The 71,611-nt window shown below is 43.4% G+C and overlaps 6 protein-coding genes and 1 pseudogene across 6 annotated transcripts; 3 read left to right on the forward strand and 4 right to left on the reverse strand.

Annotated features, from left to right (window-relative positions):
* Positions 1 to 13,321: 13,321 nt before the first annotated feature.
* Positions 13,322 to 14,028, forward strand: LOC137362622 (histone H1.1-like). The gene is made up of 2 exons (XM_068026975.1): positions 13,322 to 13,555; positions 13,618 to 14,028. Exons 1-2 carry the CDS (start codon positions 13,322 to 13,324, stop codon positions 14,026 to 14,028), a joined length of 645 nt encoding a protein of 214 aa, XP_067883076.1.
* Positions 14,029 to 15,796: 1,768 nt separating this feature from the next.
* Positions 15,797 to 16,562, forward strand: LOC137362623 (histone H3-like). The gene is made up of 2 exons (XM_068026976.1): positions 15,797 to 16,198; positions 16,398 to 16,562. The coding sequence occupies exons 1-2, from the start codon at positions 15,797 to 15,799 to the stop codon at positions 16,560 to 16,562; spliced, it is 567 nt and encodes a 188-aa protein (XP_067883077.1).
* A 375-nt stretch (positions 16,563 to 16,937) lies between these two features.
* On the reverse strand, positions 16,938 to 17,327 carry LOC137362618 (histone H2A.J-like). The gene has a single exon (XM_068026971.1). It carries the CDS (start codon positions 17,325 to 17,327, stop codon positions 16,938 to 16,940), a length of 390 nt encoding a protein of 129 aa, XP_067883072.1.
* Positions 17,328 to 47,209: 29,882 nt separating this feature from the next.
* On the reverse strand, positions 47,210 to 47,521 carry LOC137362615 (histone H4-like). Its single transcript, XM_068026967.1, has one exon. The coding sequence runs from the start codon at positions 47,519 to 47,521 to the stop codon at positions 47,210 to 47,212; it is 312 nt and encodes a 103-aa protein (XP_067883068.1).
* Positions 47,522 to 48,455: 934 nt separating this feature from the next.
* On the reverse strand, positions 48,456 to 48,995 carry LOC137362612 (histone H1-like). The gene has a single exon (XM_068026965.1). It carries the CDS (start codon positions 48,993 to 48,995, stop codon positions 48,456 to 48,458), a length of 540 nt encoding a protein of 179 aa, XP_067883066.1.
* Positions 48,996 to 59,718: 10,723 nt separating this feature from the next.
* Positions 59,719 to 60,129, reverse strand: LOC137362614 (histone H3-like). Its single transcript, XM_068026966.1, has one exon. It carries the CDS (start codon positions 60,127 to 60,129, stop codon positions 59,719 to 59,721), a length of 411 nt encoding a protein of 136 aa, XP_067883067.1.
* Positions 60,130 to 70,582: 10,453 nt separating this feature from the next.
* LOC137362609 (histone H1-like) lies at positions 70,583 to 71,271 on the forward strand (annotated as a pseudogene).
* The last annotated feature ends 340 nt before the right edge of the window (positions 71,272 to 71,611 follow it).

The raw sequence follows: 71,611 nt of genomic DNA on the forward strand, positions 1-71,611 counted from the left end.
AAAAAAAATGTTTGCAAGAGATTATAAGAAAATATTAATGAGTAACAGTAGAGAGAAACAAAAATCATTGATAAATATACAAAAATGTAAAATGATAGTGCAAGAAATTGTGGAGCTTTTAGGGATAAAGAACGGAAATCTCCTTGTGTTGGAAAAGGTAATGAATGAGAGCGTTATATGTCTGTTCACAAAAGCAAGGATGAAGTTAATGTCCCAGTGGAGGAGAGGTACAGAGATATTGGACAGAATGAAAATAGACAGAAAGGAGGTTCTCAATAGATTGGGATCACTTCACGTTAATGACTCCAGATAGAAAACATCCAGATTGCTGAGGGAGATAACAGAAATCCTGACGATAATGTTTGGATATTGAAGTAGTTCCAGTTGCCTGAAACAGTGCAAATGTTACAGTCCTGTTCTAGAAATGGGAAGGATAAAGCTGGTGACGACAGTCCATCAGTGGTCGAAAACAATTGGAGACAAGTGTCAAGGATCAAATGAACTTCAACTTGAAGAATGATGAGTTAATAAGGGACAAGCAGTACCGATTTGCTAAGGACAAATCATGTGCGACTAACCTGATTGAATTCTTGGGGTTGACTTTGCTGAAGGTAGTCGGATCGATATTGGATATCTGCTTTTTAAAAGGCATTCGATCAAGTAGTACATAACAGAGTTACACAGAAAATAGAAGTTCATGTTAAAAATTGATACTGGTCTGCTGAGATGGTAGTTGGCTAAAGGATAGGAGACAGAGTGTCGTAGTGAACTGATGTCTTTTTAATGTGAAGAAGTATGCAGTCGGTGACACAGAAATCTTTATTAACAACATTGCTTTCAAAGGACCATAATTTGGAAGTTTGAGGAGGACAAAATACATAGCAATGTTTGTAAATAGTAAAGAGCTTTAAGTTTCAGGTAGATTTTACCTGAACAGAGGTGAGACAGAGAATACCCAACCTGTCTCACCTTGAGATTCCGGACCGAGATGGACCAACAAGGTATCGAGTCAAGTTCTGTGATCAAGTCAGAGAGTTTATTGGGCTTAACTAAGATGCACAAAGTTAATCCTTAGCAACAGCAATAAGTATACAGTAACACTCAGTACTGGTTCTTGCTTCTGAGCTTGCTGGGACATGGACTTCTCTCCTTCTTCTTCTCTTGCTGTGTTGACCATAGTCTATCTTCTCCTTCTAAGTGTGCCAACAATGCTCTGTTCATCCCTTGCTAAGTGATGACATCCCCTATCACCCTTTATTTTACCATATTAGGTTCTGATTTGTTCCGATTATCCTAATTGGTTTAATCTACACACTTTACAGATGCTTCCTGTGTCTTTCACTTTTAGCAAGTATCCTTGTGTTCCTGGTTCGAGTCTCTCTCATCAGGGTAAACATCCTCTCAGTATCCACCCGGCCAAGTGCTCTCAAGATCTTATGGATTTCAATAAGATCACTTCTCATTCTCCTTAACTCCATTGGATACAGGACAACCTGTCCAACCATTTCCCAGAAGATAACCCCTTCATTCCAGCGATCAGTCGAGTCAACCTTCTCTGAACTGCTTCTAATGCAATTTCTGTGCTTTCATCAGTAAGGAGACCAAAACTGTACACAGTATTACAGATACAGTCTCACCAATACCCTGGACAACTGTAGCAAATCTTCCTTACTTTAATAGTCCATTCCCCTTGCAATAACTGACATCATTCCATTTGTCTTCCTAAACTCATGTTGCATGTGCATACTAACTTTTTGTGATTCATGCACAAGGATACCCAACTCTGTCGCGTTGTTTTACTGTCTGTTTCTTTTCCATGTTGACTCAGCACGTCAGGAATGAAACGGCTGCAAGTGATAATGTATTCGTGAGGGCCGATTCAAACCGAGTTGGAAGACAGTGGGGGATGTAGGAAGAAATAAATGAAGCTGCAAGGAGTCAGATTTCATAATTCTTCCCGCCAAATTAGTTTTTTTAAAAAATCTTTGCCTTGTTTTGCTATCTGAAATTGGCGGGCTTTTTGAGTTCGATTACATTTCAGTTGCAGTTCAACCAATCAGGGCACAGCATTTCCCGCCGCCCTTTTATTTCGCAGAGCTGGTTTCAAACTTGACTGATGGACGGGGCTGCATCCAATCACAACACAAGGGCGGTCCCTCTAGTGTCTTAAACAGACAGTCCCTGAGCAGCCTCAACATTTACAGTGTCTTTGTTCCACATCTTCTACCAGAATGGCCAGAACCAAACAGACAGCGCGCAAATCGACCGGAGGGAAAGCTCCTTGCAAGCAGCTGGCTACCAAAGCGGCCCGCAAGAGCGCTCCAGCCACGGGCGGAGTGAAGAAGCCTCACCGTTACAGACCCGGCACTGTGGCTCTGCGGGAGATCCGCCGCTACCAGAAATCCACCGAGCTGCTCATCCACAAACTGCCCTTCCAGCGCCTGGTGCGGGAGATCGCGCAGTACTTCAAGACAGACCTGCACTTCCAGAGCTCGGCCGCCATCGCCCACCGGTTTTCCCTCTTCCAAACATTAACACCCCACCCGCCCCCTCCAAAAAAAATCTTTCATCATAAAAATCTATAAAAACTACATTACAAAACTGTTCAGGAAGAATGATCAAATCCGTCCACTTATCCCTTCTGGATGAATGATAGTGAGGACACTGGTGATTGGTCACTCTGTGCAGCTTCTCATTGTGTTGTTCATGTTACCAATCAGATAGTTGCTTCGTTCACCAATCCGGAGACATCACGTTAATAGGGCGGAAAATAACCACGCCGGATTGGCAGACACCAAACGGCTTCTTTTTCAAATTTGAAAAGTCCGCCAATCGATTTGAAAAACAAGGAGCGGCTTGACTGCATATCACATTAATCGATCATATAGCCTTACGACAGGGATGTAAAAATATCCCCCATATTGTATTATTTCACATTTTCTCACAAGTTCCAGATTCGCTTTTCCAATCCGACATCTATTCGGATTCATTCTCTGTCCTGTTTTAAAACAATCTGTAACCGGCAGGAAAAAAGTCTCATTCACAACATTCTGTAACCGGATACATTTCAGATCAATGTTAAAAAAACGCATCTCCGATTATAAATTGGTACGATTCGTGGGAGACAAAAGAGGAGTGTAGATTTTCAGTGTGAGGTGTTAAAGAGTGAGACTGAGGGTTCCGACACAACCGGGGTTTCTAAATAATGTACTTATTAATTATTGAAACTAAACTTATGGAAGTCTGGGCCTTTCTCTTTGTTAGTGTCCGAAATGTGAATTTGGAGTTTAATCTGTACCTGTCAGTTTCTGCTATGGAAGGTTGTTTGATTTTGCCTCTGCACTTGTTAGTCAGTAATATGTTTGTGTAGCTTCACACTGCACATGTTAATTGATGGCAGGTGAGTCTGGTTTTCACTCGACATGTCAGTCTCTGGTTTGGAAGCCTCGACTGTATTCTGTACCTATCAGACTTCGACATATGAGGGTATGTTTTAACCTGTTCCTGCCAATCTGTTTTATGTCAGTACTGTTTATTATCTGTATCTGTAAGTTTCTGATGAATGAATGTGGACTGTATCATATCCCTGTCAGTGATCATTAAGAGTTATTTTACACTGTAACTGCCAGTATCTGATATGTGAGTGTGGGTTGTGATCTGCATCTGCCTGTTTCTGGTATGTGACATGAGCATTGTTTTTACACTGTGTGTGTTAGCCTCACGTGTCAGAAGCTGGGTTTAATTGTACATCTCACTTTCTGCTGCATGATTGTGGAATTTCATCTGTAAATTTATTTTCTGATATGGGCGTGTGAATTTTATTCTGTGGGCCAATTTCTGGTATGTGATTGTGTGTTCTTTCTGTTCCTGTCAGTTTCTGACATGTGAATATGCATTTTCCTCTGTTCTGGTCAGTTACTGCAATGAAAGGCGCTCCTTTATTCTGTGCCTCTCAGTTTCTGGTCTGGAAGAAAGATTTTTATTCTTTACCTTTTGTATTCTGACAAGTGAATGTGAGATCACCCTGTATCTGTCAGTTTGTAACATGTTACTGTGTCTTTTACTCTTCACCTGTCAGTTTCTGATATGTGAATGTGGATTTTATTCTGTATCTGTCAGTTACTACAAAGCAAGTATGTATTTTATTCCGTACCTGTTTGTTTCCTGTAATTGATCGGAGCTTTTACTCTATATCTGTCAGTCTCTGGAATGTGAATGTTGCTATTACTCTGTGTCTGTCTGCGTCAGATTTGTCAGCAAGTGTTTTAATTTCCCTTTCTGTTCCTGACACAAGAATGTGGATTTTACGATGCATCTCTCAGTTACTGGTATGTGATTGTGGGTTTTATTCTGTGTCCACAAGCCTATGATTAGTGATTGTGGCTTGTGTCCTAGGCCTGTCACTATCTTGTTTCATATGCCCATTATTCTGTGCATGTTACTTTATGGGAAATGACTGCAGGATTTACACTTTTCCTGCCATATTACTACTATTGCTTCCAGAGCTGGTCAGAAGCCGGAAACTCTGTGGTTAGTAACTCACGTCCAAACTCCTTAAATACTTTCCACCACTGACAAGCCACAAGTCAGCAGTCTGATGGATTACTCCCCACTTGCCTGGATGTATGCACCTCTAACAATACTCAAGAAACCCTATACCATCCAGGACAAAGCAGTAGGCTTGATTGGCTTACCATTCACCAGATTAACCATTTACTCCCTCCACCACCAGTGCACAGTGTGTACCATCTACAAGACGTACTGCATCAACCAGAGGAAGCACCATGAAACCCACGGCATCTGCTACCAAGTAGAACATGGGCAGGAAACGTATGAGAACATGACCACCTGCAATTTCATCACCAGTTCATATGTCATCCTGGCTTGAAAAAATAACACCACTCCTGCATCATCACTCAGTCCAAATTCTGAAACTCCCTACCGAACACCACTTTGGGTGTACCTACACTACAAAGACTGGAGGGAGCAAGAAAGCCACAAGACACCATGTTCTAAACGGCAATGAGGGATGGACAACTATTACTGGCCTTCCTCGAGATACTCACATCCCATAAACATACACTACAAATAATCAGAAAGGTGTGTATATGAATAACATTCGTTCTGTGTCTGTTCATCACTGGTACAGTATGAGTGTGGAAGTCATCCTCCATCTGTCAGTCTGAAAGACAGGATCTGTTTGTTTATATTTAAAAAAACAATGAAGGAACTCTTACACATCTAGATCTGTCCAACTATCTGTCCCTCTTTGTATGGTATGAGAGTGAGGGATTTATTCTTTATCTCAGAATGTGGAATGTGACTGTGGGTTTTTCTCTGTATCTGTCAATTACTGATAAACACATATGGGCTTTCCACTGTCCCTGCCAACTTCTGATGTGAGTTTGGGTTTTATTATGTATCTATCAGCTTCTGGTATGTAAGTGTTGGTTTTGTAATGTACCTGTCAGTTTCTGCTGGAGTGAACAGTGGTTTTGGTTTGAATGTCTCACTATCTGTTATGTGAGAATGAGCATTGTTTTGTACTTGTAAATTTCTGGAATAGCAGAAAGCTCTTTACATTGAACATAATACAAAGCAAAATACTGTGAATGCTGGAAATTAAAAAAACAGAAAATGCTGTAAACACTCAGCAGGCTGGCAACATCTGTGGAGACAGAAACAGAGTTAACCTTTCAAGTCAATGGTCGTTCATCATTGATCTGAAATGTTAACTGTCTCCCTCTCTCCACAGGTGCTGCCAGACTTGCAGAGTATTTCCAGCATTTTATGCTTTCATTTACACTGTACCTTCTTTATTCTGGCGGGTGAATGTGGGATCACTCTTCACCCTTTCATTTCTGATATCGGAATGTGGGTTTCACCCAGCATGTTGTCATTTACTGCAAAGCAAATATCTGTTTTATTCTGTACCTTTTTGTTTGTGGTAATTGATTGTGGATTTTAAATTGCATCTGTCAGTCTCTGTAATGTGAAAGCTGCCACTACTCTGTACTTGTCTGTGCATGATTTGTGAGTATATGTTTTACTTTCCCTGTCTGTTTCTGGCATGTGAATGTGGATTTTACCATGTCCCTCTGAGTTACTTTATCTGTATGTGGGTTTTATTCTGTTTCTGCATGTCTCTGGTGAGTGTTACGTATTCCCTGTACCTATCAATATCACACTTGTTAGTATGGCCATTATTCTGTACTTGTTGCTTTATGGTACTGCTTTTCCTGTCAATCTCTGATATGCTACTATACATTTTATTCTGTACTTGTCAGATTCTGCGATGTGATATTGGCTTTTTTCTGTCTGTCTGTGTCTGGTATGTCATTATCAGTTTTACTGTGCACCTATTAGCTTCTGGTATTTGAGTAGGAGGTTCACATTGCATATTTCAATTTGTTCTGTGAATCTGCTTCGACCTTGAACGGACAGTTTCTATTCTGTGACTGTACTTTTAAAGGGTGATTGTTAATTTCTGCGGAATAGGTGTTCATTTTACTCTGTGCATGTCAATCTCTGCAATGGGAATTTGTGATTTATGCTGAATCTGCCATTTGTTTATCTTGATGGTGTGCTTAATTCTGTTCCTTTCAGTCTCTGTTAAAACTGTATTTTTTTCTGAATATTTGTCAGTCTCTGAAGTGTGAGTGTGGGATTTCCATTGTACCTGTAAGTTTCTAGTGTGAATGAGAGGTTTTTAATTCTGTACATGGCAATTCCTGATAAACGAGCATGGGTTTTACTCTGTAACCCTCAGACTCTGGTCTTTGAGTTTGTGTCTTTCTTTCTTCTTGTTACCTGTCTGTTTCTGAAAAGTTGGTTTGAATTTTACTGTGCACCAGTTTCATTCTGATCCCCATTTGTGGGGTTTACTCTGCACCTCGCACTTTCTTATTGATTGAGTTTTATATCTGTACCAGTCAGTCTCTGGTATGTGCATCTAGATTTTACTCTACCTCAGTCTAACTCAGAATCCTGAGTGTTGGTTTTTATCTGGTTTCGTTGTATTTTTCAGTATGGAACTGTACTTGTCACTTTCTGGTATGTGTGTATAGCTTTTATTTCATGGCTATCAGTTTCTGTTGTGTTTTTCTGTATTGGGTGCGGGGGGAGGGGGTGGGGGGTGCCACGGGGGTTTGCTTCATGCCTGTCAGTTTCTGGTATGTTATTGCAGTTTTATTCTTTTATCGTGGGTGAGTGTTTTTTTTTCACTTCTTTTGCTGTATTATTCAGTTTCTTGGATACGGGTGCAAGTTTCACTCTTTCTCTCTCAAGCCCCAGTCTGCATTTTATCTCTGTCAGTTTCTGATTTTGAGTGTGGGTTTATCTGTATCTGTCACTTTGTTTCATGTGAGAAACATCTTATTCTGTATCTTTCAGTTTCTGATGTTTGTTTGTGTGTCTTGAACTTGTGCCCCTCAGTTTATTGCATGTGAATGTGGGTTTGACTGTTAATCTAACACTTTCTTGCTTTGGGTGGTGTTCACTCTTTATCTTTGATTGTCTGGTTTGTAAATTTAAGTTTTAACCTGTGCATTTAAATTTCTAATGTGCAGGTATGATTTTTAACCTGTCTATGTCACGGTCTGGTATACAAGTACGTTTTTCAGTCTGGCTTTTGAGTCTGGATTGCACACCACATCTCTGCATTCTCTAGAATGTGAGTGCGATTTTTAATCTGTACATGGCAATTTCTGACATGTGCCTGTGAGGTTTACTTTGTACATTTCATTCTCTGGTCTGTGACTGCTGAATTTATTCTGCATCTGTCAGTTTATGTTATGTGAGTGTGTTGCAGTCTGTATCTGTCAGTATCTGGTTTATAAATCTTCCTAATGATGTGTGTGTTTTATTCTGTATCTGTCAGAGTGTGAAGTGCAAGTGTTGGGTTTTCTTTGTGTCTGTCAGTTATGGATGAGAGATATTCACTCTCTGACAGTAAATGTCTTGGAATTCACTGTGGATTTCACTCTGTGTCTGTCAGTCTCTGGTAGTTGAGTGTGGCTTTTATACTGCATTTGCTATTTTCTGATATGTAAATGTTGATTTTAATCTTTACCTGTTAGTTTCTAGTATGCGAGTCTGGGTGTCAAACTTATCTGTCAGTTTCTCATATGTGAGGGAGGCAGTTATCCTGCACCTGTTACTTTCCGAAATGTGTTAAGGTTTTTATCTTTCCCTGTCAGTTTCTGGAATGTGATTGTGGCCTTTGTTCTGTCCCTATCTGTTTCTGTGAATGGAATGTGGGTTCTGTTCCCGTCAGTTTCTGGTATGTGATTGTGGGTTTGTTCTGTATCTTTCAATATTTGGAATTTGATGATGTACTTTCTGCAGCACCTTTTAGCTTCTGTTAAGTGAATGAGAGGTTAAATCTGCACCTGTCCATTGATAGTATATGAATGTTTATTTTACTCTGTACCTGTCAGTTTATGGAACATGAAGGTGTTCCCGCCCCAACCTGCCAACTTCCAATATGTGATTGTTGTTTTATTCTATACCTGCCATTTTCTGTATATAATTCTGTTTTTTGATCTTTACCTGTCAGTTTCTGTTACTTGAGTGATTTTTACTTTGTACCAGTTGGTTACTGGTATGTGTCCCTTTTAAGCTGTACCTGTAAAGTTAAGATATAACAGTGTGGGTTTATTCTGTATCTTTCAAACTCTAGTGTGTGAGATGGAGCTTTTCTCTGAATCTTTCTATTTTTGGTCTGTGTGTTTTAATCTGCAGCGTAGAGTCCCTGACAGGTGTGTGTGCACATTTTCTTTTGATCTGCAGCTATCAACGTCTACTACACAATTATGTGTGTTATTCCTACCATTCAATTTCTCTTATTGGAGAATTGATTTTCCTTTGTCCCTCTCAGTCTCTGGTATGTGTCCACGTGTTTTACGTGGTAAGTGTCTGTCTCTGTTAGGTGACTCTGGTGTTATTCTCTATCTGACAGTCTCTTGCATGTGAGTGGTTTTATTTTCTTCTCTGTAGCTGTCAGTCTCCCTTCTGTGACCGGAGGTTTTAATCTTTACTTTAACTCTTTTATAATTTGTAAATGTGAATTTCACTCTGTGTCTGTCTGTTTACAGTATAGGAATGTGTTTATTTTCTTTTAATCATCAATTTCATAAAATCATCGAACGCTTAAGGCACGGAAAGAGGCCACTTCTTCTAATCCCACCTTCCAGGAAGGGTCGTGAACCCTGCAGCTTATAGCACTTGAGGTGCCTTGCCAGAGTACTTCTGAATCAATTGAGGGTCCCTGCCTCAACTATCCTTTCAGGCAGTGAGTTCCAGACCCCTAACACCCTCTGAGTGATTTTCTTTCCCTCATCTCCCCTCTAATTTTTCTCCCAATCACTTTAAATCTCTGGCCTTCGTCACTGACCTCTTTGTTAAGATGAATAGACCCTTCACCTCCACTCTGTCCAGGTCCATCAAAATTCGATACATTTCAATCAGCTCTCCCCTCAGCCTTCACTGTTCCAAAGAGAATAATCCCAGCCTATCCAATCTTTCCTCACAGCTGCATTTTTCCAGCCCTGGCATCATCCAAATAAATATCCTCTTTACCCTCTCTCGTGCAGTTACATCATTTCTGTAATGAGGTGACCAGAGCTGCACACAGTTTCAGGTATGTGAGGGTGAGATTCACTCTCTATCTTACTGTCTCCAGGATGTGTCCCTCTTGTGAGATTGATATCGTGCCTTTCAATCTGACCGTGGGTGTGCTTTTGAACTGAGATTGATGTACCTAACATTCAGCAGTACAGAATTGGAATGGATAGGACACAATGTCTGTCTCTTCTGCTTTGTTTGATTGCTGGATTGAAAATGTGTCTCTGAACTTGGGATCAGTGAGAGTTTGACTACTTCTGCTCCATGTGACTCTGGAATTAACAGATGGCCTCTGGGAGTGATAACAAACCTACTCTGTGTTGCAAGGAGCTGACTGCACATTTCCTTGTGCCTGGGAATCATCACATTCATTCTGTTCCCTTGAAGGATTTGCCGACAGAAAGGAAGAACAATATATCTTGTAACTGAAGATCAGTGGAGGTGGAAGCTAGAAAAGAGATTAATGTAACATTTCAATTAATAATCATTATGAATAACCACAAATACTCACCAGAAATACAAAGAATGTCAGTGTCTGATTTCACTGCAGATCTCAGCATCTGCTGACCAGGTGTTTTGGCCGATTTACAACAATGTAGTGACATCCAGAAACAAGCCAACATCTGCACTGCTCCAAGATTGCGAATAACTGAGGGATGTTTGTGCAGATCAGGTTTCTATTTCCATCTGACATTATCACATAAGAACCTAAGAAGTAGGAGCAGGAATAGGCCATTCAGCCTCTCGAGTCTGATCCGCCATTCAATAAGATCATGGCTGATCTGATCCTGGCTTCAGCTCCATTATCCTGCCTGCTCCCAGAACACATTACTCCCATGGAGATCAAAAGTTTAACTCATCCTTGAATATATTTAACAACCCAGCCTCCAGTGCTCTCTGAGGTAGAGAATCCCAAAGATGACTGACGCTTTGAGAGAAGAAATTCCTCCTTACCTCCGTCTAAAATGGGAGACTCCTTATTCTGAAACTGTGCAGCCTGGATCTTGATTCCACTATTCACTGCACACTCACAGTAAACAGCGTGAAACAGGAGTTAAACCACCAACATGTATTACAGAACTGAGGCGAGAAACAGCAAAGATTTTCAACAGCAGCTTATTCACGTTCTGTCTCACTTACCCAGTGCACACACACAGGCCGAGAAAGGCCTCTCCATTCCGCCGCTCACTCCATGTTGCGGGATCAGTTCATCCTCCACATTGCCTCTCACAAACAGCCCGCGACTCCCCCTGTTCTTGCTCCGGAGTCAATGGCGATCTCTGATACAGACTGCGGACAGGGTCCCAAAGCAATGTGCTGCTGGAAGCAGATTGCTGTTTACTGCCTTACCCCGAGGCTGTAATATCTCCATTCTCTCTGTTAAAAACAAACTCTTTCCGCTCACTGAACAAATGGCGTTCAACAGATTTGCTGGCGGAGGGGAGCGCGCATGCGTACATTCGCTCATTCACAATCACTGGTGGGGGCGGTGCTGTACCGCGCATGCGCCTCATTCGGCAATGGTTTGAAAAACAAAAATCAATCGGAACTTTCTCCAGTTCAGTTTTATCTGATTTTGAGCAATGGAACCGGGACTGTGGGCAAGATTAGAGAAGGTTTCCAGCTGGGAGATTACCCTTTTACCAAGCTCAACTTGAGATCCTTCTCTGCAATATGTTTGCTGTTCATTCGCTCGAATTCTCAAAGTGATCCTCCGAGGGAGTCGATGTGTTTGCAGGAATGGCGCAGGAGTAAATATCTGACATTTACAGTCACAGATCAATTTAATCAGATTGAAACTGTCTGTCACTGAGAGTCAGAGCGAAGGGTTTGAGCTGAAAGATTACAGAGAGTTGAACAGGGCAGAGAAAGTTACACTTGGGACATTGTATGCCTCACTCTCTGACACTTTCCCGGACTGTGTGATTAATAATGTGTCTTCCTCTGGCACTATATCAGTGAGAGATGAGAATGTAACGTCTGTTTCCCCAGGCGGATCCTTCGAGATAAAAACGAATCTTACATTTCAGTCTACAGCTCAATAATTACAGGCCACTCAGTCTAACCTCAGTAGTGGGCAAATTATTGAACTCTATTCTGAGAGACAAGATAAACTGTCACTTAGAAAGGCACATACAAACTGAGTTGAATTTTAAAAAGGATTATAGATGAGGGTAGTGCAGTTGATGGATTCTGCATGAATTTTAGCTTTTGACAAGGTCCCAAAATACAGAATCTTTAAAAAATAAAATCTCATGGGATCCAGGGAAATGCAGCAAGGTGGATGCAAAATTGGCTCAGTGGCAGGAAACAAAGAGTAATTGTTGACGGCTGCTTTTGAGACTGGAGGGCTGTTTCCAGTGGTTTTCCGCAGGGCTCAATAATGGGTCCCCTGTTTTGTTGATGATCTATATAAACAATGTGGACATAAATGTTGAGGGACACAATCAAGAAGTTTGCAGACGACACCAATATTGGCCGTGTGGTAGATAGCGAAGAGGATTGCTGTGGACTGGAGGAAGATGTTTATGGTCTGGTCAGAAGGGCAGAAAAGTGGCAAATAGAATTCACTCCACAGAAGTGTGACGTGATGCACTTGGGGAGGTCAAACAATGCAAAGGAATACACGATTAATGGGAAAATACTGAGAGGTGCAGAGGAGGTGAGGGACCTTGGAGTAAATGTCCACGGATCCCTGAAGGTAACAGGGTAGGATGATAATATGGTTAAGAAGACTTATGGAATCCTTTCCTTTATTGGCCGAGATATAGAATATAAGAGGAGGAAGGTTATGCTGGAACTTTGTCATCATTGGTTAGGCCAGAACTTGAGTTCTGTGTGCAGTTCTGGTCACCTCAGTACAGAAAGTATGTAACTGCAGTAGAGAGGGTACAGAGGAGATTTACGAGGATGTTGCCGGGACTGAGAAAAGCAGCTATGAGGAAAGATTGGAAAGACTGTGGTTGTTCTCCTTGGAACAGAGAAGGCTGACGGGAGATCTGATTGAAATGTATAAAATTTTGAAGGCCTGGATAGAGTGGAGCTGAAGTGTCTATTTACCTCAGCAGAGAGATCAAAACCTGTCCTGGGAACTCTACATTAAACGAACAGTTCGGCATGAGAATGTGTAGATGTGAATATTGTCTAAGAGCGAGTGTATTAAAGGTGCTGGCGGGTTAGTCTAAGGTCACTGTGTTTGTGGGACCGGACTCATCGACGGATTTCCGAGTCCCTCTTGTGTCAAGTAACAAGATTTTCCAGTCAAAGAAGCACATTGATCCCCTTCTCATTCCCAAAGTGGGAATTCAGTGTAGTTTCTTTGTTTATTTCAAGATTTCAGTCAAAATGTAGAGAACATGTAAGCTATCGGGAGAAAGAGCGCCATCAGTGCAGCAATAAAACGGGTTTCAGTCAAAAATGGAGTCTTTACTTCAAGTGCAAACTTTTGGATAGCAAGCATTCTGATGTCAGGGACAGGAAGGATCTAGTCTGGGATTCTACAGTACCCGAATTTCAGTGGAATCGGAGAGTTTAGGCCCAGAGAGAAAAACAGAGAGGCAGCAGGAGCCGGGAGCTGACAGCAGGTTGTCTCCGCCCCCGTCCGCTCACTGCCTTTAAGATGCTCAGTGTCGCCACCACCGGCTTCATTTCTGACCCAGTTCTGACTGACAGAGAGAAGTTGTGCAGAGTCTCGGACATGACCGATACAGCAGGCGCCGAAACGGCTCCTCCAGTCGCCGCCGCTGAAGTCAAGACTCCCAAGAAGAAGAAAGCGGCTCCCCGGAACAGGTCAGCCGGACCCACGTTGAGCGAGAAGATCCTCAAGATTGTGGCGGATTGCTCCGAAAGCAAGGAGACCTCACTGCCCGTCATAAAGAAGGGTCTGGGTCGGAGCGGTGTGGATGTGGGGAAGTTCAGGAAATCAAGCAAAGTATCAGGAGGAATGTGAACAAAGGTGCAGAGCAGCGGAACGGGCGCCTCCGGCTCCTTCAGAATCCCGAAGCAGGGAACCAAGGGAAATGTGGGAAAGAAAGTGAAGTCAGGAGCAGGCTAAAAACCTTTGGTGAAGAAAACAGCTGGCAAGAAAGTGACAGCAGAGAAATCAGCAGCCAAGAAATTACCAGTCAAGAAACTAGCAGCCAAGGAATCGGCAGCGAAGAAAGCAGCAGGCAAGAAAGTGAACAGCAAGAAGGTGGCAACGCCAAAGAAATCCCCAGAGCAGAAAGCAGCGCTTCCGAGAAAGTCTACTGTGAAGAAGGCCAAAAAACCCAAGAGTGCCAAGGGCGGAAAGGTGCTCAAGAAAGTTCAATCATCAAGGGGCAAGACCAAGCCGAAAGCAGCAAAGGCTCAGAAAGCAGTCCCTGGAAAGAAGTGAAACTGCACGGGAAAGTTGTAGACATCTGAACTCAAAGGCTCTTTTCAGAGCCACCCAGTTCTCTCAGGAAAGAGCTGTTCCCCCGATCAAATGATCCCTGTCCCGCCGCCGTGTGCACATTTCACAGAGAAATGATGGGAAGTAAATGCAGGATCCCTGGTGACTCGCTGACATACACGACACTCAGCCCTTCCCCCACTCTCTGTAACAAAACAGAGGGATGTCCCGGCCTCACTGTAACTGGGGATCTGTACGGTACATTCTCAGTTCATGCTCGTTTCACTAATTCAGAGTGAGAGGGTCTATCACAGGAATACTGGCGAGAATCCCGCGTCACAACTCAAACACCAATACATGAGTTTCTCTAATTCAGCTGGGGTAAGGTGTTAGCAAAATACTCAATCCGTCTGGGAGGGGAGGTGTGTGGAAACGGGTTGACTTGTGATCGGAAGCACAGTACTTAGGCGGGTAGATGACCAACTTTTCATTGCAACAGATCCTTATTTAACAGCTGCGGGTTTCTGTTATCTTTGACTATAAAGGCCGAGTCTGGAAGTTTTGTGCTGGGCTCTGTTGTTGAGAGTTTTTTTTTGAATTGGCGGTTCGAGCAAGTGGGAGGCGGTGCTGGAGGATGAAAGACATTTCTCTGCTCTGTCTGTCACTCAGTTTCCTCTCCGCCCCGCCTCTCACTCTCTGTCACATTCTCAGTCAGGTCCGGGCGGGCTGTATAAAAACGGCAGCAGAAACAGCTCGTTTCTCATTCAGCAGTGATTTGAGTGAAGTCTGGAAGAGGTAAAGGAGGCAAAGGACTGGGCAAAGGAGGAGCAAAGCCCGACACCGCAAAGTGCTTCGTGATAACATCCAGGACATCACCAAGCCAGCAATCCGCCGGCTGGCTCGCCGTGGTGGAGTGAAGCGCATCTCGGGTTTGATCTATGAGGAGACCCGCGGGGTGCTGAAGGTTTTCCTGGAGAGTGTGATCAGAGATGCGGTCACCTACACTGAACACGCCAAGCGCAAGACGGTCACTGCCATGGATCTGGTGTGCGCTCTGAAACGCCAGGGCCGCACTCTCTATGCATTCGGCGGCAAAACAAATCCACCCTTTCTACCAAACACAAAGGCTCTTCCAAGAGCCACCCAAAGACTCACAGAGAGAGCCGTGACATGGCAACTTGAATTAATACGATCAAGTTATCTGTATATTGTTTATCTTTATCAACAACTGCTTTTGCACATCTTTTCATTCTCTCAGTAAGTTTACATATCACTGAAATTTCACTGTCTTTTTTTCTTCATTATTTATCGAACACGTCATGAATTAAACGGCTGCATTTGATAATTTATACGTCAGGGTCTGAACTGCCGGCACGAAGCGGGATTTACTGCCGTTATTGTAAGAAATGACTGGCGCTTTATTCCCGCCATAGACCACTGTTCCAACTGTGTTGCAAGACACAGAGGGGGACTCTAGGACGAAAGAAATAAAGCTACAAGGAGTGAGATTTTATAATTGTCCCCGCCAAATTAGGTGTTTTTTAATCTTTGCCTTGTTTGCTCATCGGAAATTGGCGGGCTTTTTGAAATTGATTAAATTTCAGTTTCAGTTACAGTTCAACCAATCAGTGCACAGCATTTCCCGCCGCTCTTTTACTTCCCGGAGCTGGTTTCAAACTTGACTGATGGACGGGGCTGCATCCAATCACAACACAAGGGCGGTCCCTCTACTGTCTTAAATAGACAGTCCCTGAGCAGCCTCAACATTTACAGTGTCTTTGTTCCACATCTTCCACCACAATGGCCAGAACCAAGCAGAAAGCGCGCAAATCGACTGGAGGGAAAGCTACCTGCAAGCAGCTCACTACCAAAGCGGCCCGCAAGAGCGCTCCAGCCACGGTCGGAGTGAAGAAGCCTCACCGTTATAGACCCGGCACTGTGGCTCTGCGGGAGATCCGCCGCCACCAGAAATCCACCGAGCTGCTCATCCGCAAACTGCCCTTCCAGCGCCTGGTGCGGGAGATCGCGCAGGACTTCAAGACAGACCTGCGCTTCCAGAGCTCGGCCGTCATTGCCCTGCAGGATGCCAGCGAAGCTTACCTGGTGGGGCTCTTTGAGGTCACCAACCTGTGCGCCATCCACGCCAAGCGAGTCAACATCATGCCCAAAGACATCCAGCTGGCCCGCCGTATCCGCGGGGAGCGCGCCGAAACTCACCCTGCCCCGAACTGAGTTTGGCATCAAATAACACAACGGCTCTTTTAAGAGCCACCAAATCGGCAAAACAAAGAGCAGCGATCTCCTGTTGTCGATTCCAGCAGAGAAAACTGTGGTCTAGAGCAGATCACTTTATTGGAGAGCCTATCATTTTGCAAAAGCTTTTGTTGTGCTTAAACGGTAGATTTGTGAAAATGTCACAAGAGGCGAGCAGTTAAATGCCCGAATCCTAGAAGGGAGAAGGCTGAGGGGAGATCTGATTGAAATGTACAACATTTTGGCGGGTCTGGAGAGAGTGGAAGTGAAGAGTCTTAGCAGAGAGGTCAGTGACTATGGGCCATATGTTTAAAGTGATTGGTAGAAAAATTAGAGGGCAAACGAGGATTTTATTTTCACCTTGAGGGTGGTGGGAGTCTGGAACTCACTGCCTGAAAGGGTAGTTGAGGCAGAGACCCCCAATTCATTCAAAAGGAATCTGGATATGCATCTGAAGTGTTGTAATCTGCAGGGCGACGGACTGAATGCTGGACGGTGGGATTAGAATAGGTGGGTCGTTTTTCGGCCGACACCCACACGATGGGGCAAGTGCCCTCTTTCTATCCCAACACAAAGCAGCGCTAGCATTATAAAATTGCCGCCTCTCAGACAGCAAGCAGCCCTTGAACAGATAAATTGGGTGGCTCTGAAAAGAGCCTTTGGGTTCGCAGATTTAAGTCAGGCCGCTTCACTTGCTCTTTGTGCTCGGAGCGCTGGTTTTCTTGGGTAGCAGCACGGCCTGGATATTAGGCAGCACAACGCCCTGAGCGATGGTCACCCCTCCCAGCAGCCTGGTGAGCTCCTCGTCGTTGCGGACTGCCAGCTGGAGGTGTCTGGGGATGATGCGGGTCTTCTTGTTGTCCCGGGCCGCGTTGCCGGCCAGCTCGAGGATTTCAGCTGTCAGATACTCGAGCACAGCAGCCAGATAAACCGGGGCTCCGGCACCCACACGCTCAGCATAGTTCCCCTTTTTAAGGAACCTGTGAACACGGCCCACCGGGAGCTGCATTCCAGCCCGGGAGGAGCGAGACTTGGCCTTGGACCGAGCTTTACCACCGGTCTTCCCTCTTCCAGACATTTCCACAATCTGACAAACACTTTCAGGAAGAATGCTGAGAACCGCCCACAATGGTCCTATTTATACCTTCGGGAGGAATGGTGTCGGCGGCACTGGTGATTGGTCACTCAGCACTGGGTGTCATTGTACTCTTCATGTGACCAATCAGAGAGCTGCTGAATTCACCAATCCGGAGACGCCAAGGAGATGAGGGCGGAAAATAACGGAGCGAAATTGTCAGACTGCAAACGATTTTTCAAATTTGAAAAGCCCGCCAATATATTTGTAAAACAAAGAGCGGCTTCAATATAGATCATCACATTTTTTGGTAACTTGGTTTTACCGCAAATATTTTAAAATCTTTTTCATATTGTATTATTCTGCATGTGGTAACAATTTCAGATTCGCTTTCACATTCCACCATCTATTCGGGTTCACTCTCTATCCTTTTTGAAACTTTCTATAACCAGCGGACAGAAAGCCTCTTTCACAGCATTCTGTAACCATTTCAGCTCAATGTTCCTAATGATACCGCATCACTGATTATAGATTGATCCCTATTATTAGTGAGAGACAACAGCGGAGTGTATAATCTTAGTGTCAGGTGTCAAAGAGTGAGACTGAGGGTTCCCACACCACCGGGGTTTCTAGATAATGTGCTGATTACTTACTGAGGACAAACTTGATCTCGGGATATGAGTGACTGAGAAATGATGCATGTGCGTTAAATCAGATTTTATTATCGAAATACAGCAAAGGGGCCGAAAATGACCGAGTCCGTGAACAAAGCTCACAAATGGTCAGTAATTAATGATCGGGACATTATTAAGTAGAGACAGGAAGATCGCACGGGCAGTGAAACTGTATTAACCAGAATCTGTGGGATTAAAACAGAGATCACAAAGGCAGTTGGAAAATACTTGGTAAAAATATCAAAACAAATTGATATTATAGAGATAATGTTGTAGCTTTTTGAGAGACGTGGTGGGTGGCTCTTAAAGTTCGGAACTCGCAGGAGAATACTGAGATACAGACGACTAGGCTAGATGGGATTGAGGTTCACAAGGAGGAGGTGTTAGCAATTTTGGAAAGTGTGAAAATAGATAAGTCCCCTGGGCCAGATGGGATTTATCCTAGGATTCTCTGGGAAGCCAGGGAGGAGATTGCAGAGCCGTTGTTGTTGATCTTTAAGTCGTCATTGTCGACAGGAGTAGTGCCGGAGGACTGGAGGATAGCAAATGTTGTCCCCTTGTTCAAGAAGGGGAGTAGAGACAGCCCTGGTAATTATAGACCTGTGAGCCTTACTTCGGTTGTGGGTAAAATGTTGGAAAAGGTTATAAGAGACAGGATTTATAATCATCTTGAAAAGAATAAGTTCATTTGCGATAGTCAGCACGGTTTTGTGAAAGGTAGGTCGTGCCTCACAAACCTTATTGAGTTTTTCGAGAAGGTGACCAAACAGGTGGATGAGGGTAAAGCCGTGGATGTGGTGTATATGGATTTCAGTAAGGCGTTTGATAAGGTTCCCCACGGTAGGCTATTGCAGAAAATACGCAAGTATGGGGTTGAAGGTGATTTAGAGCTTTGGATCAGAAATTGGCTAGCTGAAAGAAGACAGAGGGTGGGGGTTGATGGCAAATGTTCATCCTGGAGTTTAGTTACTAGTGGTGTACCGCAAGGTTCTGTTTTGGGGCCACTGCTGTTTGTCATTTTTATAAACGACCTGGATGAGGGTGTAGAAGGGTGGGTTAGTAAATTTGCGGATGACACGAAGGTCGGTGGAGTTGTGGATAGTGTCGAAGGGTGTTGTAGGGTACAGAGGGACATAGATAGGCTGCAGAGCTGGGCTGAGAGATGGCAAATGGAGTTTAATGTGGAGAAGTGTGAGGTGATTCACTTTGGAAGGAGTAACAGCAATGCAGAGTACTGGGCTAATGGGAAGATTCTTGGTAGTGTAGATGAGCAGAGAGATCTTGGTATCCAGGTACATAAATCCCTGAAAGTTGCTACCCAGGTTAATAGGGCTGTTAAGAAGGCATATGGTGTGTTAGCCTTTATTAGTAGGGGGATCGAGTTTCAGAGCCACGGGGTCATGCTGCAGCTGTACAAAACTCTGGTGAGGCCGAACCTGGAGTATTGCGTGCAGTTCTGGTCACCGCATTATAGGAAGGATGTCGAAGCTTTGGAAAGGGTGCAGAGGAGATTTACTAGGATGTTGCCTGGTATGGAAGGAAGGTCTTACGAGGAAAGGCTGAGGGACTTGGGGTTGTTTTCGTTAGAGAGAAGGAGGAGGAGAGGTGACTTAATAGAGACATACAAGATAATCAGAGGGTTAGATAGGGTGGATAGTGGATAGGGTGAAAGATATAGGACAGATGTCAGAGGTAGTTTCTTTACGCAGAGAGTAGTAGGGGCGTGGAACGCCCTGCCTGCAACAGTAGTAGACTCGCCAACTTTAAGGGCATTTAAGTGGTCATTGGATAGACATATGGATGTAAATGGAATAGTGTAGGTCAGATGATCGGCGCAACATCGAGGGCCGAAGGGCCTGTACTGCGCTGTAATATTCTAATACACATCACCAGAGCTCTATGTTCATGAAGGATGGGGTGAAAACCGTGTTCGTGATTGGCTGGTTTACAATGAAGTCAATTCTTGAGATTCTGTATTTATCTGATTGGGTATCTAAAGTAACCAATCAAATTTAGTGCTCGGCGAAGCCACAACATTTCGCCGCAGTCAGCTCATCCATTGCTTTTGCCTGTCACCTATCCACCGATATCCCTGACTTCCTCACTCCCTCTGCTACTCTCTCTTCAACTGTTTCAGTTCTGTTGGCACCAGCCCGTCACCTTTTTCATTCTGCCCGGATCATTACTCCTCACTTCAGCTTACTCACAGAAGACAAGGTGGCCGAGTGATTAAAACGATGAACTGCTAATCTGTTGTGATCTGCATGCATGGGTTTGTATTCCATACAACTTGTTTCTGAATGTTTAAAATAAGAGCACCGTCTTCGTGTTCCATTCGAGTGCGCTGGTTCTTTCTAAACAAGAAATACAGATGTGTAAAATAAACACAGTCACGGTGTTGTACTGGAGTATTGTATCCAGTTCTGCTCATTTGAGGGTAAAGAGGAGATTTATCAGAATGTGTGAAGTCGGTAGAGATGGGTTTGTTCTGCATTGAATCATCAACATTGAAACAGTTGAAGAGGCAGTAGTAGAGGGAGTCAGAAATTCAGGGATATTGGTGGATAGGTGACAGGCAAGATCAGTGGACGAGCTGACTGAAGGGAGATTTACTACAAGCGTGAAACATCATGACAAGTGAGACAAGGAAGAACAGTTCCCATTAGCTCATTGTACAAGGACATAGTGACAGAAATTGAGGATTTTGGGCAGGAGATTTGGTGCGAACACGGAGTGAGTGGTTTGGCACTTACTTCCCACAAGGGTGCTGGAAGTAGAGACAACCAATTACTTCAAGAGATTATTTACTCAGCATTTGAAGGAATTAAACTTGCAGAGCTACAGGGATCGACCGGTGGAGTGAGTGTGACTGGATTGCACTGTGGAGAGCTGTCATGGACTCGATGGGCCAAATAGCCTCCTTCGGTGTCTGTAAATAACTCTATGTTTAGTATTAGTTTCAGACTGAAAGCTGATCAGTTTAAAGGCTATTTTAAATCTATATTTATTCAAAAAATGATAAATTTCTGGGAGACGTACATGGATGATGAGAATCATTTTATAAATTGCATTGACTTGTTCAGTTTTAAAACTGTTTTTTTTTTGTATTTTGTCTGTGTTTAGCTTGTACTCTGTTCCCATCAGTTCCTGGTCTGTGAGTGTGGGTTTACCTCATTTTATTTCATTCTCTGTTATCTGAGTGTGGGTTCAGTATTTACCCAGAGCACCGTTTGTGAACTGAACTTTACCTATCTCCCTTTTTATTATTATTTAACAAAGATCTGCACACTCTTGTTTCTGACTGAGAACTCATTTATTAGTTTAAAGGACATGTCTTCTTTAACATAAATTTCATTGAAAGAAAATTGAACTTCAGCATTGTGGGAGACGCACAGGGATGATGAGAGTCTTTTGTAAGTTTTAATTTGGAAATCACATTGATCATTTTTAAGTTATAAAATGAAGCTGCATGATACCAGAATTGAGGTCTGACCTGAAGCAGAGAACCCATGTCAACTGCTTGGAAGGCAAATATTCTCAGCACTATACCAACATCACTCTGTGAGTTTAACGTACGTAAATGAGTACATTATTCTGTAACATTTATTTTCTGTTATGTGACTATGTCTGGTTCCAGTTCATCATGTCAGCCTCTGGTACTCTGTATGAGGTAGGATTAATGTGGACTATGTCAGTTTCTGGTACTGCCTATGAGTGTGAATATATTTCTGTATCCATCAGTCTCTCAAATTGAATGTGAGTGTGGATTAATTCATTTATCATCCGTCTCCGCAACTGACAGTGAGAATGTGATTCATTCAGTATCTCTCTGTCTCTGGTATTGTTTGTGAATGTGTTGCTTATTCTGTGTTTTTCTGTGACTGGTAGAGTTTGTGAGTGTGGCATTCATTCTGTACCTGTTAGGAAATATTATTGAATGGCATTGTGGACTCAGTGTTTTTTAGGCACTCCAACTCGATGTGAATCAGATTTGTACTGTGTCTGTCTGTTTCACCTCATGTAATTGAGTGTGGGATTCATTATATAGCTGTCAGTATCTGGCTGTGACAGATATATAGATAGATAGATAGATAGATAGATAGATAGATAGATAGATAGACAGATAGATAGATAGATAGATAGATAGATAGATAGATAGATAGATAGATAGATAGATAGATAGACAGACAGACAGACAGACAGATAGATAGATAGATCGATCGATAGATAGATAGATAGATCGACAGACAGATAGACATTTGATCTACAAGGCAGTAAAGGGTTATTGGGACAGCCAGGAAAGTGAAGTTAAACACAGTCAGATCAGCCATGATCATATTAAATGGCAGAGTAGTGTGGAGAGGCCACATGGCCTACTCTTGGTCATATTTGTTATGTTCTTATGATCTTCTCTTACTTGACATGATTGTGGGCCACATTCTGTATCTTTAAATAACTGGTCCTGTGTGTCAATGTAGGTTCATTCTGAATTTGACAGTCTCTGGTACAGAATGTGTGTTTGCAATTCATTCCTTATGTATCTGCCTCTGGGGGAGTGTGCAAGTGTGAGATTAATTCTGTATCAGCCAGCATCCGTACTGTGTATGCATGTTGGACCCATTCAGTATATGTAAGTTATGGGTACTGTGTCTGTATATGTGATTCATTCTCCATCCATTCGGCTCTGGTACCCTGTTTCAGTGTCGGATTCAATTTGCATCTATGTGTCTCTGTGTTGTATGTGTCTGTGTGATCCTACTGTATCCTGTATTTAATATGTACCTCAAGCATTCTGTTGGCTACTGTTTCATATTTTTGTGTATCAATATTTGTCCCTTGTGTTTAATTTAAAATATGGATTAACTATTTCATCGCTGCCTGTTTTATTCAATTCTCGTACATGAGTTGTGAATTGGTATCCAATTCATAGTTCTTCCAAATTAACTGTGAGTGTTAATCTTTCAATCTGATACATGAACTGGTATGGACAGTCAAATTTCTTTGTATTGTAAAAAAATAGAATGAATACTGTATGTTTCTGTCTGACCCATAGTGAAATGTTTGGAATTGTTTGAACTGTGTAACTCAGTTAAAATTGTGGGGTACCTGTTGGGACTTATTCTCTAGCTTTCAATCAGGTAAATTTTGCCTGTTCTAGTTAAGATATCTTATTTGAAATATAGTCAAATTGACAGAGTGTATTTAAATCTGATAATGAGTGTGATTTTAGACTGGGGTTGATGTATCTACCAGTCAGCTGCAGTGAAAGAGAAACAACTTCAATCTTTCCTGCTCTGCTTGACTGTTGGATTGAAAATGTGTCTCTTGATCTTGGGATCAGTGTGGGTCTGACTACTTCTTTTGTTTGTTGCAGTGGAAAAGATGAGCTGGCTGTGTCACTGTGCTTTGTGAGTGACACTGTATCTGCCTACTGTGTGTTGGAACAAGCTGGCTGCTCTTTTCCTTGTGTCCAGGAGTCAGGACTTTCATTCTGGCTCCTTCAAATGTTTGCCTGCAGGAAGAAAAAGTAATTCTTAGACTTGAAGAAAGGTCAGTGAGAAGAATCACAGAATCATTACAGTGCAGAAGGAGGCCATTTGGCCCATCGTGTTTGCACCGGTTCTCTGAAAGAGCAACTCCCTCAGTTCCATTCCCCTGCCTTCTCTATATGACCCTGCAAATTCTTCCCTTTCATACAACTGTCTAATTCCCTTTTGAATACTTCGGTCAAACCTGCCTCCACCAAATTCTCAGGCAGTGCATTCCAGACCTTAACCACTCGCTGCATGAAAAAGGTTTTCCTCATGTACCTTTTGCTTTTCTTATCAAATACTTTAAATTTGTGCCCTCTCGTTCTCGATCCTCTCATGAGTAGGAATTGTTACTCTCTATCTACTGTACCCAGACCCCTCATGATTTTGAATCCCTCTGTCAGATCACCTCTCAGTCTTCTCTTCCCCAAGTCAAACAGTCCTAACTTCTCCAATCTATCTTCATAACTGAAATTTCTCATCCCTGGAACCATACTTGCAAAGTTTCTCTGTACTCTCTCTGATGCCCTCAGGACTTTCCTCGTGTGAGGTGCCCAGAATTGGACATAACACTCCAGCTGAGGCTGAATTAGTGTATTACAGAAGTTCAACATAACTTCCTTGCTCTTGTACTTTATTCCACTATGAATGAAGCCTCGGATGCTGTATGTTTTATTAAACACATTCTTAACCTGTCCTGACACTTTCAATGATTTATGCACAGACACACCTCAGTCCCTTTGCTCCTGCACCCCCTTTAGAATTGTATTTTATTTTATATAACTCCTCCATGTTCTTACTACCAAAATGAATCACCTCACATTTCTTTGCATTGAACTTCATCTGCCACCGGGCTGTCCATTCCACCAACTTATCTATGTCCTTTTATAGTTCGACACTATCCACCTCACGTTTCAAAATGCTTCCAAGTTTCGTATCATTTGCATACTTTGAACTTGTGCACCAAGGTCTCGGAGATTAACCTATATCAGCCAAAGCTGGGGTCCAAACACTGATCCCTGGAAAACTCCATCACAAGCTTCGTCCAGCCAAAAAACATCCATTATCCACTGCTCTTTGTTTCCTGTCACTCAGGCAATTTCGTATCTCGTTGCGACCGTCCATTTTATTGCACGAACTACATGTTTGATCACAAGTCTGTTGTGTGGCACTGTATCAAACGCCTTTTGAAAGTCCATGTACACCACATCAACAGCATTGCCCTCATCAACCCTCTTTGTTACCTCCTCAAAAGACTTCAGCAATTTGCTTAAACATGATTTTCCCTGAAGAAATCCATGCTGCCTTTCCTTAATTAACTCACATTTAAAGTCATAGAGTTCTACAGCACATAAATAGGACCTTCGGCCCATCATGTACATGCCGGCCATCAAGTACCTAAGTATTCTAATCCCATTTTCCAGCACTTGGCCAGCATCCCTGTGTGCTATGGCAGTTCAAATGTTCATCCAAATACTTCTTGAATGTTGTGAGGGTTTCTGCCTCTACCATCTCTTCAGACAGTGTGATCTACATTTCAACCATCTTCTGGGTGAAAATATTTTTCCTCAAAGCCCCTTTAAACCTCCTGTTCCTTACCTTAAATCTATGTCCCCTGATTATTGACATCTCTGCTCAGGGGGAAAAAAATCTATCCTATCTATGCTCCTCTTAATTTTGTTTCCCTCAATCAGGTCCCTCCTCAGCCTTTTCTGCTTTAATAGTAGCTGTGACTATTGATTTTGCACCTAATAAATTTTTCTCGATCTTTTCCCAACACTGAATTTAAACTAACAGGCCTTTAGTTGATTGGCTTATATTTACAACCTTTTTTGAACAAGCGTGTAACCTTTGCAATTCGGTAGTCCTTTAGTACCACCCCCGAGTCTAAGGAAGAGTGAAAAATTATGGCCAGATCCTCTGTGATTTCCACCCTCACTTCCCTCAGTTTCCTTAGATGCATCTCATCTGGCTCTGGTGCTTTATCCACTTTACGTACAGACAGACTATCTAATATTTCTTCTTTATCAATTTTAAAACCCTTTAATATCTGACTTATCTCCTCTTTCAACATTACCAAGGAAGAAGATGCAACCCAGCCAAAGACAGATGCAAAGTATTCCTTTAATACCTCAGCTATGCCCTCTGCCTCCATGTGAAAATCCACGTTCTGGTCCCTCATCGGCCGCACTCCTCCTTTTACCACCTTTTTACTATTTATATGCTTATAGAAAACGTTGGGATTTCCTTTAATGCTCGCTGGCAATCTCATTTCATGTTCTCCCATTGCTTCTCTTATTTGTTTTTTCACTTCCCCTCTGGACCATCTATATTCAGCCTGGTTCATACTAATATTTTCTACCTGGCATCTCTGAGAAGCACACTTTTTCTTCTTTATCTTAAACTCTACTTCTTTTGCCATCCAATGAGTTCTGGGTTTGTTTGTTTTAATTTTCCGCTTCAAGGGAACATTCATCGAATGTGCCTGAACTATCTCTTCTTTGAAGGTAACCCAATGTTCATCTACCTGTTTTACTGCCAGCTTTAGACTCCAATTTATTCGCCCCAGCTCCATCCTTACCCCGTTGAAGTTGACTTTCCCCCAGTTAATTATTCGTACCTTGGACTACTCTTTGTCCTTTTCCATAGTCAACCTAAACCGTATGATACAATGATCCCTATCCCTTAAATGCACTCCTTATGATACTTGATCCACTTGGTCCACCTCATTCCGAAGAACCAGGTCCAACAGTGCCTCCTTTATCGTTGGACTAGCAACATACTGTTGTAGAAAATTTTCCTGAACATACTCTCGGCAATCTTGCCCCACACTGCCCTTTACACTACTATTATCCCAGTCTATGTTTGGATAATTAAACTCTCCCATTATAACTACCCTACAATTTTTGCACCGTGCTGTAATTTCCTTGCAAATTTGTTTTTCCATGCCCTACCCACTAGCTGGTGGCCTATAGACAACACCGAGCAATGTATCTGCAGCTTTTTTGTTCCTTAGCTCGAGCTAAATTGATTCTGTCCTCGACCCCTCTGGGACATCCTTTTTCTCCAGCACTGAAATACTCTCCTTAATCAAAACTGACACCCCTCCCCCTTTATTTCCTTTCATGCTTTCCCTGAACAACTTGTATCCAGGAATATTTTACACCCAGTCCTGTCCTTCTTTGAGCCAGGTCTCTGTCAGAGCCTATTTTTCATCTTATTTCCACATGACAATCTCCGCCTGTACCTCACCAGTCTTATTAACCACACTCCGTGTGTTCACATACATGTACCCTGATTCAGACTGTATTACTTTCTCCCTTATTCTGACCCCACCTGATAGCCTATTATTCCCTACTGTTGTGTTATCAGTCTCGCCCAGTGTTCTGTGCATCTCGGTATCCCTCTCTAATACCTGCAGCTGGTTCCCACACCCCTGACAATTAAATGACATGATACAAAAGTGATCAATGCAATCTTTTCAATAATCATCATTATGAACAATCGGAAACGGAAAACCAGCAACTTAAACAGTGTCTGTCTCCTGTAGCACTCTGCTTCTGCTTCCCACCTGTTTGCAGCGGTTGTGCAACAGTTTGTCAGATTCAGAAACAACCTATGCCCCTCACCGCTCCATGAATCGGACTTCCCGATGAAGTAGTGACGTCTCCCTTCCCCCCTGCTCACTCCATGTTCCGAGACCAGCTTCTGCTCCACAGTGCACATTGCAAACAGTCCCCGACTCCAGCTGAACTTCCCCGCTGTTCAATGCTAATCTCTGAGCACATCGACATAAGCTCCCAAACCTGGTGTTGCTGCAGCAAGCAGATGCTGTTTGTTCACTGACCCCGGGAACCAGATGTTTCCTTTCGCCGCTGATCTAAACAATCTTCCGCTCAATCGGTGAATGGAGCTCACAGGCAGAGGGGTGCGCATGCCGTCTTCGCCTCATGATGACGTCATAGTGGGCTGCGTTACATCGCGCGTGCGCAGATCTCTGCAACAATTCAGCTTCAAAACTCAATGGGAACTTTGGTCACTGACCCGAAACGTTAACTCTGCTTCTCTTTCCACAAATGCTGCCAGACCTACTGAGTGGTTCCAGCATTTCTTGTTTTCATTTCAGATTTCCAGCATCCGCAGTATTTTGCTTTTATTTGAGGGAACTTAGCCCATTTCACACTCATCAATGTCTGAACAATGAAACTGAACATGGGATCTGAATGGAGGGAGGGTGGGGAGGGGTGGAGGGAATCGATAACCGAGAAAGCCGGGAGCTGATCCCATTTAGATGTTCAAATTGCCGTCTGTCCCTGCAGGGTGTTTGTTATTATTGAGACCCTCCTCTCAAAAAAATCGGACAGAAATATGGGAGGAAGGAGGGAGTCGGTGTGTTTGCTGGGACCTTGTAGAATTAATTTCAGTCAGCAAAGGTTTCTCAAACCGGAGTGAAACACGCAGTCAATGTGAGTAATACCGAATGGCGATCTTCATCGTTTCATTCCAAACAAGAGAGACACGGAGCTGCCGCGATTATACCGGACACACAAACACAGTGACAATAGAGCCCAACCCAGAGTTTCAGCTCCCGGTTGTTAAATGTCTTCATGTACACAGTCTTTGCTGTGAATCTCTGGGGTTAGTTGCCGATGCCTAGCCCTGTATCCCTGAAACACTCGGAAGCAGGAGATCCTCACACTCCATTTTGAAAGATTTATGGACAGGAATTTATCCAAACTTTGGCTGAGTCAATCATAACCTGCTGTTCAATCATCGTACTATTCAAACAATTAATGAGACATTCTGTTCACTACTCGGGTCCTGAACTCGGTTTGAGCAGATCAAAAAGTGAAAGGTTCAGCATTTTTCCAGATATAACAGACAGAGCTGGATAGAGGGACTCAGGGCTAATCCTGCACACACAGGGCAGTTTGAGTGACAGTCACACAGGGACGGGAAATGGTCTCGATTCCGTTGCCTACTCACCCAACAAGGACAGTTTGGGACTGACTAAACATCCAACTCACTATAATTCAGTACTGGAGAAAGACAGAGGCTTGTCCACTCCATCTTTCCTTACTGTATCTGGGACATCATGTAAGGGAAAGTGTTCCAATGCCTCTCACTCTCAGACAGCAACTGACATGTGTTCAGACAGTCAGTGTTAGTCATTCACTTACCATGAATAGGCGTCTCTCCAAGAACCTGTAAATCCAATATCCCGAAGCAGCTGTTCTACTCAGAACTTGGTCATGGTAAGAGAACCCCAGGAGGACAGTGGAAAAACTTCAGAGATGTCCTCAAATCATCCCTCATTTGGGAAGACATTGTAATCTTCAGGGATATTTGTCAGGAACATGCAAAGGCGAACTCGACGCAGCGAAGGCAGCACCCACACCTCCGATGCAGTGATTTACCTGACCCTTCCAGCACCACCTGTCCCTGATGTGACAGAGTCTGCAGATCATGCATTGGACTTATCAGCCATTTCATAACCCATCAAACTGGAGTGGAAAAAAGTCATCCCTGATAGTGAGGGACTGTCTGAGATGGAAGAGAATAAATAGGTCAATATAATGATCAGCAATAATAATGATCTGGATAGGGAGGAGATCGAGAGTAGGGAGATAGAATAGGGAGGGGAAGTGGCCTGTGACGTTTATATAATGTAACACATTGACAGAGATCCTGTCCTATTTGGGTAAAGACTTATTCAAGATAGAAAAATGTAAACTACTCTCTCGCTGACATAGTATACCAGAGACAACCTCTCTATTATTTCCAAACACAAAACTGGGCCAGATTATGAACAAATACGGTATTTCACACTGAACCACTTTTACCTGTTGGACTCTCTGCACATTCGCAGGACAAGGCCATTCAGATATATTTTCAGTCACTAAGAGATTCATTCTGATGACATGAAGCAGAGACTATCAGATGTTTAACTTTCATCCCTCAAACACTCGAACTCACTTTTACATTTCTACGAGATCCGTTTGGCCAGGTTAGGAGCCGCCCACTCACCCCTTCCTCCGCTTTATTCCGACCATCTTCCAGTCTCACTGTCACACACGTTAACATTAATTTGCTTTTGATCAATATAATTCAAAGGTTGTTTGCAGCGCCAATCATTGAAATAATGATGACAGTGATTTGTACAAAACATCCCATATCCAGCCTATCACCGTGATTGCAACCAGACAGAATAGCGAGAGTGCAGGTGGGAAGCGAAACAAGTTTATAAGAGATAGTATGAGAAAATATTAAAGGGTAAAACCAAAGGAAATCAATAATCATTTATAAACAAACAACATTTCAAATGACAGTGCAAAAAATTGTGCTTTGTTTATGGGCAAAGAAAGAAACGCCCATGTGATGGGAAAGGTAATGAAAAGGTGTAATAATATAAAAGCAAAATACTGCAGATGCTGGAAATCTGAAGTAAAAACAAGAAATGCTGGAACCACTCAGCAGGTCTGGCAGCATCTGTGGAAAGAGAAGCAGAGTTAACGTTCCGATGAAGGGTCACTGACCCGAAACGTTAACTCTGCTTCTCTTTCCACAGATGCTGCCAGACCTGCTGAGTGATTCCAGCATTTCTTGTTTTTGTTCATGAAATGGTGTGTTATATGTATGTTCACAAAAGAAAGGGGTGAAGTTAATATCCCGATATAGGAGGGGTGCAGAGTTATTGGATAGGATGAAAAAGTTCTGGATAGGTTGACATCTCTTTAAGTTAATAAGTCCAGAAAGGAAGTATCCCAAATTACTGAGGGACATACCAGAAGCTCAGAGCAAAATCCTTGAATATGGAAGATGTGCCAGGTGACTGAAGGATTACATTACTGTTCTGGAAAGGAGAAGGAAAAATTTGGTAACAAAGACCATTATTTTTGACATCAGTGGTGAATTAATAAAGGACAACCAGTACGGATTTGCTGAGGGCACATCATGTGCAACTAACATGAATGAATACTTGTGGTTGAAGTTACTGAAGGTAATTCAGTAATTATTGGATATATGCTCTTCCAAAGGCATTCGATCAAGTAGTGAATAACAGACTTACATGGAGAATAGAAATCCATGTAAAAAATTGACCCTGGCATCCTGAGATGGTAGTTGGTTAAAGGATAGGAGGTTATTCTGTGACCTTGTCTTATTTACACCTTCTCCTTTGTTATCTCTTGCCCCACCCCCACTTTACTTGCTAATAACCTTTTACAATTCTAATATTTGCTCGTTCTGAAGTAGGGTCACTGACCTGAAACGTTAACTGTGTTTCTCTCTGCACAGATGCTGCCAGACCTGCTGAGTATTTCCAGCATTTCTTGTTTTTATTTCAGATTTCCAGCATCCGCAGCATTTTGCTTTTATTTTAGAGTTTCGTAGTGAACTGATCCTTTTTGCTTACTGGGCAGAACTATGCAGTGAGGTGACGCAGAAAACTGTATGGAGAACAATGTTTTTAACGGGCCCACAATTTCGAAGTTTGAGGAGGACAAAATACATAGCAATGTATGCATATAGTAAAGAGCTGTAAGTTTCAGGTAGATGTTACCTGAACAGAGGTGAGACAGAGAATACACAACCCGTCTCACCTTTAGATTCCTGACCCAGATAGACCTAAAAGGTACAAACTCAAGTTATGTGACCAAGTCAGAGAGTTTATTAGGCTAAACTAAGATGGACAAAGTTAATACTTAACAATGGTAATAGAAATTCAGTAACGCACAACACCCGTTCTTGTTTCTGTGCTTGCTGCGGCACGGACTTCTCTCCTTCTTCATCCCTTGCTGTGTTTTCTTGACTGTATTCTATCTTCTCCCTTTAAATACCAACGATCTTCTGTTGACCCCTGTCTAAGTGTGATGACGATGTCCTGTAACACCCTTTCTTTTATCATTTTTGTGGTGCAAGGATGTTACCATATTAGTTTTGAATTGTTCTAAGTGTCCTAATTGGTCCAGGTTGACATCATTGTTTGACACTAGTTAGTTAATAGTTGAATCTACACACATTACAGATGCTTCCCGATTCTTTCTATTTTAGCAAAGATCCTAAAGGTTACATTCTTGCTGATCCCAGACATTTTTTTATTTAATTCTGCCTTTATCTCTTCTCTCTCCCTGCAAGGAGCGCTGGTGTCTCTCCCATTGTTCTCACACAAAGGTTTAAACAAAGTATAGCCTTGAAAACAAATTTCATAATAAAGCAAGCAACAGATCAAACAGACTTCAATATATTGATGTACAAAGCATATCATTAATCCTATTATTTTAGTTGTTCTTATTTGTCAGAAACGTAAAATATGTCACGGTCCATCGCCCCCACATTGTGGATCCCCCTCCAGCTACATGACTTGCCTTTTTTTTCCTTTGGCTCCGTGCATCTTCCACACTGACACCACTCTCTACATGACATTTTGACGTAGTTCAGTGAAGATGACCGTCATGCTTTACAATCCAACCTTGACATTGCAGTTCTTGCATAAATGTAAGCCATGAAAATACTCTAAACTTTACACAGCGGTGAGCAGTGTTCAGGTGATACAGAAAATCTGGTGCGTTGGGCAGAGACAATCAGTTGATCTATCAAAGTCTCTTGATGTTATGCTCCTATCTATACTTCTGACAACACAACTATTCTTTTGTTATTGAAAAGCTTGGATAGATGGCTCTGGATTGTGTTATCTAAGGAAGTGGTTGTTCTCCTTCCAGCAATGTGGATTGAGGGGAAATTTGATACAGGTGTAGGTAAGCTAGACAGGGAGAACCTGTTTCCATTAGTTGATGGTACAAGGACAAGGAGACACAGATTGATGGTTTTGGGAAAGAGATGCAGGGAAATGTGAGGAAGCACTTTTTGTCATACCTGCTGCAACTGTCTGTTCACAAGAGTGGTGGAAGCAGAGACAATCAATGATTTCAATAGGAAATTGGAGAAACACTTGAAGGAAACAAACTTGCTCCAGGGCGACGCTGATCAAGCAGGAGAATGAATCTGATTGGATGATGAGAATATTTTATCAACTTCAATTCTGTCAAGGCTTTGAAACTTTTTCGTTTGTAAAATACTGCAACAGAAAGTAAACCTGCAATTTAAGATTGCGATGGTCGGGAATCGAAGCCAGGCCAACTGCTTAAAAGGCAGCTCCGCTCACCACTATACCACCATCGCTTACGGCACTGCGCACCTCCGGCGTTTTGATTAATAGAATGCTGTACAATGATTTCAACTTGTCGCTGAGCAATGCGTTCATGTTCATAAAAACACAACATTGTGAATGCTGGAAATCTGAAATAAAAACAGACAGTGCTGCAAATATTCTGATCAAAGGTCACTCACCTGAAACGTTAACTGTGTTTCTCTCTACACAGATGCTGCCAGACCTGCTGAGTATTTCCAGCATTTCTTGTTTTTATTTCAGATTTCCAGCATCCGCAGCATTTTGATTTTATTTTAGAGTTTCGTCGTGAGCTGATCCTTTTTGCTTAATGGCAGAACTATGCAGTGAGGTGACGCAGAAAACTGTACGGAGAACAATGTTTTTAACGGGCCCACAATTTCGAAGTTTGAGGAGGACAAAATACATAGCAAAATATGCATATAGTAAAGAGCTGTCAGTTTCAGGTAGATGTTACCTGAACAGAGGTGAGACAGAGAATACACAACCCATCTCACCTTTAGATTCCTGACCAAGATAGACCTACAAGGTACAAACTCAAGTTATGTGACCAAGTCAGAGAGTTTATTAGGCTTAACTAAGATGTACAAAGTTAATACTTAACAATGGAAATAGATATGCAGCGACACACAACACCCGTTCTTGTTTCTGTGCTTGCTGCGGCACGGACTTCTCTTCTTCTTCATCCCTTGCTGTGTTTTCTTGACTGTATTCTGTCTTCTCCTTTTAAGTACCAACGATCTTCTGTTGACCCCTGTCTAAGTGTGATGACGATGTCCTGTAACACCCTTTCTTTTCTCCTTTTTGTGGTGCAAGAATGTTACCATATTAGTTTTGAATTGTTCTAAGTGTCCTAATTGGTCCAGGTTGACATCATTGTTTGACACTAGTTAGTTAATAGTTGAATCTACACACATTACAGATGCTTCCAGATTCTTTCTACTTTAGCAAAGATCCTAAAGGTTACATTCTTGCTGATCCCAGACATTTCTTTCTTTAATTCTGCCTTTATCTCTTCAATCTCCCTGCAAGGAGTGCTGGTGTCTCTCCCATTGTTCTCACACAAAGGTTTAAACAAAGTATAGCCTTGAAAACAAATTTCATAATAAAGCAAGCAACAGATCAAACAGACTTCAATCTATTGATGTGCAAAGCACATCATTAATCCTATTATTTTCGTTGTTCTTATTTGTCAGAAACGTAAAATATGTCACGGTCCATCGCCCCCACATTGTGGATCCCTCTCCAGCTACATGACTTGCCCTTTTTTTCCTATGGCTACGTGCATCTTCCACACCACTCACAACATGACCTTTTGACGTAGTTCAGTGAAGATGACCGTCATGCTTTACAATCCAACCTTGACATTGTAGTTCTTGCATAAATGTAAGCCATGAAAATACTCCAAACTTTACACAGCGGTGAGCAATGTTCAGGTGATACAGAAAATCTGGTGCGTTGGGCAGAGACAATCAGTTGATCTATCAAAGTCTCTTGATGTTATGCTCCTGTCTATACTACTTACAGCACAACTATTCTTTTGTTATTGAAAAGCTTGGATAGATGGCTCTGGATTGTGTTATCTAAGTAAGTTGTTGTTCTCCTTACAGCAATGTGGATTGAGGGGAAATTTGATGCAGGTGTAGGTAAGTTAGATAAGGAGAACCTGTTCCCATTAGTTGATGGTACAAGGACGAGGAGACACAGATTGATGGTTTTGGGAAAGAGATGCAGGGAAATGTAAGGAAGCACTTTTTGTTATACCTGCTGCAACTGTCTGTCCACAAGTGTGGTGGAAGCAGTGAAAATCAATGATTTCAATAGGAAATTGGAGAAACACTTGAATGAAACAAACTTGCTGCAGGGCGACGCCGATCAAGCAGGAGAATGAAGCTGATTGGATGATGAGAATATTTTATCAACTTCTATTCTGTAATGGCTTTGACATTTTTTTCCTTTGTAAAACATTGCAACATAAATTTGACCTGCGATTGGACATTGCGGTGACCAAGCACAACAGCTCCTTGCAGATCTCCACAATGTACAAAAATAAAGCACCAAGCACATCGGCTCTTTTAACATCCACTGACAGCCTCTCTGAAAGAATCGATTTACTGCAGTTATTTGAATACCAACAGCTGAAGGTAACTTCGAGATCTCCGACAGGAACGTTCATGGATCGGTTCGATCATTGCGTCATTTTTTAATTCCCTGCCTTAAAATAACTACCGGCCAACGATCTGTACTGTATCTGCCAGTTCCTGGTATGTGAATGTTGATTTTACTCTGCACCTGTCAGTTCCTGGTATGTGAATGTTGATTTTACTCTGTCCCTGTCAGCTCCTGGTATGTGAATGTTGATTTTACTCTGCACCTGTCAGTTCCTGGTATGTGAATGCTGACTTTACTCTGCACCTGTCAGTTCCTGGTATGTGAATGTTGGTTTTACTCTGTACCTGTCAATTCCTGGTATGTGAATGTTGATTTTACTCTGCACCTGTCAGTTCCTGGCATGTGAATGTTGATTTTACTCTGCACCTGTCAGTTCCTGGTATGTGAATGTTGATTTTACTCTGTACCTGTCAGTTCCTGGTATGTGAATGTTGATTTTACTCTGTACCTGTCAGTTCCTGGTATGTGAATGTTGATTTTACTCTGCACCTGTCAATTCCTGGTATGTGAATGTTGATTTTGCTCTGTACCTGTCAGTTCCTGGTATGTGAATGTTGATTTTACTCTGTACCTGTCAGTTTCTGGTGTATGAACGTTGATTTTACTCTATGTCTGTCAGTTCCTGGTTTGTGAAGGTTGATTTTACTCTGTATCTGTCAGTTTGTGCAATGAGAGGGGCCAATAGAAGATCGTTAGCGCTTAGAAGGAGAAGGTAGAACACAGTCAAGAAAACACAGCAAAGGAAGAAGAAGGAGAGAAGTCCGTGCCGCAGCAAGTACAGAAACAAGAATGGGTGTTGTGTTTTACTGAATATCTATTGCCTTGTTAAGTATTAACTTTGTGCATCTTAGTTAAACCTAATGAACTCTCTGACTTGGTCACATAACTTGAGTTTGTACCTTGTAGGTCTATCTTGGTCAGGAATCTAAAGGTGCGATGGCTTGGGTATTCTCTGTCTCACCTCTGTTCAGGTGACATCTACCTGAAACTTACAGCTCTTTACCATTTGCATGCATTGCTATGTATTTTGTCCTCCTCAAACTTCAACATTGTGCGCCCGATAAAAACATTGTTCTTCGTACAGTTTTCTGCGTCACTCCACTGCATAGTTCTGCCCCAGTAAGCAAAAAGGATCAGTTCACGACTAAACTCTAAAATAAAAGCAAAATACTGCGGATGCTGGAAATCTGAAATAAAAACAAGAAATGCTGGAAATACTCAGCAGGTCTGGCAGCATCTGTGGAGAGAGAAGCAGAGTTAACATTTCAGGTCGGTGACCTTACTTCAGAACGAGCAAATATTAGAATTGTAAAAGGTTATAAGCAAGTAAAGTGGGGGTGGGGCAAGAGATAGCAAAAGAGAAGGTGTAAATAGGACAAGGTCACAGAATAGCCTCCTGTCCTTTAACCAACTATCATCTCAGGATACCAGTGTCAATTTTAACATGCATTTCTATTCTCCATGTAAGTCTGTTATTCACTACTTGATTGAATGCCTTTGGAAGAGCATATATCCAAGAATTACTGTACTACCTTCAGTAACTTCAACCACAAGAATTCAATGATGTTAGTCGCACATGATTTTTCCTGAACAAATCCGTCCTGGTTGTCCTTTATTAATTCACCAATGTTGTCAAAAATAATGGTCTTTGTTACCAGATATTTCCTTCTCCTTTCCAGAACAGGAGTGTAATCCATCAGTCACCTGGCACACCTTCCATATTCAAAGATTTTGCTCAGAGCTTCTGGTATCTCACTCAGTAATATGGGATACTTCCTTTCTGGACTTATTAACTTAAAGAGATGTCAACCTATCCAGAACTTTTTCGTCCTATCCAATAACTCTGCACCCCTCTTCTCCCGTGATATTAACTTAACCCTTTTCTTTTGTGAACATACATATAACACACTATTTCATTACCTTTTCCTTCACATAAGCGTTTCTTTCTTTATCCATAAACAAAGCCCAATTTTTTGCACTGTCATTTGAATTTTTGTTTCTTGATAAATGGTTATTGATTTCCTTTTTGTTTCCCCATTAATATTTTCTCATACTGTCTCTTATAAACTTGTTTCCCTTCCCAACTGCACTCTCACTATTCCGCCCGGTTGGAATTATGGTGATCGGGTGGATATTGGATATTTTGTACAATTCACTGCCATTATTATTTCAATGATTGGCGCTGCAAACAACCTTTGAATTATCTTGATCAAAAGCAAATTAATGGTACTGTGTGTGACAGTGAGACTGGAAGATGGTCGGAATAAAGCGGAGGAAGGGGTGAGGGGGCGGCTCCTAAACTGGCCAAACGGATCTCGTAGAAGTGTCAAAGTGAATCCGAGTGTTTGAGGGATGAAAGTTATAGTCTCTGCTTAATGTCATCAGAATGAATCTCTTAGTGACTGAAAATATATCTGAATGGCCTTGTCCTGCGAATCTGCATAGAGTCCAACAGGTAAATGTGGTTCAGTGAGAAATATAGTATTTGTTTACAATCTGGCCCTGCTTTGAGTTTGGAAATAATAGAGAGGTTGTCTCTGGTACAAAATGTCAGCGAGAGAGTAGTTTACATTTTTCTATCTTGAATAGGTCTTTACCCAAATAGGACAGGATCTCTGTCAATGTGTTTCATTATATAAACGTCACAGGCCACTTCCCCTCCCTATTCTATCTCCCTGCTCTCGATCTCCTCCCTATCCTGTTCATTATTAATGCTGATCATTATATTGGCCTATTTATTCTCTTTCATCTCAGACAGTCCCTCGGGATCAAGGATGACTTTTTTCCACTCCAGTTTGATGTGTTCTGAAATGGCTGATAAGTACAATGCATGATCTGCAGACTCTGTCTCATCAGGGACAGGTGGTGCTGGAAGGGTCAGGTAAATGACTGCTTTGGCGGTGTGGGTGCTGCCTTCGCTGCGTCGAGTTCGCATTTGCATGCTCCTGACAAATATCCCTGAAGAGTACAATGTCTTCCCAAATGAGGGATGATTTGAGGACATCTTGATGTGTTTCCACTGTCCACCTGGGGTTCTCCTACCACGACCAAGTTCTGAGTAGAGCAGCTGCTTCGGGATATTGGATTTACAGGTTCTTGGAGAGTCGCCTATTCATGGTAAGTGAAAGACTAACACTGACTGTCTCAACACATGTCAGTTGTTGTCTGCGAGTGCGAGGCACTGGAACACTTTCCCTTACAGAATGTCCCAGATAAAGTAAGGAAAGATGGAGTGGACAAGCCTCTGTCATTCTCCATACTGAATTATAGTGAGTTGGATGTTTAGTCAGTCCAAAACTGTCCTTGTTGGGTGAGTAGGCAACGGAATCGAGATCAGTTCCCGTCCCTGTGTGACTGTCACTCAAACTGCCCTGTGTGTGCAGGATTAACCCTGAGTCCCTCTATCGAGCTCTGTCTGCTATATCTGGAAAAGTGCTGAACCTTTCACTTGTTGGTCTGCTCAGACTGAGTTCAAGGCCTCAGTAGTGAACAGAATGTCTCATTAATTATTGCTATTAGTTATTGCTATTACTGAGAGTTATTGCTATTACTGAGACTTGGTTGAGGGAAGGGCATGATTGGCAACTAAATATCCCAGGATATCGATGCTTCAGACGGGATAGAGAGGGAGGTAAAAGGGGTGGAGGAGTTGCATTACTGGTCAAAGAGAATATCACAGCTGTGCTGAAGGAGGGCACTATGGAGGACTCGAGCAGTGAGGCAATATGGACAGAACTCAGAAATAGGAAGGGTGCGGTAACAATGTTGGGGCTGTACTACAGGCCTCCCAACAGCGAGCGTGAGATAGAGGGACAAATATGTAAACAGATTATGGAAAGATGTAGGAGCAACAGGGTGGTGGTGATAGGAGATTTTAATTTTCCCAACATTGACTGGGATTCGCTTAGTGTTAGAGGTCCAGATGGAGCAGAATTTGTAAGGAGCATCCAGGAGGGTTTTCTAGAGCAGTATGTAAATAGTCCAACTCGGGAAGGGGCCATACTGGGCCTGGTGTTGGGGAATGAGCCCGGCCAGGTTGTTGAAGTTTCAGTAGGGGACTACTTTGGGAATAGTGATCACAATTCCGTAAGCTTTAAAATACTCATGGACAAAGACGAGAGTGATCCTAAAGGAAGAGTGCTAAATTGGGGGAAGGCCAACTATACCAAAATTCGGCAGGAGCTGGGAAATGTAGATTGGGAGCAGCTGTTTGAAGGTAAATCCACATGTGATATGTGGGAGGCTTTTAAAGAGAGGTTGATTAGCGTGCAGGAGAGAAATGTTCCTGTGAAAATGAGGGATAGAAATGGCAATATTAGGGAACCATGGATGACAGGTGAAATTGTGAGACTAGCTAAGAGGAAAAAGGAAGCATACATAAGGTCTAGGCGGCTGATGAAAGACGAAGCTTTGAAAGAATATCGGGAATGTAGGACCAATCTGAAACGAGGAATTAAGAGGGCTAAAAGGGGTCATGAAATATCTTTAGCAAACAGGGTTAAGGAAAATCCCAAAGCCTTTTATTCATATATAAGGAGAAAGAGGGTAACTAGAGAAAGGATTGGCCCACTAAAGGACAAAGGAGGAATGTTATGCTTGGACTCAGAGAAAATGGGGGAGATTCTAAACGAGTACTTTGCATCGGTATTCACCGAGGAGAGGGACATGATGGATGTTGAGGTTAGGAACAGATGTTTGATTACTCTGGGTCAAGTCGGCATAAGGAGGGAGGAAGTGTTGGGTATTCTAAAGGGCATTAAGGTAGACAAGTCCCCAGGTCCGGATGGGATCTATCCCAGGTTACTGAGGGAAGTGAGAGAGGAAATAGCTGGGGCCTTAACAGATATCTTTGCAGCATCCTTAAACACGGCTGAGGTCCCGGAGGACTGGAGAATTGCTAATGTTGTCCCCTTGTTTAAGAAGGGTAGCAGGGATAATCCAGGTAATTATAGACCGGTGAGCCTGACGTCAGTGGTAGGGAAGCTGCTGGAGAAGATACTGAGGGATAGGATCTATTCCCATTTGGAAGAAAATGGGCTCATCAGTGATAGGCAGCATGGTTTTGTGCAGGGAAGGTCATGTCTTACCAACTTAATAGAATTCTTTGAGGAAGTGACAAAGTTGATTGATGTGGGAAGGGCTGTCGATGTCATATACATGGACTTCAGTAAGGCGTTTGATAAGGTTCCCCATGGCAGGCTGATGGAGAAAGTGAAGGCGCTTGGGGTCCAAGGTGTACTAGCTAGATGGATAAAGAACTGGCTGGGCAACAGGAGACAGAGAGTAGCAGTAGAAGGGAGTTTCTCAAAATGGAGACGTGTGACCAGTGGTGTTCCACAGGGATCCGTGCTGGGACCACTGTTGTTTGTGATATACATTAATGATTTGGAGGAAAGTATAGGTAGACTGATTAGCAAGTTTGCAGACGACACTAAGATTGGTGGAGTAGCAGATAGTGAAGGGGACTGTCAGAGAATACAGCAGAATATAGATAAATTGGAGAGTTGGGCAGAGAAATGGCAGATGGAGTTCAATCAGGGCAAATGCGAGGTGATGCATTTTGGAAGATCCAATTCAAGAGTGAACTATACAGTAAATGGAAAAGTCCTGGGGAAAATTGATGTCCAGAGAGATTTGGGTGTTCAGGTCCACTGTTCCCTGAAGGTGGCAACGCAGGTAAATAGAGTGGTCAAGAAGGCATACGGCATGCTTTCCTTCATCGGACGGGGCATTGAGTACAAGAGTTGGCAGGTCATGTTACAGTTGTATAGGACTTTGGTTCGGCCACATTTGGAATACTGCGTCCAGTTCTGGTCGCCACATTATCAAAAGGATGTGGATGCTTTGGAGAGGGTGCAGAGGAGGTTCACCATGATGTTGCCTGGTATGGAGGGCGCTAGCTATGAAGAGAGGTTGAGTAGATTAGGATTATTTTCATTAGAAAGACGGAGGTTGAGGGGAGACCTGATTGAGGTGTACAAAATCATGAGAGGTATAGACAGGGTGGATAGCAAGAGGCTTTTTCCCAGAGTGGGGGTTTCAATTACTAGAGGACACGAGTTCAAAGTGAAAGGGGAAAAGTTTAGGGGGGATATGCGTGGAAAGTTCTTTACGCAGAGGGTGGTGGGCACCTGGAACGCATTGCCAGCGGAGGTGGTAGATGCGGGCACGATGGAGTCTTTTAAGATGTATCTAGACAGATACATGAATGGGCAGGAAGAAAAGAGATACAGAACGTTAGAAAATAGGCGACATTTTTAGAGAGAGGATCTGGATCGGCGCAGGCTTGGAGGGCCAAAGGGCCTGTTCCTGTGCTGTAATTATCTTTGTTCTTTGTTCTTTGTTCTTAATTCCTTAAATAATACTATGATTGAACAGCAGGTTATGATCGACTCAGCCAAAGTTTGTAAAAATTCCTGTCAATAAATCTTCCAAAAGGGAGTGTGAGGATCTCCTGGTTCCGAGTGTCTAAGGGATACAGGACGAGGAATCAGCAACTAACCCCAGAGATTCACAGTAAAGACTGTGTAAATGAGGACATTTAACAACCGGGAGCTGAAACTCTGGGACGGGCTCTATTGTCACTGTGTTTGTGTGTCCGGTATAATCGCGGCAGGTCCGTGTCTCTTGTTTAGAATGAAACGATGAAGATCGCCATTCCGTATTACACACATTGACCGCGGGTTTCACTCCGGTTAGACAAACCTTTGCTGACTGAAATTAATTATTCAAGGTCCTACCAAACACACCGGCTCCCTCCTTCCTCCCATGTTTCTGTCGGATTGTTTTGAGAGGAGAGTTTGTATAATAACAAACACCCTCCAGGGAGAGGCGGCAATTTGAACATCTAAATGGGATCAGCTCCCGGCTTTCTAGGTTATAGATTCCCTGCACCCCTCCCCACCCTCCCTCCACCCTAACCCCATGTTCAGTTTCATTGTTCAGACATTGATGAGGGTGAAATGGGCAAAGTTCCCTTAAATAAAAGCAAAATACTGCGGATGCTGGAAATCTGAAATAAAAACAAGAAATGCTGGAACCACTCAGCAGGTCTGGCAGCATCTGTGGAAAGAGAAGCAGAGTTAACGTTTCAGATCAGTGACCAAAGTTCCCATTGAGTTTTGAAGCTGAATTGTTGCAGAGATCTGCGCACGCGCGATATAACCCAGCCCACTATGACGTCATCATGAGGCGAAGACGGCATGCGCACCCCTCCCCCAGCTGTGCCTGTGAGCGCCATTCACCGAGTGAGTGGAAGATTGTTTAGTCATGTCAAGCAGGAGAAGATCTTAAGAACATAACAAAGATGACCAAGAGTAGATTATTTGACCTCTCCACCCTACTCTGCCATTTAATATGATCATGGCTGATGTCATTGTGCTCAACTTGACTTTCCTGGCTGTCCCAAGAACGATTTACTGCTTTGCGGATCAAAAATCTATCTATCACAGCCATGGACTAACAGTTATATAATGCACCCCACACTCAATTACATGACGTGAAACAGATGGACACAGGACAAATCTGATTCACATCGATTAGGAGTGCCTAAAAAACACTGAGTCCACAATGCCATTCAATAATATTTCCTTACAGGTACAGAATGAATGCCACACTCACAAACTCTACCAGTCACAGAAAAACACAGAATAAGCAACACATTCACAAACAATACCAGAGACACAGAGATACTGAATGAATCACATTCTCACTGTCAGTTGCGGAGATGGATGAAAAATGAACTAATCCACACTCACATTCTGTTTGAGAGACTGATGGATGCAGAAATATATTCACACTCACAGGCAGTACCAGAAACTGACATACAGCACATGAATCCTACCTCATACAGAGTACCAGAGGCTGACATGATGAACTGGAACCAGACATAGTCGCATAACAGAAAATAAATGTTACAGAATAATGTACTCATTTACATACGTTAAACTCACATAGTGATGTTGGTATAATGCTGAGAATATCTGCTTTCCAAGCAGTTGACCTGAGTTCTCTACTGCAGGTTAGACCTCAATTCTGGTATAATGCAGCTTCATTTTATAACTTAAAAATGATCAACGTGATTTCCAAATTAAAACTTACAAAAGAATCTCATCATCCATGTGCATCTCCCACAATGCTGAACTTCAATTTTCTTTCAACGAAATTTATGTTGAAGAAGACATGTCCTCTAAACTAATAAATGAGTTCACAGTCAGAAACAAGAGTGTGCAGATCTTTGTTAAATAATAATAAAAAGGGAGATAGGTAAAGTTCAATTCACACACGGTGCTCTGGGTAAAGATTGAACCTACATTCAGATAACAGAGAATGAATTAATGTAAGGTAAACTCACACTCACAGACCAGGAACTGACGGGGACAGAGTACAAACTACACACAGACAAAATATTTTAAAAAAACAGTTTTAAAACCGAACAAGTCAATGCAATTTATAAAATGATTCTCATCATCCATGTACGTCTCCCGTAAATTTATCATTTCTTGAATAAATATAGATTTAAAATAGCCTTTAAACTGATCAGTTTTCAGTCAGAAACTAATAGTAAACAAAGAGTTATTCACAGCACCGAAGGAGGCTATTTGGCCCATCGAGTCCATGACAGCTCTCCACAGTGCAATCCAATCACACTCACTCCACCGCTCGATCCCTGTAGCTCTGCAAGTTTAATTCCTTCAAATGCTGTGTCAATAATCTCTTGAATAATTGATTGTCTCTACTTCCAGCTCCCTTGTGGGAAGTGACTTCCAGATCATCACCACTCACTCCGTGTTCACCCGACATCTCCTGCCCAAAATACTCAATTTCAGTCACTATGTCCTTGTACAATGAGCTAATGGGAAGTGTTTTTCCTTGTCTCACTTGTCATGATGTTTCACACTTGATGTAAATGTCCCTTCAGTCAGCTCGTCCACTGATCTTGCCTGTCACCTTTCCACCAATATGCCTGACTTTCTGACTCCCTCTACTACTGTCTCTTCAACTGTTTCAATGTTGTTGATTCAATGGAGAACAAACCCATCTCTATCGACTTCACACATTCTGATAAATCTACTCTGTACCCTCAAATAACCAGAACTGGATGCAATACTCCACTACAACACTGTCACTGTGTTTATTTTACACATCCGTATTTCTTGCTTTGAAAGAAGCAGCGAACTCGAATGGAACACGAAGCCGGTGCTCTTATTTTAAACATTCAGAAACAAGGAGTATGGAATTCAAACCCACGCATGCAGAGCACAACAGATTTGCAGTTCATCGTTTTTATCACTCGGCCACCTTGTCTTCTGTAAGTAAGCTGAAGTGCGGAGGAATGATCCGTGCAGAATGAAAAAGGTGACGGGCTGGTGCCAGCAAAACTGAAACAGTTGAAGAGAGAGTAGCAGAGGGAGTGAGAAAGTCAGGGATATCGGTGGATAGGTGACAGGCAAGAGCAATGGACTGAGCTGACTGCTGTGAAATGTTGTGGCTTCGCAGAACACTAAATTTGATTGGTTATCTAAAGTAAGCAATCAGATAAATACAGAACCTCAAGAATTGACTTCATTGTAAACCAGCCAATCACGAACATGGTTTTCACCCATCCTTCATTAACATAGATCTCTGGGGATGTGTATAAACTGCGAGTTCCGAATTTAAGAGCCACCCACAACGTCTCTCAAAAAGCTACAACATTATCTCTATAATATCAATTTGTTTTGATATTTTTAGCAAGTGACTTGTATTTTCTAAATGCCTTTGTGATCTCTGTTTTAATCCCACAGATTCTGGTTAATACAGTTTCACTGCCCGTGCGATCTTCCTGTCTCTACTTAATAATGTCCCGATCATTAATTACTGACCATTTGTGAGCTTTGTTAATGGACGCGTTCATATTCGGCCCCTTTGCTATATTTCGATAATAAAATCTGATTGAACGCACAGGCATCATTTCTCAGTCACTCATATCCCGAGATCAAGATTGTCCTCAATAAGTAATCAGCACATTATCTAGAAACCCCGGTGGTGTGGGAACCCTCAGTCTCACTCTTTGACACCTGACACTAAGATTATAAACTCCGCTGTTGTCTCTCACCAATAGGGATCAGTCTATAATCAGCGATGCAGTATCATTAGGAACATTGAGCTGAAATGGTTACAGAATGCTGTGAAAGAGGCTTTCTGTCCGCTGGTTATACAATGTTTCAAAAAGGATAGAGAGTGAACTCGAATCGATGGCGGAATGTGAAAGCCAATCTGGAAATTGTTACCACATGTAGAATAATACAATATAAAAAAGATTTTAAAATATTTGCGGTAAAACCAAGTTACCTAAAAATGTGATGATCTATATTGAAGCCGCTCTGTGTTTTACAAATATATTGGCGGGATTTTCACATTTGAAAACTCGTTTGCAGTCTTACAATTTCGCGCCGTTATTTTCCGCCCTCATCTCCTTGGCGTTTCTGGATTGGTGAATTCAGCCGCTCTCTGATTGGTCACATGAAGAGTACAATGACACCCAATGCAGAGTGACAAATTACCAGTGCCCCCGCCACCATTCCTCTCGAAGGTATAAATGAGACTATTGTGGGCGGTTCTCAACATTCTTCCTGAAAGTATTTGTCAGATTGTGGAAATGTCTGGAAGAGGGAAGACCGGTGGTAAAGCTCGGTCCAAGGCCAAGTCTCGCTCGTCCCGGGCTGGACTGCAGTTCCCTGTGGGCCGTGTTCCCCAAGAAAACCACCGCTCGGAGCACCAAGAGCAAGTGAAGCGGCCTGACTTAAATCTGCGAACCCAAAGGCTCTTTTCAGAGCCACCCACTTTGTCTGTTAAAAGGCTGCTTGCTGTCTGAGAAGGCAATTTTTTAATGCTAGCGCTGCTTTGTATTGGCCTACAACGAGGGCACTTGCCCCATCGTGTATGTCCCGGCCGAAAAACGGCCCACCTATTCTCATCCCACCTTCCAGCATTCAGACCGTCGCCCTGCAGATTACAGCACTTAAGATGCATATCCAGATTCCTTTTGAATGAGTTGGGGGTCTCTGCCTCAACTACCCTTCCAGGCAGTGAGTTCCAGACCACCATCACCCTCTGGGTGAAAATAAAATTCTCGTTTTCCCTCTAATTTTTCTACCTATCACTTTAAACATATGCCGCACAGTCACTGAACTCTCTGCTAAGACTTTTCACCTCCACTCTCTCCAGGCTCGCCAAAATTTTGCACATTTCAATCAGATCTCCCCTCAGCCTTCTCAGTACTGGATTCGGGCATTTAGCTGCTCGCCTCTGGCGATATTTGTCAGGGATTTTAGCAAATCTACCGTTTATGCAAACGAAAGCTTTTACACAATGATCGGCTCTCTAATAAAATGATCTGCTCTAAACCACATTTCTCTGACAACAGGAGATCGCAGATCGTTGTTTTGCCGATTTGGTGGCTGTTAAAAGAGATGTTTAGTTTAGTTTAGTTTAGAGATACAGCACTGAAACAGGCCCTTCGGCCCACCGAGTCTGTGCCGACCATCAACCACCCATTTATACTAATCCTGCACTAATTACATATTCCAACTACATCCCCACCTGTCCCTATATTTCCCTACCACCTACCTATACTAGGGGCAATTGCTAATGGCCAATTTACCTATCAACCTGCAAGTCTTTGGCATGTGGGAGGAAACCGGAGCACCCGGAGGAAACCCACGCAGACACAGGGAGAACTTGCAAACTCCACACAGGCAGCACCCAGAATTGAACCCGGGTCGCTGGAGCTGTGAGGCTGCAGTGCTAACCACTGCACCACTGTGCCGCCCCATGTTGTGTTATTTGATGCCAATCTCAGATCAGGGCAGGGTGAGTTTAGGCGCGCTCCCCGCGGATACGGCGGGCCAGCTGGATGTCTTTGGGCTTGATGGTGACTCGCTTGGCATGGATGGCGCACAGGTTGGTGTCCTCAAAGGGCTCCACCAGGTAAGCCTCGCTGGCCTCCTGCAGGGCCATGACGGCCGAGCTCTGGAGGCGCAGGTCTGTCTTGAAGTCCTGCGCGATCTCCCGCACCAGGCGCTGGAAGGGCAGTTTGCGGATGAGACACAGGGAGAACTTGCAAACTCCGCACAGGCAGTACCCAGAATCGAACCCGGGTCCCTGGAGCTGTGAGGCTGCAGTGCTAACCACTGCGCCACCGTGCCGTTCTTGATAAAGATAAACAATATTCAGATAACTTGATCTTATTAATTCAAGTTTCCATGTCACTGCTCTCTCTGTGAGTCTTTGGGTGGCTCTTAGAAGAGCCTTTGTGTTTGGTACAAAGGGTGGATTTGTTTAGCCGCCGAATCCATAGAGATTGCGGCCCTGGCGTTTCAGAGCGTACACCACATCCATGGCGGTGACCGTCTTGCGCTTTGCGTGCTCAGTGTTCGTGACCGCATCTCTGATCACATTCTCCAGGAAAAGCTTCAGCACCCCGCGGTTCTCCTCATAGATCAAACCCGAGATGAGCTTCACTCCACCACGGCGAGCCAGGCGGCGGATTGCTGGCTTGGTGATACCCTGGATGTTATCACGAAGCACTTTGCGGTGCCGCTTTGCTCCGCCTTTGCCCAATCCTTTGCCTCCTTTACCTCTTCCAGACATGACACTTCTTCACTCAACTCGTTGCTGAATGAGAAACGAGCTGTTTCTGCTGCCTTTTTTATGCAGCTCGCCCGGACCTGACTGAAAAACGGGCAGAGAGTGAGAGGCAGGGCAGGGAGGAAATTGAGTGACAGACAGAGCTGTGAAATGTCTTTCATCCTCCAGCTCCGCCTCCCACTTGCTTCAACCGCCAATTCAAAAACAAAACTCTCAACAATAGAGCTCAGCACAAAACTTCCAGACTCGGCCTTTATAGTCAAAGATAACAGAAACCCGGAGCTGTCAAATAAGGATCTATAACAATTAAAAGTTGATCATCTACCCGCCTAAGCACAGTGCTTCCGATCACAAGTCAACCCGTTTCCACACACCTCCCCTCCCAGACGGATTGAGTATTTTGCTAACACCTTACCCCAGCTGAATTAGAGAAACTCATGTATTGGGGTTTGAGTTGTGACGCGGGAATTCTCGCCAGTATTCCTGTGTTAGACCCTCTCACTCTGAATTAGTGAAAGGAGCATGAACTGTGACTGTACCGAACATATCCCCAGTTGCAGTGAGGACGGGACATCCCTCTGTTTAGTTGCAGAGAGTGGGGGAAGGGCTGAGTGCAATGTATGTCAGCGAGTCACCAGGGATCCTGTATTTACTTCCCATCATTTCTATGTGAAATGTGCACACGGCGGCGTGACAGGGATCATTTGATAGGGGGATCAGCTCTTTCCTGAGAAATGTGGGTGGCTCTGAAAAGAGCATTTGGGTTCAGATGTCTGCAAGTTTCCCGTGCAGTTTCACTTCTTCCCAGGGGCTGCTTTCTGAGCCTTTGCTGCTTTCGGCTTGGTCTTGCCCCTTGATGATTGAACTTTCTTGAGCACCTTTCCGCACTCTTGGGTTTTTTGGCCTTCTTCACAGGAGACTTTTTTGGAAGCGCTGCTTACTTCGCTGGGGATTTCTTTGGCGTTGCCGCCTTCTTGCTGGTCACTTTCTTGCCTGCTGCTTTCTTCGCTGCCGATTTCTTGGCTGCTAGTTCCTTGACTGGTAATTTCTTGGCTGCTGATTTCTTTGCTGTCACTCTCTTGCCAGCTGTTTTCTTCACGAAAGTTTTTTTGCCTGCTCCTGACTTGACTTTCTTTCCCACATTTCCCTTGGTTCCCTGCTTCGGGATTCTGAAGGAGCCGGAGGCGCCCGTTCCATTGCACTGCACCAGGGAGCCTTTATTCACATTCCTCCTGATACTTTGCTTGATTTGGGTCCTGTACTTCCCCACATCCACACCGCTCCGACCCAGACCCTTCTTTATGGCGGGCAGTGAGGTCCCCTTGCGATCGGAGCAATCCGCCACAATCTTGAGGATCTTCTCGCTCAACGTGGGACCGGCTGACTTGTTCCAGGGAGCCGCTTTCTTCTTCTTAGGAGTCTTGACTTCAGCGGCGGCGGCTGGAGGAGCCGTTTCGGCGCCTGCTGTATCGGTCATGTCCGGGACTCTGCACAGATTATCTCTGTCAGTCAGAACTGGGTCAGAAATGAAGCCGGTGGGGGCAGCACAGAGCAACTTAAAGGCAGTGAGCGGACGGGGGCGGAGACAACCTGCTGTTTCTCTCTGGTCCTAAACTCTCCAATTCCACTGAAATTCGGGTACTGCAAAATCCCAGACTAGATAATTCCTGTCTCTAACATCAGAATGCTTGCTGTCGAAAAGTTTGTACTTGAAGTAAAGACTCCATTTTTGACTGAAACCCGTTTTATTGCTGCACTGATGGCGCTCTCTCCCCCGATCGCTGACATGTTCTCCACTTTTGGACTGAAATCTTGAAATCAACAAAGAAACTACACTGAATTCCCACTTTGGGGATGAGAAGGGGAGCAATGTGCTTCTTTGACTGGAAAATCTTTTTATTTTACACAGGAGGGACTCGGACTCGGACCCACAAACACAGTGACATTAGACTAACCCGTCAGCACCTTTAATACACTCTCTCCTACACAATATTCACATCTACACATTTTCATGTCGAACTGTTCGCTAAATGTAGAGTTCCCAGGACAGGTTTTGATCTCTCTGCTGAGGTCAATAGACCCTTCAGCTCTACTCTATCCAGGCCGTTCAACATTTTATACATTTCAATCAGATCTCCCGTCAGCCTTCTCTGTTCCAAGGAGAACAACCACAGTCTTTCCAATCTTTCCTCCTAGCTGCATTATTCAGTCCCAGCAACATCCTCGTAAATCTCCTCTGTACCCTCTCTGGTGCAGTTACATCCTTTCTGTAATGAGGTGACCAGAACTGCACACAGGACTCAAGTTGTGGCCTAACCAATGATGATAAAGTTCCAGCATAACCTTCCTCCTCATATATTCTATACCTCGGCTAATAAAGGCATGGATTCCATATGTCTTCTTAACCATATTACCGCACTGCCCTGTCACCTTCAGGGATATGTGGACATTTACTCCAAGGTCCCTCACCTCCTCTGCACCTCTCAGTATTTTCTCATTAATCGTGTATTCCTTTGCATTGTTTGACCTCCCCAAGTGCATCACGTCACACTTCTTCGGGTTGAATTCTATGCACCACTTTTCTGCCCTTCTGACCTGACCATAAACATCTTCCTCTAGTCCACAGCAATCCTCCTCTCTATCTACCACACGGCCAATATTGGTGTCGTCTGTAAACTTCTTGATCGTGTCCCTCAACATTTATGTCCAACTTGTTCATATAGATCATCAACAAAACAGGGGACCCATTACTGAGCCCTGGGGAAAACCACTGGAAGCAGCCCTCCAGTCTCAAAAGCCGCCGTCAACAATTACTCTGCGTTTCCTTCCACTGAGGCAATTTTGCATCCAACTTGCTGCATTTCCCTGGATCCCATTAAATTTTATTTTATAAACAGTCTGCATTTTGGGGGCCTGTCAAAAGCTAAAATTCATGTCGAATCCATCAACTGCACTACCCTGATCTGTCATCCTTTTAAAAATTCAATTCAGTTGGCACGTGCCTTTCTAAGTGACAGTTTATCTTGTCTCAGAATATATTTCAATAATTTACCCACTGCTGAGGTTAGACTGACTGGCCTGTAATTATTGAGTTTTAGGCTGAACTGTAAGATTCGTTTTATCTCGAAAGATCCGCTTGGGGAAACAGACGTTACAATCTGATTAAATTGATCTGTGACTGTAACTATCAGATATTAACTCCTGCCCCATTCCGGCAAACACATCGACTCTCTCGGAGGATCACTTTGAGAATTCGAGCTAATGTACAGCAAACATAGTGCAGAGAATGATCTCAAGTTGAGCTTGGTAAAGGGTTCATCTCCCAGCTGGAAACCTTCTCTAATCTTGCCCACAGTCCCGGTTCCATTGCTCAAAATCAGATAAAACTGAACTGGAGAAAGTTCCGATTGATTATTGTTGTTCAAACTGTTGCCGAATGAAGCACATGCGCGGTACAGCCCCGCCTCCACCGGTGATTGTGAATGAGCGAACGAGCGCATGCGCGCTCCCCTACTCCAGCAAATCTGTTGAACACCATTTACTCAGTGAGCGGTAAGAGTTTGTTTTTAACAGAGGGAATGGAGATATTGCAGCCTAGGGGTAAGGCAGTAAACAGCAATCTGCTTCCAGCAGCACATTGCTTTGGGATCCTGTCCGCAGTCTGGACCAGAGATCTCCATTGACTCCGGGGCAAGTTCAGGGAGAGTCGCGGGCTGTTTGTGAGAGGCACTGTGGAGGATGAACTGATCCCGGAACATGGAGTGAGCGGCGGAATGGAGAGGCCTTTCTCGGCCTGTGTGTGCACTAGGTAAGTGAGACCGAACGTGAATAAGCTGCTGTTGAAAATCTTTTCTGTTTCTCGCCTCAGTTCTGTAATACATGTTCGTGGTTTAACTCCTGTTTCACGCTGTTTACTGTGAGTGTACCTTTCAAGTGTTCACCTGCCTCGGCTCAACTATCACCAGTAACCTGTCTGTAGATGCAGAAATCAACAAGCGCATGGGTAAGGCTTCCACTGCTATGTCCAGACTGGCCAAACCTGATCTGCACAAACATCACTCAGGTAATCGCAATCTTGGAAGAGTGCAGATGTTGGCTTGTTTCTGGATGTCACTAAATTGTTGTAAATCGGTTAAAACACCTGATCAGCAGATGCTGAGATCTGCAGTGAAATCAGACACTGACATTCTTTGTATTTCTGGTGAGTATTTGTGGTTAGTAATAATGATTATTAATTGAAATGTTACATTAATCTCTTTTCTAGCTTCCACCTCAACTGATCTTCAGTTACAAGATATATTATTCTTCCTTTCTGTCGGCAAATACTTCCAGGGAACAAAATGAATGTGATGATTCCCAGGCACAAGGAAATGTGCAGTCAGCTCCTTGCAACACAGAGTAGGTTTGTTATCACTCCCAGAGGCCATCAGTTAATTCCAGAGTCACATGGAGCAGAAATAGTCAAACTCTCACTGATCCCAAGTTCAGAGACACATTTTCAATCCAGCAATCAAACAAAGCAGAAGAGACAGACATTGTTTGGAATCCATTCCAATTCTGTACTGCTGAAAGTTAGGTGCCTCAATCTCAATTCAAAAGCACACCCACGATCAAATTGAAAGACACCATATCAATCTCACAAGAGGGACACATCCTGGAGACAGTAAGATAGAGAGTGAATCTCACCCTCACATACCTGAAACTGTGTGCAGTTCTGGTCACCTAATTACAGAAAGGATGTAACTGGACTGGAGTGTGTTCAGAGGAGATTTATTTGGATGTTGCCAGGGCTGGAAAAATGCAGCTGTGTGGAAAGATTGGATAGGCTGCGGTTTTTCTCTTTGGAACAATGAAGGCTGAGGGGAGATCTGATTGAAATCTATAGAATTTTGAGGGACCTGGACAGTTTGGAGGTGAAGGGTCTATTCACATTAACAGAGAGGTCAGTGACGAAGGCCAGAGATTTAAAGTGATTGGTAGAAAAATTAGAGGGGAGATGAGGGAAAGAAAATCACCCAGAGGGTGTTGGGGGTCTGGAACTCACTGCCTGAAAGGATAGTTGAGGCAGGAACCCTCAACTAATTCAGAAGTACTCTGGCTAGGCACCTCAAATGCCGTCAACTGCAGGGATCCGGACCAAATCCTGGAAGGTGGGATTAGAACAAGTGGCCTCTTTCCGTGCCTTAAACTTTCTATGATTCTATGGAATTGATGATTAAAAGAAAATAAACACATTCCTATACTGTAAACAGACAGACACAGAGTGAAATTCACAATTACAAATTATTAAAGAGTTAAAGTAAAGATTAAAACCTCCAGCCACAGAAGGGAGACTGACAGCTACAGTGAAGAAAATAAAACCACTCACATGCAAGAGACTGCAGATAGAAAATAACACCAGAGTCCCCTAACAGAGACAGACAGTTACCACGTAAAACACATGGACACATACCAGAGACTGAGAGGGACAAAGGAAAATCAATTCTCCAATAAGAGAAATTGAATGAGAGGAATAACACACATACTTGTGTAGTAGACATTGATAGCTGCAGAACAAAAGAAAATGTGCACACACACCTATCAGGAACTGTAAGCTGCAGATTAAAACACACAGACCAAAAATAGAAAGGTTCAGAGAAAAGCCCCATATCACACACTCGAGTTTGAAAGATACAGAATAAATCCACACTGTTACATATTAACTTTACAGGTGCAGCTTAACAGTGACACTCACATACCAGAAACCAACTGGTGCAAAGGAAAACTCACTCAAGTAACAGAAACTGACAGGTAAAAATCAAAAACCATAATTATATACAGAAAATGGCAGGTATAGAATAAAACAACAATCACATATTGGAAGTTGGCAGGTGGGGGGGGCGGGGGGGGACACCTGCATGTTCCATAAACTGACAGGTACAGAGTAAAATAAACATTCATATACTATCAATGGACAGGTGCAGATTTAACCCCTCATTCAATTAACAGAAGCTGAAAGGTGCTCACTCAAATTCCAAAATTGAAAGATACAGAATAAACCCACATTCACACACCAGATACTGACAGGAACAGAACCCACATGCCACTCACAGAAACAGATAGGGACAGAACAAAGGCCACAATCACATACCAGAAACTGACAGGGAAAGATAAAAACCTTCACACATTTCAGAAAGTAACAGGTGCAGGATAACTGCCTCCCTCACATATGAGAAACTGACAGATATAGATTGACACCCAGACTCGCATACTAGAAAATAACAGCTAAAGATTAAAATCTACATTTACATATCAGAAAATAGCAACTGCAGTATAAAAGCCACACTCAACTAGCAGAGACTGACAGACACAGAGTGAAATCCACAGTGAATTCCAAGAAATTTACTGTTAGAGAGTGAAAATCTCTCATCCATAACTGACAGACACAAAGAAAACCCAACACTTGCACTTCACACTCTGACAGATGCAGAATAAAACACACACATAATTAAGAAGATTTATAAACCAGATACTGACAGATACAGACTAAAACTCAATGTCACTTAACATAAACTGACAGATGCAGAATAAATTCAGCAGTCACAGACCAGAGAATGAAATGTACAAAGTAAACCTCACAGACACATGTCAGAAATTGCCATGTACAGATTAAAAATCATACTCACATTCTAGAGAATGTAGAGATGTGGTGTACAATCCAGACTCAAAAGCCAGACTAAAAATCGTACTTGTATACCAGACCGTGACATAGACAGGTTAAAAACCATAAGTGCACATTAGAAATTTAAATGCACAGGTTAAAACTTAAATTTACAAACCAGACAATCAAAGATAAAGAGTGAACACCACTCATATACAAGAAAGTGTTCGATTAACAGTCAAACCCACATTCACATGCAGGAAAGTGAGGGGCACAAGTTCAAGAAACACAAACAAACATCAGAAACTGAAAGATACAGAATAAGATGTTTCTCACATAAAACAAAGTGACAGATACAGACAAACCCACACTCAAAATCAGAAACTGACAGAGATAAACTGTAGACTAGGGATTGAGAGAGAAAGAGTGAAACTTACACCCGTGTCCAAGAAACTGAATAATACAGCAAAAGAAGTGAAAAAAAACACTCACCCACGATAAAAGAATAAAACTGCACTAACACACCAGAAACTGACAGGCATGAAGCAAACCCCCGTGCCACCCCCCACCCCCTGCCCCCGCACCCAATACAGAAAAACACAACAGAAACTGACAGCCATGAAATAAAAGCTACACACACATACCAGAAAGTGACAAGTACAGTTCCATACTGAAAAATACAAGGAAACAAGATAAAAACCAACACTCACGATTCTGAGTTAGACTGAGGTAGAGTAAAATCTTGATGCAAATACCAGAGACTGACTGGTACAGATATAAAACTCAATCAATAAGAAAGTGCGAGGTGCAGACTAAACCCCACAAATGGGGATCAGAATGAAACTGGTACAAAGTAAAATTCAAACCAACTTTTCAGAAACAGACAGGTAACAAGAAGAAAGAAAGACACAACCTCAAAGACCAGAGTATGAGGGTTACAGAGTAAAACCCATGCTCGTTAATCAGGAATTGCCATGTACAGAATTAAAAACCTCTCATTCACACTAGAAACTTACAGGTACAAAGGAAATCCCACACTCACACTTCAGAGACTGACAAATATTCAGAAAAAATACCGTTTTAACAGAGATTGACAGGAACAGAATTAAGCACACCATCAAGATAAACAAATGGCAGATTCAGCATAAATCACAAATTCCCATTGCAGAGATTGACATGCACAGAGTAAAATGAACACCTATTCCGCAGAAATTAACAATCACCCTTTAAAAGTACAGTCACAGAATAGAAACTGTCCGTTCAAGGTCGAAGCAGATTCACAGAACAAATTGAAATATACAGTGTGAACCTCCTACTCAAACACCAGAAGCTAATAGGTACACAGTAAAAAGTAAAACTGATAATGACATACCAGACACAGACAGACAGAAAAAAGCCAATATCACGTAGCAGAATCTGACAAATACAGAATAAAATGTATAGTAGCAGATCAGATATTGACAGGAAAAGCACTACCATAAAGCAACAAGTACAGAATAATGGCCATACTGACAAGTGTGATATTGATAGGTACAGGGAAAACGTTACACTCACCAGAGACATGCAGAAACAGAATAAAACCCACATACAGATAAAGTAACTCAGAGGTACACAGTAAAATCCACATTCACATGCCAGAAACAGACAGGGAAAGTAAAACATATCCTCACAAATCATGCACAGACAAGTACAGAGTAATAGCGGCATTCACATTACAGAGACTGACAGATGCAGGGTAAAATCCACAATCAATTACCACAAACAAAAAGGTACAGAAGAAAGCAGATATTTCCTTTGCAGTCAATGACAACATGCTGGGTAAAATCCACATTCCCATATCAGAAATGAAAGGGTGAAGAGTGATCCCACATTCACTCGCCAGAATAAAGAAGGTACAGTGTAAATGAAAGCAGAAAATACTGGAAACAATGCTCATTCTCACATAACAGATAGTGAGACATTCAAAACAAAACCACTGTTCACTCCAGCAGAAACTGACAGGTACATTACAAAACCAACACTTACATACCAGAAGCTGATAGATACATAATAAAACCCACACTCACATCAGAAGTTGGCAGGTACAGTGGAAACCCCATATGTGTTTATCAGATACAGAGAAAAACCCACAGTCACATTCCACATTCTGGGATAAAGAATAAATCCCTCACTCTCATACTATACAAAGAGGGACAGGTAGTTGGACAGATCGAGATGTGTAAGAGTTTCTTCATTGTTTTTTAAATATAAACAAACAGATCATGTCTTTCAGACTGACAGATGGAGGATGACTTCCACACTCATACTGTACCAGTGATGAACAGACACAGAACGAATGCTATTCATATGCACACCTTTATGATTATTTGTAGTGTATGTTTATGGGATGTGAGCATCTCCAGGAAGGCCAGTAATAGTTGTCCATCCCTCATTGCCATTTAGAAGATAGTGTCTTGTGGCCTTCTTGCTCCCTCCAGTCTTTGTAGTGTAGGTACACCCAAAGTGGTGTTCGGTAGGGAGTTGCAGAATTTGGACTGAATGATGATGCAGGAATGGTGTTATTTTTCCAAGCCAGGATGACATATGAACTGGTGATGAAATTGCAGGTGGTCTTGTTCTCATACGTTTCCTGCCCATGTTCTACTTTGCAGCAGATGTCGTGGGTTTGGCAGGTGCTGTTTCATGGTGCTTCCTCTGGTTGATGCAGTACGTCTTGTAGATGGTACACACTGTGCACTGGTGGTGGAGGGAGTAAATGGTTAAGCTGGTGAATGGTAAGCCAATCAAGCCTACTGCTTTGTCCTGGATGGTATAGGGTTTCTTGAGTATTGTTAGAGGTGCATACATCCAGGCAAGTGGGGAGTAATCCATCAGACTTCTGACTTGTGGCTTGTCAGTGGTGGAAAGTCTTTAAGGAGTTTGGACGTGAGTTACTAACCACAGAGTTTCCGGCTTCTGAGCAGCTCTGGAAGCCATAGTGGTAATATGGCAGGAAAAGTGTAAATCCTGCAGTCATTTCCCATAAAGTAACATGCACAGAATAATGGGCAGATGAAACAAGATAATGACAGGCCGAGGACACAAGCCACAATCACTAATCATATGCTTGTGGACACAGAATAAAACCCACAATCACATACCAGTAACTGAGAGATGCATCGTAAAAGCCACATTCATATGTCAGGAACAGAAAGGGAAAGTAAAAACACTTGCTGACAAATCTGACGCAGACAGACACAGAGTAATAGCAACATTCACATTCCAGATACTGACAGATATAGAGCAAAAGCTCCGATCAATTACAAGAAACAAACAGGTACAGAATAAAATACATACTTGCTTTGTAGTAACTGACAGATACAGAATAAAATCCACATTCACATATCAGAAACTGACAGGTGAAGATTAAAAGACACAGTCACATGTCACAAACTGACAGATACAGGGTGATCTCACATTCACTTGTCAGAATATAAAAGGTAAAGAATAAAAATCTTTCTTCCAGACCGGAAACTGAGAGGCACAGAATAAAGGAGCGCCTTTCATTGCAGTAACTGACCAGAACAGAGGAAAATCCATATTCACATGTCAGAAACTGACAGGAACAGAAAGAACACACACTCACATACCAGAAATTGGCACACAGAATAAAATTCACACGCGAATTTCAGAAATTAACTTTACAGATGAAAATCCACGATCATACAGCAGAAAGTGAGATGTACAATTAAACCCAGCTTCTGACACGTGAGGCAAACACACACAGAGTAAAAACAATGCTCATGTCACATACCAGAAGCAGGCAGATGCAGATCACAACCCACACTCACATATCAGATACTGGCAGTTACCGTGTGAAATAACTCTTAATGATCACTGACAGGGATATGATACACTCCACATTCATTCATCAGAAACTTACAGATACAGATAATAAACAGTACTTACATAAAACAGATTGGCAGGAACAGGTTAAAACATGCCATCATATATAGATGTCTGATAGGTACAGAATACAGTCGAGGCCTCCAAACCAGAGACTGACATGTCGAGTGAAAACCAGACTCACCTGTCATCAATTAACATGTGCAGTGTGAAGCTACACAAACATATTACTGACTAACAAGTACAGAGGCAAAATCAAACAACCTTCCATAGCAGAAACTGACAGGTACAGATTAAACTCCAAATTTGCATATCGGACACTAACAAAGAGAAAGGCCCAGACTTCCATAAGTTTAGTTTCAATAATTAATAAGTACATTATTTAGAAACCCCGGTTGTGTCGGAACCCTCAGTCTCACTCTTCAACACCTCACACTGAAAATCCACACTCCTCTTTTGTCTCCCACGAATCGGGACCAATTTATAATGCGAGATGCGTTTTTTCTAACATTGATCTGAAATGTATCCGGTTGCAGAATGTTGTGAATGAGACTTTTTGCCTGGCGGTTACAGACTGTTTTAAAACAGGACAGAGAATGAAGCCGAATAGATGTCGGATTGTAAAAGCGAATCTGGAACTTGTGAGAAAATGTGAAATAATACAATATGGGGGATATTTTTACATCCCTGTCGTAAGGCTATATGATCTATTAACGTGATCTGCAGTGAAGCCGCTCCTTGTTTTACAAATCTGTTAGCAGGCTTTTCAAATTTGAAAAAGAAGCTGTTTGGAGTCTGCCAATCCTGAGCGGTTATTTTCCGCCCTATTAACGTGATGCCTCCGGATTGGTGAACTAAGCAACTATCTGATTGGTAACATGAACAACACAATGAGAAGCTGCACAGAGTGACCAATCACCAGTGTACTCACTATCATTCATCCAGAAGGGATAAGTGGACGGATTTGATCATTCTTCCTGAACTGTTTTGTAATGTAGTTTTTACAGATTTTTATGATGAAAGATTTTTTTTTGGAGGGCGCGGGTGGGGTGTTAATGTTTGGAAGAGGGAAAACCGGTGGTAACCCTCAGTCCAAAGCCAAGTCTCACTCCTCTCAGTCTGGACTGCAGTTCCCGGTTGTTCGTGTTCACTGGCTCCCGAGAAATAGGGAACGATGCTGAGCGTGTGGGAGCCGGAGCTCCGGTCTATCTGGCTGCTGTGCTCGAGTATCTGACAGATGGAATCGTCGAACTAGCCGGCAACGCGGCCCGGGACAACAAGAAGACGCGCATCATCCCCAGACACCTCCAGCTGGCCCAAAGGCTCTTTTCAGAGCCACCCACTTTATCTGTGAAAGGGCTGGTTCCTGTCTGAGAGACGGCAATTTTATAATGCAAGCGCTGCTTTGTGTTGGTATGATTCGGGATTTAGCCGCTTGCCTCTGGAGATATTTGTCAGGCATTTTAACAATTCCAGCGTTTCTGCGCAAATAAAGCTTTTGTTTAGTCCTAAACTGCTCGCCCCTCCAATAAAATGATCTGTGCACATTGGTTTCGCTGCTCTGGACCACATTTCTCTGCTGCAGAGATCGCAGCTCTTTGTTTTGCCGATTTGGTGGCTCTTAAAAGAGCCGTTGTGTTATTTAATGCCAAACTCAGTTCGAGGCAGGGTGAGTTTAGGCGCGCTCCCCGCGGATACGGCGGGCCAGCTGGATGTATTTGGGCATGATGGTGACTCGCTTGGCGTGGATGCCGCACAGTTTGGTGTCCTCAAAGAGCCCCACCAGGTAAGCCTCGCTGGCCTTCTGCAGGGCCATGACGGCCGAGCTCTGGAAGCGCAGGTCTGTCTTTAAGTCCTGCGCGATCTCCCGCACCAGGCGCTGGAAGGGCAGTTTGCGGATGAGCAGCTCGGTGGATTTCTGGTAGCGGCGGATCTCCCGCAGAGCCACAGTGCCGGGTCTGTAACGGTGAGGCTTCTTCACTCCACCCATGGCTGGAGCGCTCTTGCGGGCCGCTTTGGTAGCCAGCTGCTTGCGGGGAGCTTTCCCTCCGGTCGATTTGCGCGCTGTCTGCTTTGTTCTGGCCATTGTGGTGGAAGATGTGGAACAAAGACACTGTAAATGTTGAGGCTGCTCAGGGACTGTCTATTTAAGACAGTTGAGGGACCGCCCTAGTGTTGTGATTGGATGCAGCCCCGTCCATCAGTCAAGTTTGAAACCAGCTCTGGGAAATAAAAGGGCGGCGGGAAATGCTGCGCCCCAATTGGTTGAACTGTAACTGAAATGTAATCGAACTCAAAAAGCCCGCCAATTTCAGATAGCAAAACAAGGCAAAAATTTAAAAAAAAAACTAATTTTGCGGGATGAATTATGAAATCTGACTCCTTGCAGCTTCATTTATTTCGTCCGAGATCCCACACTGTCTTCCATCTCGGTTTGACTCGGCCCTCACGAATACATTATCACTTGCAGCCATTTCATTCATGACGCGCTGAATCAACATGGAAAAGAAACATACAGTAAAACAACGCGACAGAGTTGGGTATCCTGGTACATGAATCACAAAATGTTAGTATGCACGGACAACATGAGTTTAGGAAGAGAAATGGAATGATGTCAGTTATTGCAAGGGGAATGGACTATTAAAGTAAGGAAGATTTGCTACAGTTGTCCAGGTTATTGGTGAGACTGTATCTGTAATACTGTGTACAGTTTTTGTCTCCTTACTGATGAAAGCACAGAAATTGCATTTGAAGCAGTTCAGAGAAGGTTCACCCGACTGATCGCTGGGATGAAGGGGTTATCTTCTGGGAAATGGTTGGACCGGTTGGCCTGTACCCATTGGAGTAAAGGAGAATGAGAAGTGATCTCATTGAAATCCATAAGATCTTGAGAGCACTTGGCAGGGTGGATACTGAGAGGATGTTTCCCCTTATGAGAGAGACTCGAACCAGGAATACAAGGATCCTTGCTAAAAGTGAAAGACACAGGAAGCATCTGTAAAGTGTGTAGATTAAACCAATTAGGATAATCGGAACAATTCGGAACCTAATATGGTAAAATAAAGGGTGATAGGGGATATCATCGATACACTCAGCAAGGGGTGAACAGAACATTGTTGGCACACTTAGAAGGAGAAGATAGACTATGGTCAACACAGCAAGAGAAGAAGAAGGAGAGACGTCCATGTCCCAGCAAGCTCAGAAGCAAGAACCAGTACTGAGTGTTACTGTATACTTATTGCTGTTGCTAAGGATTGACTTTGTGCATCTTAGTTAAGCCTAATAAACTCTCTGACTTGATCACGGAACTTGACTCTGTACCTTGTTGGTCCATCTTGGTCCGGAATCTCAAGGTGAGACGCGTTGGATATTCTCTGTCTCACCTCTGTTCAGGTAACATCTACCTGAAACTTACAGCTCTTTACTATTCACATACATTTCTTTGTATTTTGTCCTCCTCAAACTTCCAAATTATGGTCCTTTGAAAGCAATGTTGTTAATAAAGGTTGCTGTGTCAGCCGACTGCATACTTCTTCGCATTAAAAATACATCAGTTCACTACGACACTCTGTCTCCTATCCTTTAGCCAACTACCATCTCAGCATACCAGTATCAATTTTTAACATGAACTTCTATTTTCTGTGTAACTCTGTTATGTACTACTTGATCGAATGCCTTTTAAAAAGCAGATATCCAATATCGATCCAACTACCTTCAGCAAAGTCAACCCCAAGAATTCAATCAGGTTAGTCGCACATGATTTGTCCTAAGCAAATCGGTATTGCATGTCGCTTATTAACTCATCATTCTTCAAGTTGAAGTTCATTTGATCCTTGACACTTGTCTCCAATTGTTTTCGACCACTGATGGACTGTCGTCACCAGCTTTCTCCTTCCCATTTCCAGAACAGGACTGTAACATTTGCACTGTTTCAGGCAACTGGAACTACTTCAGTATCCAAACATTATCGTCAGGATTTCTGTTATCTCCCTCAGCAATCTGGGATGCTTTCTATCTGGACTCATTAACGTGAAGTGATCCCAATCTATTGAGAACCTCCTTTCTGTCTATTTTCATTCTATCCAATATCTCTGTATCCCTTCTCTACCGGGACATTAACTTCATCCTTGCTTTTGTGAACAGACATATAACGCACTCATTCATTTCCTTTTCCAACACAAGGAGATTTCCGTTCTTTATCCCTAAAAGCTCCGCAATTTCTTGCACTATCATTTTGCATTTTTGTATATTTATCAATAAATTTTTATTCTCTCTGCTGTTACTCATTAATATTTTCTTATAATCTCTTGCAAACATTTTTCTTTTTATCCCTGCACTCTCACTATTCTGCCTGGTTGGAATCATGGTGATGTCGAGGATATGGGATATTTGTATCAATCACTGCCATTATTATTTAAGTGTTTGGCGCTGCAAACAATCTTTGAGTCATATTGATCAAAAGCAAATTATTGGTAAGGTGTGTGAGGCTGAGACTGGAAGGTTGTCTGAATAAGGCAGGACAGAGGGTGCAGGGACGGCTCCTCATTTGGCTAAAACACTCTGTTAGAAGTGTAAGATTGAGTCCGAGTATTTCCAGGATGAAGGATAAACATCTGATAGTCTCTGTTTAATATCAACGGAGTGAAACTCTTGGTCACGGAAATGATACCTGAAAGGCCTTGTGCTGTCAATCTGCCGTGTGTATGTGGCGGGGAAGGATGGAGTGGAAGAGCCTCTGTATTTCTCCAGTACTGAATTACTCTGGGTTGGATGTTTAATCAGTTTCTAACTCTGCCTGTTGGGTGAGTAGGCGACAGAAACGATACCAGTTCCCATCCCTGTGTGACTGTCACTCCTTCTGTTGTGTGTGTGCAAGATTAAACCCTGAGTCCCTCTATCCAGCTCTGGCTGCTATATCTGGAAAGATGCTGAGTCTTTCAGTAGTTGATCTGCTCAAACCGAGTTCAAGGCCTGAGTGGTGAACAGAATTTCACATTAATTGTGTGAATAATACGATGATTGAACAGCAGGTTATGATCGACTGGACCAAAGGCTGGAAAAATTCCTGTCCATAAATCTTTCAACAGGGAGTTCGATGATCTGCTGGTTCCGAGTGTTTCAGGGAAACAGGAGTAGAAATCGGCAGCTGAGCCCTGAAAATTCACAGCAAAGACTGTGTACATGAGGACATTTAACAACCGGGAGCTGAAACTCTGGGACGGGCTCTATTGTCACTGTGTTTGTGTGTCCGGTATAATCGCGGCAGCTCCGTGTCTCTCTTGTTTAGAATGAAACAATGAAGATCGCCATTCGGTATTACTCACATTGACCGCGGGTTTCATTCCAGTTAGACAAACCTTTGCTGGCTGAAATGAATTCTACAAGGTCCCAGCAAACACACCGACTTCCTCCTTCCTCCCATGTTTCTGTCGGATTGTTTTGAGAGGAGGGTCTCAAGAATAACAAACACCCTGCAGGGAGAGACGGCAATTTGAACATCTAAATAGGATCAACTCCCGGCTTTCTAGGTTATAAATTCACTCCACCCCACCCCACTCTCCCTCCACCAATCCCCACCCTTCCTCCACCCTAACCCCATGTTCAGTTTCATTGTTCACACATTGATGAGGGTGAAATGGGGAAAGTTCCCATTTATTTTCGTTGCAGAGAGCTGCGCACGCGCGGTATAGCCCCGCCCACTGGAGACGTCATCATGAGGAGAAGAGCGCATGCTCCCCCAACACTGGTTCTGAGCGTCATTCAGTGAGTGAGCGGAAGATTGTTTAAATCAGCTGCGAATGGAGACATCCGGGTCCCGGGGTAAGTGAACAAACAACATCTGCTTCCAGCAGCAACACCAGGTTTGGGAGCGAGTCTGCAGATGTGTTCAGAGATTAACATTGAATAGCGGGGAAGTTCAGCGGGAGTCGGGGACTGTGTGGAATGTACACCGGAGCCCTGGATCCCCGAGTCCAACCCGAGCGGGACCCGAGCACATGTGTCCGCCTTGGCTCGGGCCCAGCTTGCGGCTCCGGCTTTCGGGCTCGGGTCCAGTTCGGGTCGGGTCGGACACACTTGGTCAGTCTCTGCTGGTCAGTATTGAAATTTTAAAAAAACTGACCGGAGCTGGGAGTCCGGGTCGGAATTGAGTCTGCGCAGTGAGCCGGTGCCGGCACTGTCATCACGCATGCGCTGCACCTTTTTTTGGTTGGGTGTCAGGAAGGGTTGAGTCGGGTCCGCTGTTGTTCGGTCGGGTTCTTGGTGTGTGTGTCGACAGGAGTCCTGACAGTGAACAGTTTAATTTTTTTTATATAAATACTGTATATTTTATAATCATTTTACGATAATTATTCATTCAGGACCTTCCTGTTCTCTGCATTTCAGCTGCTCACTGGATAAACTTGCCGCAAGTATTTCAACCTGTAAATCAGTAGTTTACATAATGTATAGTGATATTTACTGAGCCTTCTGGCAATCGCTGTGTTTATATTAAGCAATACAGATACTGGTACAGTGTGGAAACAACTCCATGGGTTTCTATTTAACTCGTGACGAAACAATCACTGACATTGTGCTCCAATCATCATCTTTTTAACAATCTTTCAACCGGCTGAAACAGATTGTTTATCTGACAGTGCCACAAAAACTTACAAAGATGTCAAAAGATAGATGGACACTCTGAAAGCTTTGGAGGTTTGAGATTCATCCATGACATCAAATAATCTAGGCTAAGAATATTTTTCTTTAAAAAAAGTGATAGGTCACGTCATGTAAAATTGTATTAAATGTCAATGCTGGAAATTGATCAACATGCTTTGTCAATGGTAACATATATGTTTTGTTTTGATTTGTCGGCTATTCGAGGTGCTGGCTATTATGTGTTTGCTGATCAACCAGAAGTCTTCAATCAAACATTAATGTAGATCTGCAGTACTGCAGACCAATGATCAGACAGCACTGGGAATATGCAGTACTGTAGACTAATGATCAGACAGCACCGGGAATCTGCAGTACTGTAGACTAATGATCAGACAGCACCGGGAATCTGCAGTACTGTAGACTAATGATCAGACAGCACCGGGAATCTGCAGTACTGTAGACTAATGATCAGACAGCACCGGGAATCTGCAGTACTGTAGACTAATGATCAGACAGCACTGGGAATCTGCAGTACTGTCGACTAATGATCAGACAGCACCGGGAATCTGCAGTACTGTAGACTAATGATCAGACAGCACTGGGAATCTGCAGTACTGTCGACTAATGATCAGACAGCACCGGGAATCTGCAGTACTGTAGACTAATGATCAGACAGCACTGGGAATCTGCAGTACTGTAGACTAATGATCAGACAGCACTGGGAATCTGCAGCACTGTAAACTAATGATCAGGCAGCACCGGGAATCTGCAGTACTGTAGACTAATGATCAGACAGCACCGGGAATCTGCAGTACTGTAGACTAGTGATCAGACAGCACCGGGAATCTGCAGTACTGTAGACTAATGATCAGACAGTACCGGGAATCTGCAGTACTGTAGACTAATGATCAGACAGCACCGGGAATCTGCAGAACTGTAGACTAATGATCAGACAGCACCGGGAATCTGCAGTACTGTAGACTAGTGATCAGACAGCACCGGGATTCTGCAGTACTGTAGACTAATGATCAGACAGCACCAGGAATCTGCAGTACTGTAGACTAGTGATCAGACAGCACCGGGAATCTGCAGTACTGTAGACTAGTGATCAGACAGCACCGGGATTCTGCAGTACTGTAGACTAGTGATCAGACAGCACCGGGAATCTGCAGTACTGTAGACTAGTGATCAGACAGCACCGGGAATCTGCAGTACTGTAGACTAGTGATCAGACAGCACCGGGATTCTGCAGTACTGTAGACTAGTGATCAGACAGCACCGGGAATCTGCAGTACTGTAGACTAGTGATCAGACAGCACCGGGATTCTGCAGTACTGTAGACTAGTGATCAGACAGCACCAGGAATCTGCAGTACTGTAGACTAGTGATCAGACAGCACCGGGAAGCTGCAGTACTGTAGACTAGTGATCAGACAGCACCGGGATTCTGCAGTACTGTAGACTAGTGATCAGACAGCACCGGGAATCTGCAGTACTGTAGACTAGTGATCAGACAGCACCGGGAATCTGCAGTACTGTAGACTAGTGATCAGACAGCACCGGGATTCTGCAGTACTGTAGACTAGTGATCAGACAGCACCGGGAATCTGCAGTACTGTAGACTAGTGATCAGACAGCACCGGGATTCTGCAGTACTGTAGACTAGTGATCAGACAGCACCAGGAATCTGCAGTACTGTAGACTAGTGATCAGACAGCACCGGGAAGCTGCAGTACTGTAGACTAGTGATCAGACAGCACCGGGATTCTGCAGTACTGTAGACTAGTGATCAGACAGCACCGGGAATCTGCAGTACTGTAGACTAGTGATCAGACAGCACCGGGATTCTGCAGTACTGTAGACTAGTGATCAGACAGCACCAGGAATCTGCAGTACTGTAGACTAGTGATCAGACAGCACCGGGAATCTGCAGTACTGTAGACTAGTGATCAGACAGCACCGGGATTCTGCAGTACTGTAGACTAGTGATCAGACAGCACCGGGATTCTGCAGTACTGTAGACTAGTGATCAGACAGCACCGGGAATCTGCAGTACTGTAGACTAATGATCAGACAGCACCGGGAATCTGCAGTACTGTAGACTAGTGATCAGACAGCACCGGGATTCTGCAGTACTGTAGACTAATGATCAGACAGCACCTCTTTACCCTCTCTCGTGCAGTTATATCATTTCTGTAATGAGGTGACCAGAACTGTACACAGTTTCAGGTATGTGAGGGTACGGTTCAATCTCTATCTTTCTGTATCCAGGATGTGTCCCTCTTGTGAGATTGATATAGTGTCTTTCAATCTGATCGTGGATGTGCTTTTGAATTGAGATTGATGTACCTAACTTGCAGCAGTACAGAATTGGAATGCATTGGACACAATGTCTGTCTCTTCTGCTTTGTTTGACTGCTGGATTGAAAATGTGTCTCTGAACTTGGGATCAGTGAGAGTTTGACTACTTCTGCTCCATGTGACTCTGGAATTAACTGATGGCCTCTAGGAGTGATAGCATACCAACTCTGTGTTGCAAGGAGCTGACTGCGCATTTCCTTGTACCTGGGAATCATCACATTCATTCTGTTCCCTTGAAGTATTTGCCTACAGAAAGGAAGAACAACATATCTTGGAACTGAAGATCAGTTGAGGTGGAAGCTAGAAAAGAGATTCATGTAACATTTCAATCCATAATCATTATTACTAACCGCAAATACTCACCAGAAATACAAAGAATGTCAGTGTCTGATTTCACTGCAGATCTCAGCATCTGCTGACCAGGTGTTTTGGCCGATTTACAACAATTTAGTGACATCCAGAAACAAGGCAACATCTGCACTGCTCCAAGATTGGGATAACCTGAGGGATGTTTGTACAGATCAGGTTTCTATTTCCATCTGACATTATAACATAAGAACCTAAGAAGTAGGAGCAGGAGTAGGCCATTCAGCCTCTCGAGTCTGATCCGCCATTCAATGAGATCATGGCTGATCTGATCCTGGATTCAGCTCCATTATCCTGCCTGCTCCCCGAACAAATTACTCCCATGGAGATCAAAAGTTTAACTCATCCTTGAATATATTTAACAACCCAGCCTCCAGTGCTCTCTGAGGTAGAGAATTCCAAAGATGACTGACGCTTTGAGAGAAGAAATTCCTCCTTACCACCGTCTAAAATGGGAGACTCCTTATTCTGAAACTGTGCAGCCTGGATCTTGATTCAACTATTCACTGTACACTCACAGTAAACAGCGTGAAACAGGAGTTAAACCACGAACATGCATCACAGAACTGAGGCGAGAAACAGCAAAGATTTTCAACAGCAGCTTATTCACGTTCTGTCTCACTTACCCAGTGCACAAACACAGGCCGAGAAAGGCCTCTCCATTCCGCCGCTCACTCCATGTTGCGGGATCAGTTCATCCTCCACATTGCCTCTCACAAACAGCCCGCGACTCCCCCTGAACTTGCTCCGGAGTCAATGGCCATCTCTGATCCAGACTGCGGACAGGGTCCCAAAGCAATGTGCTGCTGGAAGCAGATTGCTGTTGCTGCCTTACCCCGAGGCCGTAATATCTCCATTCCCTCTGTTAAAAACTAACTCTTTCCGCTCACTGAGTAAATGGCATTCAACGGATTTGCTGGCGGAGGGGAGCGCGCATTGCGCTCGTTCGCTCATTCACAATCACTGGTGGGGGCGGTGCTGTACCGCGCATGCGCCTCATTCGGCAATGGTTTGAAAAACAAAAAACAATCGGAACTTTCTCCAGTTCAGTTTTATCTGATTTTGAGCAATGGAACCGGGACTGTGGGCAAGATTAGAGAAGGTTTCCAGCTGGGAGATTACCCTTTTACCACGCTCAACTTGAGATCATTCTCTGCAATATGTTTGTTGTTCATTCGCTCGAATTCTCAAAGTGATCCTCCGAGGGAGTCGATGTGTTTGCAGGAATGGCGCAGGAGTCAATTTCTGACAGTTACAGTCACAGATCAATTTAATCAGATTGAAACTGTCTGTCACTGAGAGTCAGAGCGAAGGGTTTGAGCTGAAAGATTACAGAGAGTTCAACAGGGCAGAGATAGTTACACTTGGGACATTGTATGCCTCACTCTCTGACACTTTCCCGGACTGTGAGATTAATAATGTGTCCTCCTCTGTCACCATATCAGTGAGAGATGAGATTGTAACGTCTGTTTCCCCAGGCGTATCTTTCAAGATAAAAACGAATCTTACATTTCAGTCGACAGCTCAATAATTACAGGCGACTCAGTCTAACCTCAGTAGTGGGAAAATTATTGAAATCTATTCTGAGAGTAAAGATAAACTGTCACTTAGAAAGGCACATACAAACTGAATTGAATTTTAAAAAGGATCATAGATGAGGGTAGTGCAGTTGATGGATTCTACATGAATTTTAGCTTTTGACAAGGTCCCAAAATATAGAATCTTTAAAAAATAAAATCTCTTGGGATCCAGGGAAATGCAGCAAGGTGGATGCAAAACTGGCTCAGTGGCAGGAATTGTTGAAGGCTGCTTTTGAGACTTGGAGGGCTGTTTCCAGTGGTTTTCCCCAGGGCTCAGTAATGGGTCCCCTGTTTTGTTGATGATCTATACAAACAATTTGGACATAAATGTTGAGGGACACGATCAAGACGTTTGCAGACGACACCAATATTGGCCGTGAAGTTGATAGCGAGGAGGATTGCTGTGGACCGGAGGAAGATGTTTGTGCTAGGGTCAGAAGGGCAGAAAAGTGGCAAATAGAATTCAATCCGGAGAAGTGTGACGTGATGCCCTTGGGGAGGTCAAACAATGTAAAGGAATACACGATTAATGGGAAAATACTGAGAGGAGCAGAGGAGGTGAGGGACCTTCTGGTAAATGTCCACGGATCCCTGAAGGTAACAGAGTAGGGCGGTAATATGGTTAAGAAGACATATGGAATCCTTTCCTTTATTGGCCGAGTTATAGAATATAAGAGGAGGAAGGGTATGCTGGAACTTTATCATCATTGGTTAGGCAAGAACTTGAGTTCTGTGTGCAGTTCTGGTCACGTCATTACAGAAAGGATGTAACTGCACTCGAGAGAGTACAGAGGAGATTTACGAGCATGTTGCCGGGACTGAAAAATGCAGCTCTGAGGAAAGATTGAATAGACTGTGGTTGTTCTCCTTGGAACAGAGAAGGCTGACGGGAGATCTGATTGAAATGTATAAAATGCTGAAGGGCCTGGATAGAGTGGAGCTGAAGGGTCTATTTACCTCAGCATTGAGATCAAAACCTGTCCTGGGAACTCTACATTTTTCGAACAGTTCGGCATGAGAATGTGTAGATGTGAATATTGTGTAAGAGAGAGTGTATTAAAGGGGCAGGCGGGTTAGTCTAATGTCACTGTGTTTGTGGGTCAGGACTCATCGCCGGATTTCCGAGTCCCCCTTGAGTCAAGTAACAAGATTTTCCAGTCAAAGAAGCACATTGCTCCCCTTCTCATTCCCAAAATGGGAATTCAGTGTAGTTTCTTTGTTGATTTCAAGATTTCAGTCAAAATGTAGAGAACACGTCAGCTATCGGGGGAGAGAGCGCCATCAGTGCAGCAATAAAACGGTTTTCAGTCAAAAATGGAGTCTTTACTTCAAGTGCAAACCTTTCGACAGCAAGCATTCTGATGTCAGAGACAGGAAGGATCTAGTCTGGGACTCTGCAGTACCCGAATTTCAGTGGAATTGGAGAGTTTAGGGCCAGAGAGAAACACAGAGAGGCAGCAGGAGCCGGGAGCTGACAGCAGGTTGTCTCCGCCTCCGTCCGCTCACTGCCTTTAAGTTGCTCAGTGCCGCCACCACCGGCTTCATTTCTGACCCAGTTCCTACTGACAGAGAGAATTTGTGCAGAGTCCTGGACATGACCGATACAGCAGCCGGCGAAACGGCTCCTCCAGCCGCCTCCGCTCAAGTCAAGACACCCAAGAAGAAGAAAGCGGCTCCCCGGAACAATTCAGCCGGTCCCACGTTGAGCGAGAAGATCCTCAAGATTGTGGCGTATTGCTCCGATCACAGCGGGACCTCACTGCCCTCCATAAAGAAGGCTCTGGGTAGGAGCGGTGTGGATGTGGGTAAGTTCAGGACCCAAATCAAGCAAAGTATCAGGAGGAATGTGAACAAAGGCTCCCTGGTGCAGAACAGCGGTACGGGCGCCTCCGGCTCCTTGAGAATCCCTAAGCAGGGAACCAAGGGAAATGTGGGAAAGAAAGTGAAGTCAGGAGCAGCCAAAAAACCTTCAGTGAAGAAAATAGCTGGCAAGAAAGTGACAGCAAAGAAATCAGCAGCCAAGAAATTACCAGTCAAGAAACTAGCAGCCAAGAAATCGGCAGCGAAGAAAGCAGCAGGCAAGAAAGTGGCCAGCAAGAAGGCGGCAACGCCAAAGAAATCCCCAGCGAAGAAAGCAGCGCTTCCGAAAAAGTCTCCTGTGAAGAAGGCCAAAAAACCAAGAGTGCCACGGGCGGAAAGGCACTCAAGAAAGTTCAATCATCAAGGGGCAAGACCAAACCGAAAGCAGCAAAGGCTCAGAAAGCAGCCCCTGGAAAGAAGTGAAACTGCACGGGAAACTTGTAGACAACTGAACCCAAGGGCTCTTTTCAGAGCCACCCACATCTCTCAGGAAAGAGCTGATGCCCCGATCAAATGATCCCTCTCCCGCCGCCGTGTGCACATTTCACATAGAAATGATGGGAAGTAAATGCAGGATCCCTGGTGACTCACTGACATACACTACACTCAGCCCTTCCCCTACACTCTGTAACAAAACAGAGGGATGTCCCGGCCTCACTGTAACTGGGGATATGTTCGGTACAGTTTCAGTTCATGCTCGTTTCACTAATTCAGAGTGAGAGGGTCTAACACAGGAATACTGGCGAGAAACCCCGAATCACAA

The sequence above is a fragment of the Heterodontus francisci genome, unplaced genomic scaffold (assembly GCF_036365525.1).
Source record: "Heterodontus francisci isolate sHetFra1 unplaced genomic scaffold, sHetFra1.hap1 HAP1_SCAFFOLD_452, whole genome shotgun sequence".
NCBI lineage: Eukaryota > Metazoa > Chordata > Chondrichthyes > Heterodontiformes > Heterodontidae > Heterodontus > Heterodontus francisci.

What these genes read in the sequence shown, in the direction of transcription:
- LOC137362622 (XM_068026975.1), top strand. Translation starts at nt 13,322, where the DNA reads ATGACCGATACAGCAGGCGCCGAAACGGCTCCTCCAGTCGCCGCCGCT. An exon ending in AGTTCAGGAAATCAAGCAAA is followed by an intron (nt 13,556 to 13,617) that starts GTATCAGGAGGA and finishes CGGCTCCTTCAG; the next exon opens with AATCCCGAAGCAGGGAACCA.
- LOC137362623 (XM_068026976.1), top strand. Translation starts at nt 15,797, where the DNA reads ATGGCCAGAACCAAGCAGAAAGCGCGCAAATCGACTGGAGGGAAAGCT. An exon ending in CCCGCCGTATCCGCGGGGAG is followed by an intron (nt 16,199 to 16,397) that starts CGCGCCGAAACT and finishes CTTAAACGGTAG; the next exon opens with ATTTGTGAAAATGTCACAAG.
- LOC137362618 (XM_068026971.1), bottom strand. Translation starts at nt 17,327, where the DNA reads ATGTCTGGAAGAGGGAAGACCGGTGGTAAAGCTCGGTCCAAGGCCAAG.
- LOC137362615 (XM_068026967.1), bottom strand. Translation starts at nt 47,521, where the DNA reads ATGTCTGGAAGAGGTAAAGGAGGCAAAGGATTGGGCAAAGGCGGAGCA.
- LOC137362612 (XM_068026965.1), bottom strand. Translation starts at nt 48,995, where the DNA reads ATGACCGATACAGCAGGCGCCGAAACGGCTCCTCCAGCCGCCGCCGCT.
- LOC137362614 (XM_068026966.1), bottom strand. Translation starts at nt 60,129, where the DNA reads ATGGCCAGAACAAAGCAGACAGCGCGCAAATCGACCGGAGGGAAAGCT.